The sequence below is a fragment of the Natrix helvetica genome, assembly GCF_964273705.1.
Source record: "Natrix helvetica genome assembly, chromosome: Z".
NCBI lineage: Eukaryota > Metazoa > Chordata > Lepidosauria > Squamata > Natricidae > Natrix > Natrix helvetica.
This window is the reverse complement of record NC_138554.1, coordinates 140,005,520-140,069,941: the sequence shown is the minus strand read 5'-3', so window position 1 is coordinate 140,069,941 and position 64,422 is coordinate 140,005,520. Positions and strand designations below refer to the sequence as shown.

The 64,422-nt window shown below is 42.6% G+C and overlaps 3 protein-coding genes across 9 annotated transcripts in view; 1 reads left to right on the top strand and 2 right to left on the bottom strand.

Moving 5' to 3' along the window:
* The window catches only part of LOC309401618 (kinesin-like protein KIF9), a gene marked incomplete at its 3' end in the record, with an annotated part of 13,808 nt that extends 11,863 nt beyond the window's left edge, over positions 1 to 1,945 (top strand). The window contains exon 11 of the mRNA XM_081970685.1: positions 1,910 to 1,945. Within this exon, the coding sequence (XP_081826811.1) occupies positions 1,910 to 1,945 (36 nt within the window). The remainder of the gene's footprint in view (positions 1 to 1,909) is intronic.
* A 9,206-nt stretch (positions 1,946 to 11,151) lies between these two features.
* On the bottom strand, positions 11,152 to 32,241 carry LOC309381399 (D-serine dehydratase-like). 3 transcript variants are annotated; one of them, XR_014173551.1, is made up of 10 exons: positions 32,145 to 32,241; positions 30,652 to 30,695; positions 29,314 to 29,465; positions 28,378 to 28,658; positions 27,847 to 28,024; positions 23,325 to 23,446; positions 20,539 to 20,728; positions 17,469 to 17,574; positions 16,941 to 17,090; positions 11,152 to 11,888 (listed from the first exon to the last, which is right to left on the bottom strand). XR_014173551.1 is itself a non-coding variant. In XM_081932343.1 (9 exons), exons 3-9 carry the CDS (start codon positions 29,460 to 29,462, stop codon positions 17,001 to 17,003), a joined length of 1,116 nt encoding a protein of 371 aa, XP_081788469.1. In that variant the 5' UTR covers positions 29,463 to 29,465; positions 30,652 to 30,695; positions 32,145 to 32,241; the 3' UTR covers positions 16,238 to 17,000. The 3 variants fall into 3 exon arrangements, 1 of the variants encoding a protein (XP_081788469.1); XR_014173552.1 differs by having other exon boundaries at positions 11,152 to 11,884; XM_081932343.1 differs by lacking the exon at positions 11,152 to 11,888 and having other exon boundaries at positions 16,238 to 17,090.
* Positions 32,242 to 52,148: 19,907 nt separating this feature from the next.
* The window catches only part of NBEAL2 (neurobeachin like 2), a 153,282-nt gene continuing 141,008 nt past the window's right edge, over positions 52,149 to 64,422 (bottom strand). For all 5 annotated transcript variants that reach the window (XM_081971510.1, XM_081971507.1, XM_081971509.1 and 2 more), the window contains 2 exons: positions 62,953 to 63,088; positions 52,149 to 56,101 (listed from right to left, as the gene is read on the bottom strand). In XM_081971510.1, coding sequence (XP_081827636.1) covers positions 56,000 to 56,101; positions 62,953 to 63,088 — 238 coding nt within the window. In that variant the 3' untranslated portion in view covers positions 52,149 to 55,999. The remainder of the gene's footprint in view (positions 56,102 to 62,952; positions 63,089 to 64,422) is intronic.

Here is a 64,422-nt window from a genome sequence, read left to right as displayed (position 1 = left end):
GAGTCGTCTGGTCACCGTTTGCAGCCATTCCGGCTGGCTTCCAATAAACAAAGGGGGGAGCCTGATTCTCTTAACGACCATGTGATTCGCATAACGAGCATGGCAAAGGCCATCAAAAGGGGCAAAGCTCACTCAGAACTGTCTTGATTAGAATGTACATTTTCCCAGTTGTGATCGTAAGTCAAGGATTACCACTAAAGACCAAGGGGTTTATGTTTAAGATGGGGGGGGGCACAGGGACTACCCAGGGCAGTGGTCTTTCTATTAGGGGGACTCTTCCCCCATCCCTCCCAGGAAGTAATTTGGGCATATCCTAGATCCATTTGCAATTTTTTTTTTTTATTTATCTCACTGTTATTATCTTTCTAAATAACAGAAGGTGGTTGAACGTACCAAATTCTCCTTCCTCTTTCCTCCACAACAACCTTGTGAGGTGGGTTGGGATGAGACAGAATCACTGATCCAAAGTCATCCAGCCGGATTTCGTGCCTAAGGTGGGGCTAGAACTCCCCGCCTCCTGGTGATTGGCCCAAAGTAAAGCACCTGGCTTTCATTCATAAGGCAGGACTAGAACTCTCTGTCTAATGGTGATTGGCCCAAAGTCAAGCACCTGGCTTTCATTCGTAAGGCGGGACTAGAACTCTCTGTCTAATGGTGATTGGCCCAAAGTCAAGCACCTGGCTTTCATTCGTAAGGCAGGACTAGAACTCTCTGTCTAATGGTGATTGGCCCAAAGTCAAGCATCTGGCTTTCATTCGTAAGGCAGGACTAGAACTCTCTGTCTAATGGTGATTGGCCCAAAGTCAAGCACCTGGCTTTCATTCGTAAGGCGGGACTAGAACTCTCTGTCTAATGGTGATTGGCCCAAAGTCAAGCACCTGGCTTTCATTCGTAAGGCGGGACTAGAACTCCCCGCCTCCTGGTGATTGGCCCAAAGTAAAGCACCTGGCTTTCATTCGTAAGGCAGGACTAGAACTCTCTGTCTAATGGTGATTGGCCCAAAGTCAAGCACCTGGCTTTCATTCGTAAGGCGGGACTAGAACTCTCTGTCTAATGGTGATTGGCCCAAAGTCAAGCACCTGGCTTTCATTCGTAAGGCAGGACTAGAACTCTCTGTCTAATGGTGATTGGCCCAAAGTCAAGCATCTGGCTTTCATTCGTAAGGCAGGACTAGAACTCTCTGTCTAATGGTGATTGGCCCAAAGTCAAGCACCTGGCTTTCATTCGTAAGGCGGGACTAGAACTCTCTGTCTAATGGTGATTGGCCCAAAGTCAAGCACCTGGCTTTCATTCGTAAGGCGGGACTAGAACTCCCCGCCTCCTGGTGATTGGCCCAAAGTAAAGCACCTGGCTTTCATTCGTAAGGCAGGACTAGAACTCTCTGTCTAATGGTGATTGGCCCAAAGTCAAGCACCTGGCTTTCATTCGTAAGGCGGGACTAGAACTCTCTGTCTAATGGTGATTGGCCCAAAGTCAAGCACCTGGCTTTCATTCGTAAGGCAGGACTAGAACTCTCTGTCTAATGGTGATTGGCCCAAAGTCAAGCACCTGGCTTTCATTCGTAAGGCGGGACTAGAACTCTCTGTCTAATGGTGATTGGCCCAAAGTCAAGCACCTGGCTTTCATTCGTAAGGCGGGACTAGAACTCTCTGTCTAATGGTGATTGGCCCAAAGTCAAGCACCTGGCTTTCATTCGTAAGGCGGGACTAGAACTCTCTGTCTAATGGTGATTGGCCCAAAGTCAACGTTCGTGCCTAAGGTGGGGCTAGAACTCAACGTTTCCTGGCCCAAAGTCACCCAGCCAGCTTTCATGCCTAAGGCGGAACTAGAACTCCCAGTCTACTGGGAGTTTCTACTATACTATTATCCATCTCTAGAATACGGGACTGGTTTTGTTCTACATCCGTAGGGTCCAAACTGGTTTACACCCCCACCCCCCAAGTAACCGGATACTCACTTTCTTGGCAGGGTTCACAAACGGTGTTGGTGCCCCCACAAGGCACCCGTGCCCCGAATCCTGGGGGACACAGGGTGCAGCACTCCCCCGACGAAGCCACCTCCCCGTTCTCGCAGCCTTGATGCGCCAGAAGCTGAAACCAGAGTCAGATCCGAGAATCAGAACAGGAGCTAAGAATCGGGGTTTGCAAACTCCGTAGATTTCCAACCTCTTGAGATCCTTTTCTCTCCTTCCCAACCCTTAAAACCCCAGATGGTGAGAAAATGGAACAGGGTGACTTTAAGAGGCATGGACTTCAACTCCCAGAATTCATAGCTGTCTGGGGAATCCTGGGAGTTGAAGCAGCGCAGGTGGGAAAACCCGGAAACTCTGCTGCACAAAAGGAGCTGGATGAAGGCAAAGAAGAGTAATAGACATCATTGGAACTCACCACCTCTACACAACTACCCTGTGAGGTGGGTTGGGGCTCCAAGGTCACCAGTTGGCCTTTTTGCCTAAGGTGGAACTAGAACTCCCAGTCTCCTGGTGATTGTCCCAAAGTCACCCAGTTGGCTTCATGGCTAAATCAGGACTAAAACTCACCATCTCCTGGTTTGTAGCCCAGCACTTCTCTCTTGCCACATCTTTTGCCAGACATGCCCCCCCCCCACAAAAAAACTATTCCTCTTTCAACCCTCGCCCCCCCCTCCATTACCCAGCCGCATTGGGAACGATGGGCGTTGTAGTTGATTGCCCCCCAAATGGGACTGGTGAATTTCTTCCATTGCAAACTCAGGGTGGGGAAAAAGTGCTTTGAACCCTCCTGAACCAGGAAGCATTTCAGCAGGATACACCCCCTCCCTTTAGTGTGTGTGTTTGTGTGTGTTTGTGTGTGTTTGTGTGTTTCCCCCAAGACTTTTGAATGGTTTTGAATTTCTGCACTCATTTTCTGCAGAAAAGAGCAAGGGTGGGGGTTTTTTTTTTTTAGTTCTTCACGGTTGCGAGGGGTTTCTGCTTCCCCAGACACCACCCTGCAGGGGTCTCTCTTAATAACCTTCGGAATGCAGCAGCATCCCCCCCCCTGCCTGCCGAAAAACACGACCGTCGGTCCAGCGAGGAGGAATCTGCCTGGGGCGGAGGCAGCTGGCAGTCAGGAATTTCTTTGCACCCCACCCTGGGCCGAAGGAACAAAACCGCCTTCTGTTCCTTCCAGAGTCCCCTAACACCGTTCCCGAAACCCACCCGGCTGCTCCCCCCCCCACCTCCAGATCCAAGCCCCTCTTCTAATTAAGCCGAAACCTGCCCTGTCACTCCAGGAGGAGAGCAGATCGTATTACACACACACCCCTCCCCAAAAGGATATAACCACCCATCATTCTTCCAAATAAAGAGAGGGGAAAAGGGGCCGGGTCTCCCTCTGGAGACTTCCAAAGGCCTGGCCTTGGAAATAAAGTCCTCCACTTACAATGATTCGTTTAGTGATCTTCCGAAGTTGCAACCGCCATGAAAAAAGTGACTCGTGACCGTTTTCTCACACTAACGACCGTCCTCATGTGGTCATGTCAACAAAATTCGGACGCTTGGCAACTCACCCCTACAGCGTCTTGGGTTCACGTGATCCGCATTTGCGACTGCCAAGCCAGGTCCATGGGGAAGCCCGATTTACTCAACCATATGACTGACAGAATTGCAGGGATTCACTTAACAACATTGGCAAGAATTTTGGAGCAAAATTCACAGTTTCACTCAGCAACAGGATTTTTGGGCTCAGTTGTGGTCATAATCAAGGACTACTTGTAAACTGTTTCTTCCAGTGGAATGACTATCTCTGGAATTGCCTTTCCGGACCTGGTTGGAGATAAACTGCTCCTGAACATGGAGGATCAAATTTTGCCTCCTGACTTGACATGGCCTCCTTTTAGAACAAAGTTGTTCAAACTTGGCAATGTTAAGATGAGTGAGAACAACCTTCAGAATTCCCCAGCTGTCCAGCTGTCTTAAACCACGCCAATAGGGAATTCTGGGAGTTGGAGACTTTCCCTCTTAAAGCACAGCTGACTGAGGGATTCTGGGAGTGGAAGTCCTCCCCTCTTAAAGCATGCTGGATGGGGGATTCTGGGAGTGGAAGTCCTTCCCTCTTAAAGCATAGCTGGATGGGGGATTCTGGGAGTGGAAGCCCTCCCCTCTTAAAGCCTTCTGACTGGGGGATTCTGGGAGTGGAAGTCCTCCCCTCTTAAAGCATAGCTGGATGGGGGATTCTGGGAGTGGAAGTCCTTCCCTCTTAAAGCATAGCTGGATGGGGGATTCTGGGAGTGGAAGCCCTCCCCTCTTAAAGCCTTCTGACTGGGGGATTCTGGGAGTGGAAGTCCTCCCCTCTTAAAGCATAGCTGGATGGGGGATTCTGGGAGTGGAAGTCCTCCCCTCTTAAAGCATAGCTGGATGGGGGATTCTGGGAGTGGAAGTCCTCCCCTCTTAAAGCATAGCTGGATGGGGGATTCTGGGAGTGGAAGTCCTCCCCTCTTAAAGCATAGCTGGATGGGGGATTCTGGGAGTGGAAGTCCTCCCCTCTTAAAGCATAGCTGGATGGGGGAATCTGGGAGTGGAAGTCCTCCCCTCTTAAAGCATAGCTGGATGGGGGATTCTGGGAGTGGAAGTCCTCCCCTCTTAAAGCATAGCTGGATGGGGGATTCTGGGAGTGGAAATCCTCCCCTCTTAAAGCATAGCTGGATGGGGGATTCTGGGAGTGGAAGTCCTTCCCTCTTAAAGCATTGCTGAGTGGGGGATTCTGGGAGTGGAAGTCCTTCCCTCTTAAATCATTGCTGAGTGGGGGATTCTGGGAGTGGAAGTCCTTCCCTCTTAAATCATTGCTGAGTGGGGGATTCTGGGAGTGGAAGTCCTTCCCTCTTAAATCATTGCTGAGTGGGGGATTCTGGGAGTGGAAGTCCTTCCCTCTTAAAGCATTCTGGCTGGGGGATTCTGGGAGTTGCTGTCCATCACTCTTAAAAGTCACTAAGCTTGGAAAATGCAACAAATATTGAAAAATTAAAAATGCCATTTTTGTATCTTTGCTGTCACAAAGAGGGAGATACAACTTATTTTGCAAAGCACCAGAAGGCCAGACAAGAAGCAATGGATGGAAACTAATCAGGGAGACGTTTAACCTAGAAATAAAGGGATTTTTTTTTTTTACCGTGAGAACAATTTAACCCTCCTGCTTGAACAGGGAGTTGGACTAGAAGACCTCCGGGCTCCCTTCCAACTCTGTTATTCTAAGTTTAGGCCAATGATTCAAAGAGTAAATGTTTAGCTATATTGCTCACTGTCTGAGATTTCCTGGTGGTGCCCCATCCACAAGGCAGCCAATTTTCTCAGAAAGACAAGCAGACTCAGACACCTCTCAGCAGTCAGTCTTCCCGTGAAGATACCTCTAGTAGCATCTTCATTCATGAAAGGGACCAGGAAAGATTTCTCCTTCCTCCAACTGAGGATGTTTTGCCTTGGGGCATTTTGGCAAGATAAGATGAAACTCATGTTTTCTGGATTCCTTCCAATGTTGGAACACACAAATATGTGCCCACAGACTTACATGCGCAGCCGAAATTCTTCTGCCATTTCCTCTAAGCCAGAAATCCCTGCACGCAACATAGCAGTGGGTGGAGATTTTTACGTACAGGTAGTCCTCGACTTAGAACGGTTCATTTTAGAGACCGTTCAAAGTAACTTCTGACTGTTTTTCACACTTACGACCGTTGCTGCTTCCCCAGGGTCACGTGACTGAAACGATTGGCAACTGACTCGTATTTATGTCGGTCGCAGTGCCCCGCGATCCCCTCTGGCGACCTTCTGACAAGCAGTCACTGAGGAAGCGAGATTCACTTAATGACCACGTGGCTCGCTTAACAACTGCAGTGATCCACTTAATGATGGTAAAGGAAGGTTGCAAAATGGGCAAAAGTCACTTGCTTAGCAACATAAATTTTAGGCTCAGCTGTGGTCGTAAGTCGAGGACTACCTATATGAAGGGACTTTTTGACCCCAAATCTTTGTGACAGAGATCAACCAGGCCAAAATGTGAAGTGAGGCTGGAAAAATGAACTCTCCATTAATCCCTATGTGAAATCTGCGAGAGGGGAGGAAGCATGAAATCCTAACTTTGGAGGTCATCTAGACCAACCCCCTGCCCAAAACACGAATCTTTATATACCATTCCAGACAAATGGTTGTCAAATGTTTTTCTTGAAAAGCAGGAAAAAAATGGGGGGGGGGAGAAAGAGGCTCAGCATACCCCCTTCTTTCTGGGGAGGGGCTTAAGCTAAACCAGGCCCCCTCCCAGATCCCACCGAGGGAGGTCCTCTGAAGCCCCTGAGAAATGCAGAAGCAGGATGTAGGAAAAGAGACCCAAATGGATGGTTTTCCTTTCCAGCCACCTCTGGAATTCCGTGCCTCAGTTCTCCCTCTGTAAAATGGGCTTATTGCCAAGGCCTGCAGGGGAGGATCTGTCCTTCACCATGGCCTTGAAATGAAGGGGGGGGGATTCAGACTCTTGGCCACTGATTCATATTTATGACGGTTGTGGTGGTGGTGGGTATCACATGACCCCCCTATTTGCGACCACCTGACAAGCAAAGTCAATGGAGAAGCCAGATTCCTTTTAACGACCATGTGACTTAACAACTGTTGTGATTCACTTAACAACAGTGGCAAGAAAAGTGGGACAAACCCCATTTAACAAATGTTTCGCTTAGCAACATACATTTTGGGCTCCCTGTGGTCATAAGCCAGAGGGCTCCCTGTACATGGAAACTTTCCAAAGTATTTTAATTTTCTCTAGTTTTACGTCCACCAAACTCTTTCAGCTGCACGTTGTCTCCAGATTAGGAAAATGGATCTTAAGATAAAATATTGCAATCTTCATTTCCAGCTTCCACTTTAATCCTCTCCCCCCCCCCCCCATTATTTTTCATTGGCTGGGCTAGAAAGGAAAGCTGGGTGGGAATTAATGGGAAGAGAACAATAGATATTTTGAGCCGCTTAACAATATGTTTTGCATTAGGCTGAGATCCTCACAAGTCACTTTTTAAATTCTTTGCAATTCCTGTCCTTTTAACTGGTCTCTGAATCTATTTACACATGATATTTCAATTGCAAGACCTTAGCAGCCCAGCTTTGTCAAAATGACACACCATTCCCTTTGTCTCAAAATAATTTTGTTTAACTGTGCTTGCAAACGGATGCTTCAATCCGGTTTTTTAAATTTAAATAAATTAAGTTTATTGTGTCTTTCTTTTCTCTTTTCAGCCTAGATATTCATTCTTCTTTGTTTTGGTTCAGTTTTTAAGAGAAGTCCTTCAGACTTTCCAATTCAACTTGATTTTGGGATGTTCTACAACGCACCATTGGTATTGTAGTACGTATTATTGCTAGTTCCTACAATAGTTAGTTAACTTTTGTTAGTTGCTAGTTAACTTTTGTATTAGGAATTTATCTTTGCATTGAAAATTTATTTTTGCAATGGGGTTTTATTTTCCTCTCGGGAATGCGGTTTCATTTTTGTATTAGTTTAATTTTTCTATCTTGAGTTTTAGTTCTGCACGAAGTTACATTTTTTGTACGCAGTCCAGAGTCACCATGAGTGAGTTGGGTGGCCATATACATTGACTTTATAACTAAATAATAAACATGCATTTATAATGCCTTTTAAATATTTATGCAAACGGAAAGGAGAAGCCCACTTTCCTTCTGATCCATTTATTTGTGAGGGCAAACAAACCCACTTGTTGCCTTCACATGACATCCAAAACCACAGGAAAGTAGAAATCAAAGCATCCACACATTACGTCAAAGCTGGGTTCAGGATAACAGAATTTAGGGTGCAGAGGGTTTTAGGGGAGAGCAGCTGACTTATTTGGGGAAAGCCACCCCACCCACAAACAAGGTACTGTGTGAATCAAGCAAGCATTTAAACCCAACCAGGTTTAAGGATGTTGTGAGAATGCAAAGCTAAACTCCTGCTGTCTCATTTGCACCTTTCTTCGTGGAATCTCTATTTTTCTGCATTTACTTTTTCTTTTTGCAATAGCAGAGTTCAACTTTAAACTAAGCTTGAATGAAACCCCTAAAATGGTACTTTTGTGAACTGCGAGACTTGGTGTAGAGTGACTTCAGAGTTGAGCCAAATGTTGCCAGGGAATCGTGAATGAGCCAAATCAATTTAAATTTAAAGGGTCAGCCTTGTCCCAAAGACAGAGAAGGGACAAGCCAAGAGGCCACTTTCGATGGACATTCCCACTGTTGACTCGGTTTGGGAAAACCCCTGATGCAAATTCAGCAAGAATCTTTGGGGAAAGGCTCTCTTCCCATTTCATGGACTGGGAAACTGAGTCCAAATAGAATAGAAACCAGGAAAGGATTGCAGGAGATGCCCAAAGGAGACTCGGGAATTTCAAAGTATCCCCTTTCTAAGGGTTCCATCCTCCTTTTCTCACCTTCCTTCCTTTTTCCTTTCATTTTTCTTCTCCTTTTCCTCCTCCTCTTTCCTTCCTTTTTCCTCCCTCTTTCTCCTTCTTTTTCCTTCCTTCCATTCCCTTTCTTCTTTCTTTACCTTCCTTTCCTCCTCCCATTCTTCCTTTATTCTCCCCCCTTCCTTTTCCTTCTCTTCCCCACTCCCTCTTTTCCTTCCTGTCCTTCTATTCCTTTCTCTCTCTTCTTCTTTCTTCCTTTCCTCCTTCCTTTTCTCTTGTTCTCCTCCTATTCCTCCTCCTCCCTCCTCCTCTTTTCCTTCCTGTCCTTCTATTCCTTTTTCTCTCTTCTTCCTTCCTCCTTTCCTTTTCCTCCTTTTCTTCCTCCCACCTCCTCTTTTTTCCTTCTCCTCCTATTCCTACTCCCTCCCTCCTATACTCCAAATAGTAGACGGAGAGCCAGTTTAAAGCAGAGGGGCTTGAAACATCCACCCCATCCCACCCCCCTGCCAGCTTCATGGCATGGAACCCCTCTTTTGGGGGGGGCAATGTTCTGAGGACCCGCTGACTCCTGCTTTGCAGAGGCAACGCCCCCCCCCCTGCCCCGGCTAGGTTTTTGCCTGGTTCTACCGGGCGAGTGTCGAGCAACCCCCAACCCTCCGTAGCCCAGAAAAGGGGGCGCACTCAGGACACGGCTTGAGCGGGTCGTGTGAACGGTGTGTCGAGAAGGGGGAAACAGACCCTTCCCCAGGCCCACAACTTGGAGCCAGTTGCGAAAGGACCAAAAACTCCCATCCTCCCCTCAACAGCCAGAGCCCTCCCCATCCCACCGCGGGGGCTTTTCTCTTGAGGAGGGGGAGATCTGAAGGGTCCTTACTCAAACCTTTCGCCGTCCTTCTCCAATCTCTGCGCCTCCTTTTTTGTTTGCACCCCCTTAATGAGCGGCCATTCCGTGCTTGGAATAGGGGGGTCTTTCCCCCTCCCGGGACCCCCTCCCCTCCCTGCAAGCGACCCCCCCCCGGGGAGACCCACCTTGGCCGCCAGCAGCTGCAGCGCCAGGACGAAGCGCCGGGTCAGTTTCATCTCGCCGGGACTATGCGGTGGCAGCAGGAGGGGAGGAAGAGGAGGGGGCGTTTATCTGCCGATCAGCCGGGCCGGCGGCGTCGGAGACCTCCTTTTCTGCCCGCTCTTCGGAAGATCGCGAGTGGGTGGGTGGACGAGAGAAAGAGAACCAGGCAGACTCCGGGCAGGGGTCTCAGCAGACCCGCAGATGCGTCCCCCGCCCTCTCCCGCCCGGCTAGCAGGAGAAAAAGAAAAGAAAGCGACCCTTCCTCAATTTGCCAGCCGAGGGAAGCGGCGCCTTTGAAGTTGTCGGGGTTTAGCTGCGCGGCTATCTCGCCGCTTCTCTCCCGGTTGGATTGGGTGGTCTCTGCTGCGGCTCTGCCTTTGCTGGGACTGCGGGCTGTTCACACGCCCTCCTCGCCCCCTCCCTGCGCCTTGACCTCGCCCCCCGCCCGCCCCTTTCAGACCCCCGCCCCACGGGGGGGGGGAGGAAGGAGAGACAAAGAGGGGGCAGAGGCGAAAGGGGAGACACGGACACACTGGAAATCTGGCAAACCAGATGGCTATACAAGTAGTCCTCGACTTATGACGAAGCCCGCAACTTCTGTTGACAAAGCGAATCGTTGCATGAGTTTTGCCCCATTTTAAGACCTCTCTTGCCACCGTTGTTATGCGAATCACTGCGGTTGTTCAGTGAGCACACAAATGTCACAGCATTTGCAACTTTCCCACAAGCAAAGTCAATGGGTGGAGTCAGATTTGCTTAACGGCCACCAGATTTATTTAACAGAGTGAATCGGTTAACTAGATTGCAAAAAGAAAAGCTCATAAAATTGGGCTTAAATCACTTAACAATCACCTTGCTTACCAATGGAAATTGATTATTATTATTTTATTGTTTTTTGTTTTTTTATTTTTATTTTATTTCATTTTATTTTTTTATTATTTAATTTTTTTATTATTTTATTTTTATTTTATTATTTATTTTCTATTTTTTATTTTATTACAGGTAGTCCTTGAGTTACAACCCCAATTGAGCCCAATATTTCTGTTGCTAAGTGAGGCATTTTTACGACCTTTCTTGTTAAGCGAATCATTCCAGTTGCTCAGTTAGTCATACGGTTCTTAGGTTAATCCAGCTTCCCCTTTAATTTTGCCTGCCATAAAGTGGCAAAAGGGGATTGTGTGACTCCTGGGACACCACGACTGTCATAAGTATGAGTCAGTTGGCAAGCATCTGGATTTTGATCACATGACCACAGGGAATGCTGCAACAGTCGTAACTGTGAAAAACAGTCATAAGTCACTTTGTCAGTGCCACTGTAACTTTGAGCAGTTACTAAATGAACTGTTGTAAGTTGAGGACTACCTGTATTTAATTTCATTTTATTCACTTCATTCACTGTTTATTTACAGAATAATTACAACATTACATTTTATATAATATGCATAGGCCTCTGTAATTCTACATAAATCACATAAATTCTGTAATATAGTTCTGTAATTCTATTATTGAACCTAAATTCTATAAAACTAGTATAATAATTATTATTTAGAGAATATTATTCACCTCATTTATTTAGAGAATTTATACGAACGCTCACTTGCTTTTAGTGATTCTAACAAAATTGCATACGGAAACCCTGAACAATGGAAGAATGAAAGATGAAACTTTAATATAAACAGATGTGAAGAGTGAAATTAAGGGGAAATAACAAAACAGGTGAAAAGTGGAAGACACATAAATGTCTTTGAATGCAAAGGTGACATGAATAAAAGTTAGAATAGAAATGGAACTAAGAGGGGAACAACAATATACATATTTTAAAACAGGAAGATATATGTAATAATAATAATAATGAGAAATTTAACGGCGGTGGTATCGGATATGTTTATACAACACGAAATGAAAATGAAATGTAATAACTGTGAGTAATAATATTATGTTCATGCGTACTCCAATGGATGATACCCAGGTATCACACTGCTCATGCATTGATATGTATAAGCAATATAAAATAAAAACTTGGCCAAAAAAAATATATTCTGAATTCTGCTGTTAATTGCGGTCATTAATTTGAGGACTAGCTGTAAACAGAATCCCTGAATTCAAAGTTGCTCCTGATTTCGGGGTCCAAGGCACGGCCAGTCCAGCCTCCACAATTAAAACCAGAGAGGAGGGGTCTTCCCCCCCTCCCCACTTCAGCTATTTGGGTTATGGCTGAGAAGTGCAGGACATAAACTTGTCCGGTCCTTCCAAGCAGGGGGCCTTTGAGAATTGACCCACAGGCCTTTCTTTTCCCTCCTTTGATCTCTGCAATCTTCGGACCCTCCTAGCCCCCTCCTCAAATTCCAGGAGATGCATTTCCGGTCTCTTGCAAGACACAAAGGAGGCAAGGGAGTGTGGGAGGGGGCCGGCCAGAGAGATCTTCCTTAGAGACGGGAGGAAGAGCAAATGTTATTCCAGGGCTTACAAAAGCTCTTGCTTTAGGAAAAAGAAAAGAAAGAAAGAAAGATTCTTATTATTACATTTTTTTCTGGCTATCAAGCTCAGAAAACCAGTTGCCTTTATATAAAATTGTTACAGAACAAGAGCTACCACATTCGTTTCGAATGCATCCATTATGATTTTACAAATTCTGATGCCTTTATATAAAATTGTTAGCCGGAAAAAGGTCTGCCAGATTTTTTTCTGAATGCATAAATTATTATTTTTATGAACTTTGAATTACTTTCATAAAATTGTCCTCTCCCAGTTTCTGTAGTGGAATAATATGGGAAGAAATCAATGATAAGAAAAACCAAAAATTGGACACACTGTTGAAAAGCTGCTTTATTTCGTTTAACAGCAACATCTGCTTGCTGAGGTTTTGATCTGAGATGGTGGCAATAAAAATGTATCGCCAGTCCTCGACTTACGACCACAATGGAGCCAGGACCGGTTATAAGTCACGTTTTTCTAAATATTACTATCCCTATGTCTACATTTGTGTAGTGGAATAAAATGGGAAGACAGAATGCCCCAAACCTCTGTTGCTAAGTGAGATAGTTGTTAAATGAGTTTTGCTCCAATTTACAACCTGTCCTGCCACAGCCGCTAAGTGAATACCTGCAGTTGCTGAGTGTGTAACACGGTCATTAAGTGGAATCCGGTTTCCTCGTTGATTTTGCTTGTCAAAAGATCGCAAAAGGGGATCACTGCAACTGTCATAAGTATGAGTCAGTTGCCAAGCACCTGAATTTTGATCATGAGACCATGGGGATGCTGTGATGGTCGTAAGTGTGAAAAATGGTCATATCTACTGGTCCTAACTGCTTCCTGCCCACAGGTGGATTCATATCCCAATTCAATAGTGTCTCCAATTTTCTATTAGTTTTTTTCAACCTTAAGGTTCCACTTAAATGCTTTATCACCCCATCTTGGGGTGGGTTTTTTTTTCTGTTTTGAAATCGAGTATTCCACAGATCTCCTGGTGGTCTCTCATCCCACCACAAAGCAGCCCAGCTTCTGATTGCCGTTTCCAGCTTCCAAAACTATCTATGGGTCAGAATGCTTGCTTCCTGTTATCCGATTGCCTTTATTTTATTTTATTTTTTATCCTCATTCTCTTGCCCGCTGGAAAGTGCCCGAATGGATTCTGTATATCTAAAGAAATAATCCTAAAATGCCACAAAATAAAAGTCGCGTCACATAAAGCACTGCAAAGGAGGAAGAAACAGAAATGGCATGCTTGAATTTGCAACTTTGCAAGATAGGAAACGAAGAGGCAAAACGGCCACTGCTCAAATTGCAAAAGAGAAGCATCGTTCCAAAAAAGGACGGTCTTCAAATTTTAATTGGCGCAATTTTAATAACTTTGAATGATTTGCCTTTTTATCCTCTGCAAGATGCCCAGTGTGTCCTTATAGGGGGGGACAGGTTGCAGAAACGTTGAATAAAAGAATATTAAATCCTGAAATAAAAGAATGGCTCCCAAACAAGAATGTCTTTGGAGATTAAAAAAAAGTGTGTCTGTGTGTGTTTGGGGGGGGGGGGGGGCGGAATTTGCAATTTATTGTGGACCATTTAGAAGGCGTTTTACAGGCAGCCTCTCTCATCTGGTGGTTTATACCTGCCCAATTCCACAATTCGCAGGGAAGTGTGTGCTTTTTCTCTGCAGGATGCAAAGGAGGACAACAAAGGGCCACTTCAAAGGGGTCGTTGGGGGAGATCAGAGGGGTGGGAGGAAGGTGCTATGGGTTCCCCCCACCGAGAAAAGGCCATTGAATTTTATGAGGTCCCCTTTTGAAGTCCTCAGATGGCTCCAGGCATCAAGAATTGATGCGTCCACCCAGCCTTCCTTCCTCCTTAATGTGGACTAACGGACTGGATGGCTTTTGCTGGAGAGAATGCAATTGATTCTGCTTATAACATAATAACAGAGTTGGGAGGGACCCTGGTGGTCATTTAGTCTAACCCGCTGCTCAAGCAAGAGTCCTTACTCCATCTGGGACAAATGGCTGCCTGGTCTCCTCTTAAAAGCCTTGTGGAGCACTCACACCTTCCAGAGGGAAGCTGTTCCATTGATTGTTCTCACTGTTAGGAAATTTCTCCTTAGTTCTACGTTGCTTCTCTCCGGATTCCTCCTAGGAACCAGCATGGAAGGACCAATGGCCCCTCAGCTGTACGGAACTGCATATAGAAAACTGCAACATCGATTTTGTTTCTGTGCATCGAAAAATACAAATTTGGGGGGCAGAACAAGTGGGAGCGTTTGCCAACATCAGAAATGTTAAGATGAGTGGACTTTGAATTCCAGAATCCCCCAGCCAGCAGGCTTTAAGGGGGGAGGATTTCAACTCCCAGAATCCCCCATCCAGCTATGTTTTAAGGGGGAGGACTCCAACTCCCAGAATCCCCCAGCCATCATGCTTTAAGAGGGGAGGATTTCAACTCCCAGAATCCGCCATCCAGCTATGTTTTAAGGGGGAGGACTCCAACTCCCAGAATCCCCCAGCCATCATGCTTTAAGAGGGGAGGATTTCAACTCCCAGAATCCGCCATCCAGCTATGTTTTAAGGGGGAGGACTCCAACTCCCAGAATCCCCCAGCCAGCTATGCTTTAAGAGGGGAGGATTTCCATTCCCAGAATCCCCCATCCAGGAGGCTTTAAGAGGGGAGGACTTCCACTCCCAGAATCCCCCATCCAGCTATGCTTTAAGAGGGGAGGACTCCCACTCCCAGAATCCCCCATCCAGCTACACTTTAAGAGGGGAGGACTCCCACTCCCAGAATCCCCCATCCAGCTACACTTTAAGAGGGGAGGACTTCCACTCCCAGAATCCCCCATCCAGCTATGCTTTAAGAGGGGAGGACTTCCACTCCCAGAATCCCCCATCCAGCTATGCTTTAAGAGGGGAGGACTCCCACTCCCAGAATCCCCCATCCAGCTATGCTTTAAGAGGGGAGGACTTCCACTCCCAGAATCCCCCATCCAGCTATGCTTTAAGAGGGGAGGACTCCCACTCCCAGAATCCCCCATCCAGCTATGCTTTAAGAGGGGAGGATTTCCACTCCCAGAATCCGCCATCCAGCTATGTTTTAAGGGGGAGGACTTCCACTCCCAGAATCCCCCATCCAGGAGGCTTTAAGAGGGGAGGACTTCCACTCCCAAAATCCCCCATCCAGCTATGCTTTAAGAGGGGAGGACTCCCACTCCCAGAATCCCCCATCCAGCTATGCTTTAAGAGGGGAGGACTTCCACTCCCAGAATCCCCCATCCAGCTATGCTTTAAGAGGGGAGGACTCCCACTCCCAGAATCCCCCATCCAGCTATGCTTTAAGAGGGGAGGACTCCCACTCCCAGAATCCCCCATCCAGCTATGCTTTAAGAGGGGAGGACTTCCACTCCCAGAATCCCCCATCCAGCTATGCTTTAAGAGGGGAGGACTCCCACTCCCAGAATCCCCCATCCAGCTATGCTTTAAGAGGGGAGGACTTCCACTCCCAGGATCCCCCATTCAGCTATGCTTTAAGAGGGGAGGACTCCCACTCCCAGAATCCCCCATCCAGCTATGCTTTAAGAGGGGAGGACTTCCACTCCCAGAATCCCCCATCCAGCATGCTTTAAGAGGGGAGGGCTTCCACTCTCAGAATCCCCCATCCAGCATGCTTTAAGAGAGGAGGACTTCCACTCCCAGAATCCCCCATCCAGCTATGCTTTAAGAGGGGAGGACTTCCACTCCCAGAATCCCCCATCCAGCTATGCTTTAAGAGGGGAGGACTTCCACTCCCAGAATCCCCCATCCAGCTATGCTTTAAGAGGGGAGGACTCCAACTCCCAGAATCCCCCCGCCAGCATCCATTAAGAAGAATGGACGTCTGGGAATCGAAAGTATTCCGAGGCTGAGAATTATCCTTTGTCTTCATCTTTGGGGGCAGAATCTGAATTTTGGGTCACACAGCAGCAAAAAAAGGGGGGATCCTTGGAGGGGAATCAAACCTGCAAGAGAGTGGGCGTGGCCATTTTTTGCAACACCTCTTTGCAGCTTTTCACCTTCCCACTAGGGAAGACTCCCTTAATTTCCAATTTGAAGGGTGTCTCCATGTGAACCCCCCCCCCCCCGGAACATGAATGCCAGTTAGATCGTTTCGAAAACCACAAAGATTTAAACTAGGTTTAGAGCAGGGGTGTCCAAACTTGGGAACTTTAAGACTTGTGGACTTCAACTCCCAGAATTCCCCAGCCAGAGTTGAAGTCCACAAGTCTTAAAGTTCCCAAGTTTGGACACCCCTGGTTTAGAGCATATGGGACCAGGCCTGAGTCCCTCTACCTAGTCTACAGCTCAAGCGGAAACTACCCTACCCCTAATCCTCTGCCTGGTGCGAAAAGCGCTCCTCCCTCCTCCCTCAAGGGCTTTGCACACTTACAATCATTCGTTTAGCGACTGTTCACAACATCACTGAAAAAGGTGACCTATGACCGTTTTTCACACAACCGTCACAGACCATTGGGAACAGGTTCATATTTATGACGGTCTGAGCTTCCCAAGGGGGGGGGAGGGGTCGCGTGGTCCTCTTTTGCGACCTTCTGACAAGCAAAGTCCATGGAGAAGCCAGATTCACTTCGCAACCGTGTGACTAACTTAACGACCTTAACGACGCTTAACAACGGGGTGGCAAGAAATGTCGTAAACTGGGGCAAAACTCAGTTAACAATGGTTGTATGTTGTAAGTTGAGGACAACCAGTACTTCGGGGGAGGGGGGAATCTCTCTTTTTACAAACAGAATTGTTTCACTGACTTAAGTTGGTCATGTCTTTACAAGCTACCATTCCTGGCTTGATAGGAACTGGACAGTTAGCAACCAGAGGACACCTGGCTTGACCTAACCTATAACTGGACTTTTACCTACAACTAAGTTGCCAATTCAGATCTTGCGAAGTTGTAAAGCGGACATTCCCTTGCCACCGGAAAGTTCAATCGATTGCGGGAACCTAATTACCTAAAGACCCTCAAATGACTGTACAAGCCAGGATCCGCGGATCTTCTTCATATTGTCTTTTCACCAGCCTCGCACTGGCTCCCACGTCTCCACCACACGGCCCCCGCTATGGACGAAGAAGAGGGGGTGCATCGCGGCCGTGGCACACGCCTAGGCAGAGCGGGGTGGGTGCCCCCAAGTTGCAAGGGAGAGAAACAAGACAATGAGAAACACAACTAGCTGCAAACACACTTCCCAGGGTCAAAAAAAAAAACCCAAAATGGCCCAGCGGGTGCATTCACACAACCTGGGGGAAAAAAAGGTCCTGCTTGGGGTTAACCTGGGTTATGGTTGTTTTGTGGCTGAATGTCATGGGAACGCTGCCAGGTTGATTAATTTAGGGTGCTGGGCATTGTTCAAAGTGTCAAAAAACGGACGAATCAGAATCCAGGCTAAATGGATTGTGTGAATGCAACTTCGGGAGCGTTTAGACCAGCAGCAAGCAGGCAAGGACGGGGCAGCCCATTTCTTGGTCCAAGCCAGACTCACGTGATAAGGGATCAGAGCCAGAAGGCTGCCCAGGGGGAACTTGGCAAAATCCAGTATCCCTGTCATGGGTTCGATTTTTCCGTGCTCCTGGGTCATCGACACCAACCTGCAAAAGAAGATCAGGAGCCGTTTTTCCTTCGGGATAGGATCTCGTTCTGCCAATGTCTTCTTCTGAAGACTTGCCGTTTCATAGAGTCCTAGGGTAGGAAGGGATCTTAGAGGTCATCTAGTCCGACCCCCTGCCCAAGGCAGGAGACCCTACAGAGGTAGTGCTCGACTTGCAACGGTTCATTTAGTGGTCGTCTGAAGTTACATTCGCACTAGGACCATTTTTCACACTTAACGACCATTGTAGTACACCCACCCACCCCGAGTACGTTATCAAAATTCAGACGCTTGGGAATTGACTCGTATTTACAGCGGTTGCTGTGTCCCGGGGTCAAGTGGTCACATTTTACGACCTTCTGACCAGCAAAGTCACGGGGAAGCCAGATTCACTTAACAACTGTGGCACAAAGAGTCATAAAATGGGCAAACCTCATTTAACAAATGTTTCACTTAGCAACGGAAATTTGGGGCTCAACTGTGGGGGGGCGGGGGCTGAAGGCCAGAAGTGGGAAGAAGGGGGCTTCCTGGTGGTGGCTCAGCTGCACTGAAGCCCCTTTGCTTTCAGGAAGGAACGGAAGGGGTCCCCGCTCAGTCCGAGTGACCCCTGGCCCTGAAGGTTATATCTTATAGAGTGATTTTTTTAAATAAAAAAAGTATTATTATTATTATGCATGCTATACTGATTGGGGCCGCCTATAAATACTTGTTGAGATAGATAGACGGACGGATGAATAAATAATTGCTATATAATAAATGAAAAATAAAAAAATAGGTAAATGATAGATAATAAATAAATAGATTTAGATAAGATAGATGGATGGATGGGTGGAGAAAGGTAGATAGATAGATAGATAGATAGATAGATAGATAGATAGATAGATAGATGGATGGATGGATGGATGGATGGATGGATGGATGGATGGATGGATGGATGGATGGATGGATGGATGGATGGATGGATAGATAGATAGATAGATAGATAGATAGATAGATAGATATAGATAGAATAGGCAGATATAGATTAAGTTAGATTAGATTAGATAGATAGTTACATAGATAATAGGCAGAGATAGATAGATAGATAGATAGATAGATAGATAGATAGATAGATAGATAGATAGATAGATAGATAGATAGAGATAATAGGCAGATATAGATTAGATAGATAGATAAAATAGATAGATAGATAGATTAGATAGATAGATAAGATAGATGGATGGATGGATGGATGGATGGATGGATGGATGGATAGATAGATAGATAGATAGATAGATAGATAGATAGATAGATAGATAGATAGATAATAGGCAGATATAGATTATATAGATAGATAAGATAGATAGATAGATAGATAGATAGATAGATAGATAGATAGGGATAGATAGATAGATAGATAGATAGATAGATAGATAGATAGATAGATAGATAGATGATAGATAGATAATAGGCAGATATAGATTATATAGATAGATAAGATAGATAGATAGATAGATAGATAGATAGATAGATAGATAGATAGATAGATAGATAGAATAGGCAGATATAGATTAAGTTAGATTAGATTAGATTAGATAGTTACATAGATAATAGGCAGAGATAGATAGATAGATAGATAGATAGATAGATAGATAGATAGATAGATAGATAGATAGATAGATAGATAGATAGATAGATATAGATAATAGGCAGATATAGATTAGATAGATAAGATAGATAAGATAGATGGATGGATGGATGGATGGATGGATGGATGGATGGATGGATGGATAGATAGATAATGGGCAGATATAGATTATATAGATAGATAAGATAGATAGATAGATAGATAGATAGATAGATAGATAGATAGATAGATATGGATAGATAGATAGATAGACAGATAGATAGATAGACAGATAGATAATAGGCAGATATAGATTATATAGATAGATAAGATAGATAGATAGATAGATAGATAGATAGATAGATAGATAGATAAATAAATATAGATAGATAGATAGATAGATAGATAGATAGATAGATAGATAGATAGATAGATATAGATAGATAGATATGGATAGATAGATATAGATAGATAGATAAATAATAGGCAGATATAGATTAGATAGATAGATAGATAGATAGATAGATAGATAGATAGATAGATAGATAAGATAGATAGATGATAGATAGATAGATAGATAGATAGATAGATAGATAGATAGATAGATAGATAGATAGATAGATTAGATAGATAGATAGATATAGATAGGCCAATAAATTTGATGGGTGGATGGATGGACAAATGGACGGGCGGGCAGAGACAGATAGATAGATAGATAACAGACAAAAGATAATAAAAACAGAAATGATAGAAAATATAGATAAATGATAGGTAATAGATCAATGAATACAGACACAATGAAAAACAGATGAATATTGTAGTAGATAAATGAATACAGGTATTCCTCGACTCACAACCGCTCACTTAGTGACACTGAAAAAGTGACTTGACCATTTTTCACCTTTACAACCGTTGCAGCATCTCCCTGCGGTCACGTGATCAAAATTCAGCCGCTTGGCAACTGGTTCATATTTACGACGGTCGTAGTGCCCCTGGGGTCACTTTTGAGACCGTCTGACAGCCAAAGTCAATGGGGAAGCCAGATTCACCTAACAACTTAACTTAAGTTGTTAAATACTTAACAATCGTGTGACTAATCCACTTAACAACTGTGGCAAGAAAGGTCATTGAAACGGAACTAAACTCACTGTCTGGCTTAGCGACAAAATTTCTGAACTCAATTGTGGTCATATGTCGAGGACTAGCTGTGGACAGATAGGCCGGCAGGGAGAGAGGTCTGGGAGAGGGAGGCATAAAGAGGCCGGTGGACAGGTATCTTGATAGGATGACCGCCTCCAGTGCGAAGCAGGGAGGGATGGAAAGGAAGGATCAGGTATCCGGGAATTATAGCTCCGTTACTTGAGGTCTGGGTGCCCGTCCACCAGGGCAAAGCCGGTGGGCAGCTGACCCAGGCTGTGCAGGCTCAACCCTGTCCATCCACAGTCCACCAATAACTGGTTGCGGTGTGGGTAGTGACCAATCACCCGTGTCCAGACTCGCACGGCCACGTCCTCAAGCTGGCAGGAGCCAATCATCGTCTGCTGGAGATCTAGAAGGGAAGGGAATCCATTGGGCCACTCGTGGTCTTTCCACACGCCTACTTCGCAGGGTGATTGCGGCGGAGGGGCAGGAAGGTAGTAAAATAGGTAGCAAAAACAGCAATGCACAGCTGCACCGGTTCTCGCCCAAGTGATTCTCAACCGTTTCTGAACTTCAACTCCCAGAATCCCCCAGCTTAAATGGGTGGACTTCAACTCCCAGAATCCCCCAGCTTAAATGGGTGGACTTCAACTCCCAGAATCCCCCAGCCTAATGGGTGGCCTTCAACTCCCAGAATCCCCCAGCCTAATGGGTGGACTTCAACTCCCAGAATCCCCCAGCCTAATGGGTGGCCTTCAACTCCCAGAATCCCCCAGCCTAATGGGTGGACTTCAACTCCCAGAATCCCCCAGCCTAATGGGTGGCCTTCAACTCCCAGAATCCCCCAGCCTAATGGGTGGACTTCAACTCCCAGAATCCCCCAGCCTAATGGGTGGCCTTCAACTCCCAGAATCCCCCAGCTTAAATGGGTGGACTTCAACTCCCAGAATCCCCCAGCTTAAATGGGTGGCCTTCAACTCCCAGAATCCCCCAGCTTAAATGGGTGGCCCTCAACTCCCAGAATCCCCCAGCCTAATGGGTGGACTTCAACTCCCAGAATCCCCCAGCTTAAATGGGTGGCCTTCAACTCCCAGAATCCCCCAGCTTAAATGGGTGGACTTCAACTCCCAGAATCCCCCAGCCTAATGGGTGGCCTTCAATTCCCAGAATCCCCCAGCCTAATGGGTGGACTTCAACTCCCAGAATCCCCCAGCCTAATGGTGGCTGGGGAATTCTGGGAATTGAAGTCCACCCATCTTCAAGTTGCTAAGGTGCGAAACATGACTCTCATTCATAAAAGAAGAGGAAAGGGAGTGAGAAGCAGGAAGACCTGGGTTCAAATCACACCTCTCCCCCTTGAACCCAGAGCTCAAGGGATGAATTTGGACCAGCCCTCCTTCTCGCTTATATGAGACTACCTGGCAAAGATGTTGTTGGGAGAATAAATTTACATTATTTCTTGCTCTCAAGGGGATGGAAGAAATCTATTATTTTACATCTCAATATTTTACACATGAATGTATTTTATGTGCATATGAATGCATTTAAATATGGGAATATAATTTATGTAGGATATTTTCCATTTTTATTTTATTTTACATAGTTATGTTCTATCTATTCATCTTTGCCTCTATGTATCTATATAATTTTATACACCTGCCTGCCTGCCTGCCTGCCTGCCGTCTGTCTGTCTGTCTGTCTACATATCCCTCCCCCCCCTCCACATCCATCCCTCCATCCCTTTATCTATGTACAGGTGTCTCTCTCTCTCTCTCTCCCTCTCCCTCTTCATATCCATACATCCTACTCACCATCCATACCTACCTACGTTCTATCATCTATCTATCTATCTATCTATCTATCTATCTATCTATCTATCTATCTATCTATCTATCTATCTATCTATCTATCATCTCTCTCTCTCTCTCTCTCTCTCTCTCTCTCTCTCTCTCTCTCTCTCTCTCTCTCTCTCTCCCTCCCTCTCCCTCCCACCCTCCCTCCCTCCCTCTCTCTCTCTCTCTCTCTCTCTCCATGAATTATCTACAGTACGTACACCTATAATGTTATATATTTCCTAGTTTACACCGTATGAAAGAGGGTTAGAGTAGAGATGAGCTCCAAGGCTCCCAAACGGCCATTTTGGCTGTCCGGAGGAAGAGCAGCCCATCCCGAACGAAACCCAGCAGGATCTTCGCTGTCATCCGCCGCCCCCCCCCATCACCTCCGTCCTCCCTCATTTTTCCTGGCGCTTCCTTCCTCCTCCCTGGTCCCTCTTTCTGTGGAAGGCCCGAGGCAGCGGAGCCCACACACGGGAGGCTGAACGCCTGCATCTGCTTAGCCTGGAAATGCCTGGCCAGAGAGAGAGAGAGAGCTGGTCTGGACTGGTGGTGAAGGCAGCCGGCTAGAAAGTGGGGGACGGGGAGTTCTAGTCCCGCCTTAGGCACGAACGCCCTCAGTCGTCCCCCCTCTTTCTCTCTCAGCTCAGCTCAGATCAGCTCAGCCCACCTCACAGGGTGGTCGTTGGGGAGAAGTGAGGAGGAGGAGGAGGAAGGAGTGTTAGAGATGTTTGCCACCTTGATTTTTTTAAATAATAAATAATAATAAAGGGATAAAAAAATAAATGATAATAAAAATAATAAAAAATAAAAACATAAAATAAAATAAATAAAAAATTAAATAAAACAGAATGTAAAAATAAAATAGAAAAAATAAATAAATAATAAAATAGTAAAAAAATAAATAAAATGAAAACAAATAAAAATATAAGCAAATGACATAAAATATAAAATAAAATAAATCAAAATAATAAAACAAATCAAAATAATAAAACAAATCAAAATAATAAAATAAATCAAAATAATAAAATATTAAAAATATGACACAAAAATATAAAACAAAATTAAATTATAGAACAATGCCCAGTCTGCACAAGGGGGTAAGAGAGGACATCTAGGTGGTCCCACGGCAGAGGGGGAAGGTCTGTCAACTCGAGGGGCATCACTGACCATAAAAAATATAATTCCCCGGGTGGACTTCGCTGAGCTGACCCATGGCGGGCACCGGGTGGCTGCAGGAGGGCGTGGAGCCTATGCTGGATTTCGGACAGGGCACCCCAGCTTCCCGGAGCCTGTGAGAGGGAATGAAAATGGTCCTTCCTGAATCACAGCCACTCATTTAACAACCGTTCAAAGCTACATCGACTTTATCAGTTTCTATAATCAGTCCTCGACTTACGACTGTTCACTTAGCGAATGTCCCAAGCTGCAGATTCGACCCGGAGGGAGCCTGGAAACATCTGACAGAGATTCTCAGATGCGGAGAACCTGGTTGTGTTTCGATTGTGAGAATGTGGATCGATTGAGAGAAGCGATGTGAGGAACGATCAGCTGAATGGCAGCTGCAGAGAGAGACTTTTCCTTCTTTCCTTCTCTTTCTTCTCCCTCCTTCCTTTCCTTCCGCCTCTTTCCACCACTCCTTCCTTCTTTCTCTCCTCTCCTTCTTTCTCCTTCTTTCCTTAATTCCTCCCTCTCTCCCTTCCCCACTTTCTTTCCTTCCTCCTCTACTCCTTCTTTCCTTCTTTCCTTCTTTCTCTTTCCTCCCTCTCTCCCTTCCCTTCCTTTCCCTCTCCCCTTTCTTTCCTTCCTCCATTCTCCTTCCTTCTGCCATTCTTCCTTTTCTCCTCCTTTCCCTCCCCTCTTTCCTTCCTTCCTCTCTCCTTCCTATGCCATTCCTCCTTCTCTCTTCCTTCCTTCCTTTCTATTTCTTCCCTCCCTTCCTTCCCTCCTTTCTCTCCTTCATCCTTCCTTCTGCCATTCCTCCTTCTCTCCTCCTTCTATCTTTCGCTCCTCCTTTCTCTTTCCTCCCTCCCTTTCCTCCCCCCTTTCTCTCCTTCCTCCTCTCTCCTTCCTTCTGCCATTCCTCCTTCTATCTTTCCCTCCTTTCTCTTTGCTCTCTCCCTCCCTTTCCTCCCCCCTTTCTCTCCTTCCTCCTCTCTCCTTCCTTCTGCCATTCCTCCTTCTATCTTTCCCTCCTTTCTCTTTGCTCTCTCCCTCCCTTCCCTCTCCCCTTTCTCTCCTTCCTCCTCTCTCCTTCCTTCTGCCATTCCTCCTTCTATCTTTCCCTCCTTTCTCTTTGCTCTCTCCCTCCCTTCCCTCTCCCCTTTCTCTCCTTCCTCCTCTCTCCTTCCTTCTGCCATTCCTCCTTCTATCTTTCCCTCCTTTCTCTTTGCTCTCTCCCTCCCTTCCCTCTCCCCTTTCTCTCCTTCCTCCTCTCTCCTTCCTTCTGCCATTCCTCCTTCTATCTTTCCCTCCTTTCTCTTTGCTCTCTCCCTCCCTTCCCTCTCCCCTTTCTCTCCTTCCTCCTCTCTCCTTCCTTCTGCCATTCCTCCTTCTATCTTTCCCTCCTTTCTCTTTGCTCTCTCCCTCCCTTTCCTCCCCCCTTTCTCTCCTTCCTCCTCTCTCCTTCCTTCTGCCATTCCTCCTTCTATCTTTCCCTCCTTTCTCTTTGCTCTCTCCCTCCCTTTCCTCCCCCCTTTCTCTCCTTCCTCCTCTCTCCTTCCTTCTGCCATTCCTCCTTCTATCTTTCCCTCCTTTCTCTTTGCTCTCTCCCTCCCTTCCCTCTCCCCTTTCTCTCCTTCCTCCTCTCTCCTTCCTTCTGCCATTCCTCCTTCTATCTTTCCCTCCTTTCTCTTTGCTCTCTCCCTCCCTTTCCTCCCCCCTTTCTCTCCTTCCTCCTCTCTCCTTCCTTCTGCCATTCCTCCTTCTATCTTTCCCTCCTTTCTCTTTGCTCTCTCCCTCCCTTTCCTCCCCCCTTTCTCTCCTTCCTCCTCTCTCCTTCCTTCTGCCATTCCTCCTTCTCTCCTCCTTCTATCTTTGCCTCCTCCTTCCCTCCTTTCTCTTTCCTCCCTCCCCCCCTTCTCGGATCACAGGCTGGACTGGAAGACCTCAAGTCACCCAAACAGGCCACCTTGTTCTCTCCTTGTTTTTTTTTTGTTTTGTTTTTTTTGGGGGGGGGGAGCCGAGAAAAGCTCCCTTCTCACGCCTCTTTTGAAGGGGCTGCCCCTTTGGATTCATTGCCAGGATCTGCAAAACTTTCCTTCCCATTTCCCTTTGCACCCCAGCTCTAAAGCCTCCCCCCCCGCCTCTTTTTCTCTTTAGGGTTCAAATCCCCCTGCCCGGCCCAGTGGAGGGAGGAGGGGGACCCTGGAAAGGTGGGGGAGGGGGGGACAACTGCCACTAAAGGCCACCTGGACATTGCTGGACCTCTGAAGAGGGGCAACTCCAAAGGGACCTCAGCTCACCTGAATTCCTGGGAAGGACTTGGGGAGGGGTGGGCTGGGAGGGAGGGGAGACTATATGGAAAAATCCTGCAAATAAACATCTCGCCCCCCCCCCCCCCCCCGCTTTCCCCAATTCGGTTCAAACATTTACACCAGGTAATAAACAAGGATTAGCTTTTATAGCCTTTTAACCGGAATCGGGCATCTGAGCAGACCTTTGCAAAGGGTGTTTAGATGGCCAGGCCTGGTTAGGGGGGGGGGGGCTTTTTTTGGGGGGTGTGTGTCAAGAGACAGGCATTTTTCCCAAAACAAGAGATACAGGTGGTCCTTGACTTACAACAATTCGTTTAGTGACCATTCAAAGTTGGCACTGAAAAAATGCGCTTAGGACCATGTTTCACACTTAGCGACTGTCACTACATCCCCTTGTGTGTGTGTGTGTGTGTGTGTGTGTGTCACGTGATCCACGTTCAGAGGCACGGCAGCTGACTCCTATCTATAACGGTCGCAGTGCCCCGAGATCCCCCTTTTGCAACCTTCTGACCAGCAAAGTCAAAGGGGAAGCCAGACTCACTTAACGACCATGTTAACAGCTTAACAACTGTGGCAAGAAAGATCATTTCATGTGGCCAAGCCAAACTCACTTAACAAAAGCCTTGCTTAGCAACGGAGGTTTTGGGCTCAATTGTGGATTATGAACTGAGAACTGGCTGTAATGGAGGAACAAAACAAAAAAAGGGGGGGGGGACACAAAAATGTTGCAGCTCAAAGACACGCGAGAAGGATGGGATGAAAACTGGGCAGGAGTTTTATAATCCTGAAGTGAGTCCTAGGCTCGTCTTAAACAGGAAATCCAGCTGGGTGACTTTTGGGCAGATCCTCTCTCTGTGCCCAACCCACCTCACAGGGTTGTTGTGGGGAAAGTAAGGGGTGTTTGTCATCATATAAAATAATAAACCAGTGATTAAATAAATAAACAAACCAGTGGTTTGGCTCTGCAACCCAACAAGGCAGACCCAGACTTCAGAGGATGATTAGAACTGCAGAAAAAACAATGGCCTCCAACCTGCCTTCCTTCGAGGACCTGCAGACTGCACACGTCAAAAAGAGGTCCGTGAAAATATCTACAGACCCCCTCACATCCTGGACATAAATTGTTTCGACTCCTACCCTAAAAACGACACTATAGAGCATTGCACACCAAGACAACTAGACAGAAGAACATTTTTTTCCCCAAACGCCATCACTCTGCTAAACAAATAATTCCCTCCCCAGTGACAAACTATTCACTAAGGTTGCATTACTATTAGTCTTCTCATCCTTCCCATCACCCATCTCCTCCCACTTATGACTACAACCATGTTGCTTGTATCTTTACCATTTATATTGTTTTATTTCTTTCCTAGTATGATTTGGGTGCTTATTAGTAACCTATGGCTATCACTAAGTGTTGTATCTTATGATGTATTTTATTTTTCTTTATGTATACTGATATGCCTCAAAGATTAATTCCGTGTGTGTCCAATCTCACTTGGCCAATAAAGAATCCTATTCAATTCTATTCTGTCCTCTCCTCTCCTCTATTCTAATCTATTCTATTCTCTATTTATTCCAATCTCTATTCTATTCTATTGTCTGTTCATTCCATATTCTATTCTATTCTATTCTATTCTATTCTATTCTATTCTATTCTATTCTATTCTATTCTATTCTATTCTATTCTATTCTCTATTCATTCCATATTTCATTCTATTCTCTATTCATTCCATATTCTATTCTATTCTATTCTATTCTATTCTATTCCATTCCATTCCATTCAAAATTCTATTTTATTCTATTGTCTTTCATTCCATATTCTATTCTATTCTCTATACATTCCATATTCTATTCTATTCTCTATTCATTCCATATTCTATTCTATTCTATTCCATTCAAAATTCTATTCTATTCTATTCCATTCCATTCAAAATTCTATTCTATTCTATTGTCTTTCATTCCATATTCTATTCTATTCTCTATTCATTCTGTATTCTATTCTATTCTATTCTATTCTATTCTATTCTATTCTATTCTATTCTGTCCTCTCCTCTCCTAATCTAATCAATTCCATTCTATTCTCTATTTATTCCAATCTCTATTCTATTCTATTCTACTCTGTTCTATTCTATTTTACTCTATTCTATTCCATCCCATTCTCTATTCCGTTCTGTTCCCTTCCGTTCCATTCCAAGAAACAAATAAACACTTACTGCTCCATAAACTTGAGGATAAACTCGGTGGTTCTTTGGGCGACTGACTGGATTTCCGACAGGCCGTGGCACCCGTACGAGTTCCCACAATGGGCGTAGATGCCCGCCAGCTCCGTGTCTCCCTCAGAGATGGCCTCGGCCAGCTTCACGGCTGCGGGGTCCGAGGCTTTCACGCCAGCTGCAAGGAAGCAGAGGAAGGGACCAAATTCCCGACCGTTCAGGTAGTCCTCGACTTACGACCACCACTGAGCCCAAAATTTCCATTGCAAAGCGAGGCAGTCTTCAAGTGAGTTTTGCCCCATTTTACGACCTTTCTGGCTGTTGTTGTTGAGCAAATCCCTGCAGTTGTTAAGTGGGTGACACGGTTATTAAGTGAATCTGGCTTCCTCGTTGACAATGCTTGGTACAGAAGGTCACAAAAGATTGTAAAACGGGGCGCAGCTCAATTAGCAACTGCCTCACTTAGCGACAGAAGCCCTACTGCGGTCGTAAGTCGAGGACTGCCTGTAAGGCCCGCGGGAGAGCAGGTACCTCGTCCGTTGTCGCAGTCGATCTTCAGCCAGACTTTCCAGGGCCGCCCAGTTCGCAGAGGCCTCTCCTTCAGCCGCTCCAGGGCCCCCGAACTGTCCACCATCACCTGGAAGGCCTCCAGCTTCTCCGCCAAGGAGGCAGAAGCCCCCACCTTGTCGAAGGGCAGAGGGTAGGCGTACAGGATGTCGTCGAAGCCGCCCTCGGCAAAGTGCCGGGCTTCAGCCAGCGTGGAGACCACGATTCCCCTCAGGGAGCCCCCCGTCATGAGGCGCCCGCCTTCCCTGCGAGGGATGCAAAGAAAGGATGAGTGGCGGGGGAGGAGGGGGGGCGCCTGGTGGCCTCTGATCTGGGTTTTTCTTCCTTGCCGACATCTCATGGCCCAACTAGGGAACATCATCAGTGCTAGAAGGGAGAGGGGAGGAGGAGGAGGAGGAAGAGGAAGAAGACTGTGATGTCCGTGGTGCTCCCTGAGCTGGGTACTTTCCTTGCAGATGTCTCATGACCCACCTAGGGAACATCATCAGTGCTAGAAAGGAGGAGGAGGAAAAAGAGGAGGAGGAGCAAGAGGAGGAGGAAGACTGTGGGGCCCTTGGGGCTTTCTAAAGTGAGAGTTTGTCTTGCAGAAGTCTCATGACCCACCTAGGGAGCATCATCAGTGCTAGAAAGGAGGAGGAGGAGCAGAAGCAAGAGGAGAAGGAGGAGGAGCAAGAGGAGGAGGAAGAGCGTGGGGTCCTTGGTGCTCCCTGAGCTGGGTAGTTTCCTTGCAGACGTCTCATGACCCAACTAGGGAACATAATCAGTGCTAGGAGGGAGGGATGTTTGCAGGGAGGAGGAAGAGGAGGGAAAGAGCTGTTCATGCAGCTGAATGTCACCCAGGGAAGATCCCCCTGCAAGCGAGCCAAGCTGCGCATAGCGGAGGAGAGGCCTCCCACTCACAGCGTCTTGTGGGTCTTCATGTGGGGCCTGAGGGCCACCCCCAGGGCCTGGCAACGCTCCCGCATCTTCTCCGCGTTCCTCGTGGCTACGTCGAGATCCACCGTGAAGGCCGGAGTGGGCAGCTCCTCCACGCACCGTCCTTCCCACATGCTCTGCAAGGGAACACGGACGGAAGTCAGGATGCGCCGGGTTCAAGGAGCTGCCGAAAGGGACTGAGGAGTGAATCCCACCATCCCAGAGATGGAAGGTGACTCTAGAGGTCATCTAGTCCAGCGCTCCCCCCAAACCTTCTGGCTTGGCAGGTGGGCAGGCTCTATGGCCGGTCCTCGCAATTACGACCACTGAACCATCCCTGCAGTCACACAATCAGAATTTGTGCACTTGGAAACGGCAATTTTTATGACGTTTGCCACATCCCCGGGTCATGTGATCGCCACTTGTGACCTTCCCTGCTGGCTTTTGACATGCCGTCAATGGAGAAGCCGGATTCACTTAACGTCCGATTCACTGAATGATGGCAATGATTGTAGATTTGAGCATGATGCACTTAACAATTTCCTTGTTTAGGACGTCATAAGTTGAGGTCTACGTGTCTACTGCAAATGCCATTGTTGTTGGCAGAAAAAGCACCAGGTACTGCCCGTTGCCCAGCTTCGGTCCTGGGTGCAGGGGGTGAGGATCAGAGGAGAAATGTCAGATAGTCCTCGACTTATGCCTGAAATTGAGCTCAAAATTTCCACTGCTGAGACAGTTGTAAAATGAGTTTTGCCCCATTTTACAACCTTTCTTGCGATATTGTTAAGTGAACCCCTATGGTTGTTAAGTGAGTCATATGGTTGTTAAGCGAATCTGGCTTCCCCATCGACTCTGCTTGCCACAAGGTCGCATCATATGACCGCAGGACAAAGCAACCGTCATAGATGTTGGCAACCGTGTGACTGTTGATGCGTGTCCATGCGGAGGCCGAAATGGTCATAACTGTGAATAAAACCAGTCACAATTCCTTTCTTCTGCCCCGCTGTTGTAACTTTGAACGGTCACTAAACAAACTGTCATAAGACAAGGACTATACTTGTATTTTAAGTGAGGCAATGAAAATGCAAAACTAGCAGGTTTTTTTTTTAAATCACAGCTTAAGGATCCTTATTTATTCATTTATTTATAGCGCTATTTTAATGTGTTATTAATACTGCTTTGTTTGCATAACATTTCACAGCCTTCCTGCGAGGGAGGACCAAATGTCAGCATTCCAGCTGAGATCCAGCTGAGACTAGAAGACCTCCAAGGTCCCTTCCAACTCTGCTATTGTATTATTGTATTGTATTATTGTATACCTACAGCCACAGGTGATGAGATTTCTGAAGATATCACCAGATCAATATCTGCGGAGTAAAACATTGATGGATTGGTTAGATTTATATCTCACCGTGATGTCTATTTTTTTCCCCTTATAACCACCTTGCGATGTTGGCCAGTTTAAGAGGGATCCAAAGCTTCTATGACTGAGAGACCCTTGCTGCTAGCCCCATAATTTTTACCCATTGCAATACACAAATGCGCAAAAAAGACCACTCTCAACTCAGCACAAGTTCTCCTCCCTAGCAGGGACTTATTCGCGGTAGCCCCAAATCTTTCACAAAGGAGAAAGAACCGCAGTGGCGCAGTGGTCAGAGTGCAAATACTGCAGGCTATTTCTACTGATCGTCGGCTGCCAGCAGTTCAGCAGTTCAAATCTCACCAGGCTCAAGGTTGACTTAGACTTCCGTCCTTCCAAGGTGGGTAAAATGAGGATTTAGATTGTTGGGGGCCAAGAGGCTGACTCTGTAAACCGCTTAGAGAGGGCTATAAAAGCACTGTGAAGCGGCATATAAGTCTAAGGGCTACTGTCCTCCCTCCCTCCCTTCCATGGTGCACAGTGGTTAGAATACAGTATTGCAGGCTAATTCTGCCGACCGCCAACAATTCGAGTCTCACCAGCTCCAGGTTGACTCAGCCTTCCGTCCTTCCGAGGTGGGTAAAATGAGGACTCAGATTGTTGGGGGGCAAATAGGCTGACTCTGTAAACCGCTTAGAGAGGGCTGTAGAAGAACTATGAAGGGGTATATAAGTCTAAGGGCTAATTGCTATTATTGAAGTCCTTAAGATTAAACCAGAGGTATTTTTTTAGCCTGGGCCACTTTAAGATGGGTGGACTTCAACTCCCAGAATTCCTCTTGATTAAATTACACACTTCAGCCCCACAATTCTCCAACAAGAACAAGTGGATTTTCGCCACCCAGAATCCCCCAGCAAGCAAATGTGGACTTCAAATCCCAGAATTCCCCAGCCAGCATGTACGGACTTCAAAATTGTACACAGACACACAGCTTTGTGGGCGGTGGAATTCTGGGAGTTGAAGTCCATCTGTTCAAACAAAATGGATGAGATTGGAAAACAAATAGCTGTTTTTCCAAAGATTTTGCCCCCTTCCCACGGTTTATATTGTATTATATTATAGTACATACATAATAAATATTATATATTACACATATAATATGCATATATATGTATGTATTGTACTATATACAATATATATTATATTATATATAATTATAATAAAATTATAGATAAGGAAATGAAGATGCAAATATATAAATATATATATAAATAAATTTATCCGTATTATATTTCCAAAGCTGATTTCTAATTTGCCAGCTTGGGGGCGCCCGGTTGCAGGCAGGCTGTGCATTCAGCAAACTTCTTGCAAACCTTACAAACTCGCAATCCCCTCGAGAGTCAAAGCAACGTTTGGAGGCGTCTCAGCGAAAGACGCAAGTTTGCACCCTCCATACCTCTCGGGACGCTTGGAAAAGAAGGGTGCACACTGCAGCAGCAGCGATGGGTCAGTCCGTATCGGCCCTTCGGAGTTGGGCAAAGTCCAGCTGGGAGGGGGGGGTCACATGAGCAAGTGGGCAGGTTCGCCCCTTTTGCAACACTCAAGGACTGCAAGTTCCAGGGTGCTCAGCCAGCAAGCGCGAGGCGTTCTGGGTGTTGAAGTTTATTGCATGAGAAAGTTGTAGGCTGGAGAGAGCCGGTCGAAGCAGCTCTGCTGTCGGAATCAAGCTTTTTGCAAGATAGGATAAAAGATTGCAGTATATATCATATATCTGCCTGTCAATCTATCTATCTATCTATCTATCATCTATCTATCTATCTATCTATCTATCTATCTATCTATCTATCTATCTATCTATCTATCTATCTATCTATCATCTATCTATCTATCTATCTATCATCTATCTATCTATCTATCATCTATCTATCTACCCATTTCATCATATCTATCTATCCATCTCATATCCATCTATCTATATATCCTCTGTTTGTCTTTTTGTCTGTCTTTCTTTCTCCCAATATATCTACTTATCTACCTACTTACCTTCCTATGTACCTACATCTATCTATATTTTTTCTACCTATCAATCTAATTATTTCTGTCTATTTCTATTTCTATCATCTACCTACCTACCTACCTACCTACCTACCTACCTACCTACCTACCTACCTATCGTCCATCCATCCATCCATCCATCCATCCATCATCTATCTATCTATCTATCTATCTATCTATCTATCTATCTATCTATCTATCTATCTATCTATCTATCTATCTATCATCTATCTATCTATCTATCATCTATCTATCTATCATCTATCTATCTATCTATCTATCTATCTATCTATCTATCTATCTATCATCTATCTATCTATCTATCTATCTATCTATCTATCTATCTATCTATCATCTATCTTTTTTCTACCTACCAATCGAATTATTTCTATTTCTATATCTACCTACCTACCTACCTACCTATCATCTATCTATCTATCTATCTATCTATCTATCTATCTATCTATCTATCATCTATCTATCTATCTATCTATCTATCTATCTATCATCTATCTATCTACCCATTTCATCATATCTATCTATCCATCTCATATCCATCTATCTATATATCCTCTGTTTGTCTTTTTGTCTGTCTTTCTTTCTCCCAATATATCTACTTATCTACCTACTTACCTTCCTATGTACCTACATCTATCTATATTTTTTCTACCTATCAATCTAATTATTTCTGTCTATTTCTATTTCTATCATCTACCTACCTACCTACCTACCTACCTACCTACCTACCTACCTACCTACCTACCTACCTATCGTCCATCCATCCATCCATCCATCCATCATCTATCTATCTATCTATCTATCTATCTATCTATCTATCTATCTATCATCTATCTATCTATCTATCTATCTATCTATCTATCTATCTATCTATCTATCTATCTATCATCTATCTATCTATCTATCTATCATCTATCTATCTATCATCTATCTATCTATCTATCTATCTATCTATCTATCTATCTATCTATCTATCTATCTATCTATCATCTATCTTTTTTCTACCTACCAATCGAATTATTTCTATTTCTATATCTACCTACCTACCTACCTACCTATCATCTATCTATCTATCTATCTATCTATCTATCTATCATCTATCTATCTATCTATCTATCTATCTATCTATCTATCTATCTATCATCTATCTATCTATCTATCTATCTATCTATCTATCTATCTATCTATCATCTATCTATCTATCTATCTATCTATCTATCTATCTATCTATCTATCTATCTATCTATCATCTATCTTTTTTCTACCTACCAATCGAATTATTTCTATTTCTATATCTACCTACCTACCTACCTACCTATCATCTATCTATCTATCTATCTATCTATCTATCTATCTATCTATCTATCTATCTATCTATCTATCTATCATCTATCTATCTATCTATCTATCTATCTATCTATCTATCTATCTATCTATCTATCTATCTATCATCTATCTATCTACCCATTTCATCATATCTATCTATCCATCTCATATCCATCTATCTATATATCCTCTGTTTGTCTTTTTGTCTGTCTTTCTTTCTCCCAATATATCTACTTATCTACCTACTTACCTTCCTATGTACCTACATCTATCTATATTTTTTCTACCTATCAATCTAATTATTTCTGTCTATTTCTATTTCTATCATCTATCTACCTACCTACCTACCTACCTACCTACCTACCTACCTACCTACCTACCTATTGTCCATCCATCCATCCATCATCTATCTATCTATCTATCTATCTATCTATCTATCTATCTATCTATCTATCTATCTATCTATCTATCTATCATCTATCATCTATCTATCTATCATCTATCTATCTATCTATCTATCTATCTATCTATCTATCTATCTATCATCTATCTATCTATCTATCTATCTATCTATCTATCTATCTATCATCTATCTATCTACCCATTTCATCATATCTATCTATCCATCTCATATCCATCTATCTATATATCCTCTGTTTGTCTTTTTGTCTGTCTTTCTTTCTCCCAATATATCTACTTATCTACCTACTTACCTTCCTATGTACCTACATCTATCTATATTTTTTCTACCTATCAATCTAATTATTTCTGTCTATTTCTATTTCTATCATCTATCTACCTACCTACCTACCTACCTACCTACCTACCTACCTATCGTCCATCCATCCATCCATCCATCATCTATCTATCTATCTATCTATCTATCTATCTATCTATCTATCTATCTATCTATCTATCTATCTATCTATCTATCTATCATCTATCTATCTATCATCTATCTATCTATCATCTATCTATCTATCTATCTATCTATCTATCTATCTATCTATCTATCTATCTATCTATCATCTATCTTTTTTCTACCTACCAATCGAATTATTTCTATTTCTATATCTACCTACCTACCTACCTACCTATCATCTATCTATCTATCTATCTATCTATCTATCTATCTATCTATCTATCTATCTATCATCTATCATCTATCTATCTATCTATCTATCTATCTATCTATCTATCTATCTATCTATCTATCTATCATCTATCTATCTACCCATTTCATCATATCTATCTATCCATCTCATATCCATCTATCTATATATCCTCTGTTTGTCTTTTTGTCTGTCTTTCTTTCTCCCAATATATCTACTTATCTACCTACTTACCTTCCTATGTACCTACATCTATCTATATTTTTTCTACCTATCAATCTAATTATTTCTGTCTATTTCTATTTCTATCATCTATCTACCTACCTACCTACCTACCTACCTACCTACCTACCTACCTACCTATCGTCCATCCATCCATCCATCCATCCATCATCTATCTATCTATCTATCTATCTATCTATCTATCTATCTATCTATCTATCATCTATCTATCTATCATCTATCTATCTATCTATCTATCTATCTATCTATCTATCTATCTATCTATCTATCTATCTATCATCTATCTTTTTTCTACCTACCAATCGAATTATTTCTATTTCTATATCTACCTACCTACCTACCTACCTATCATCTATCTATCTATCTATCTATCTATCTATCTATCTATCTATCTATCTATCTATCTATCTATCATCTATCTATCTATCTATCTATCTATCTATCTATCTATCTATCTATCATCTATCTATCTACCCATTTCATCATATCTATCTATCCATCTCATATCCATCTATCTATATATCCTCTGTTTGTCTTTTTGTCTGTCTTTCTTTCTCCCAATATATCTACTTATCTACCTACTTACCTTCCTATGTACCTACATCTATCTATATTTTTTCTACCTATCAATCTAATTATTTCTGTCTATTTCTATTTCTATCATCTATCTACCTACCTACCTACCTACCTACCTACCTACCTACCTACCTACCTACCTACCTATTGTCCATCCATCCATCCATCATCTATCTATCTATCTATCTATCTATCTATCTATCTATCTATCTATCTATCTATCTATCATCTATCATCTATCTATCTATCTATCATCTATCTATCTATCTATCTATCTATCTATCTATCTATCTATCTATCTATCTATCTATCTATCTATCATCTATCTATCTATCTATCTATCTATCTATCTATCATCTATCTATCTACCCATTTCATCATATCTATCTATCCATCTCATATCCATCTATCTATATATCCTCTGTTTGTCTTTTTGTCTGTCTTTCTTTCTCCCAATATATCTACTTATCTACCTACTTACCTTCCTATGTACCTACATCTATCTATATTTTTTCTACCTATCAATCTAATTATTTCTGTCTATTTCTATTTCTATCATCTATCTACCTACCTACCTACCTACCTACCTACCTACCTACCTACCTACCTACCTACCTACCTATCGTCCATCCATCCATCCATCCATCATCTATCTATCATCTATCTATCTATCTATCTATCTATCTATCTATCTATCTATCTATCTATCTATCTATCATCTATCTATCTATCATCTATCTATCTATCTATCTATCTATCTATCTATCTATCTATCTATCTATCTATCATCTATCTTTTTTCTACCTACCAATCGAATTATTTCTATTTCTATATCTACCTACCTACCTACCTACCTATCATCTATCTATCTATCTATCTATCTATCTATCTATCTATCTATCTATCTATCTATCATCTATCTATCTATCTATCTATCTATCTATCTATCTATCTATCTATCATCTATCTATCTACCCATTTCATCATATCTATCTATCCATCTCATATCCATCTATCTATATATCCTCTGTTTGTCTTTTTGTCTGTCTTTCTTTCTCCCAATATATCTACTTATCTACCTACTTACCTTCCTATGTACCTACATCTATCTATATTTTTTCTACCTATCAATCTAATTATTTCTGTCTATTTCTATTTCTATCATCTATCTACCTACCTACCTACCTACCTACCTACCTACCTACCTACCTACCTACCTATTGTCCATCCATCCATCCATCCATCATCTATCTATCTATCTATCTATCTATCTATCTATCTATCTATCTATCTATCTATCTATCTATCTATCTATCTATCTATCTATCTATCTATCATCTATCTATCATCTATCATCTATCTATCTATCTATCATCTATCTATCTATCTATCTATCTATCTATCTATCTATCTATCTATCATCTATCTATCTATCTATCTATCTATCTATCTATCTATCTATCTATCATCTATCTATCTACCCATTTCATCATATCTATCTATCCATCTCATATCCATCTATCTATATATCCTCTGTTTGTCTTTTTGTCTGTCTTTCTTTCTCCCAATATATCTACTTATCTACCTACTTACCTTCCTATGTACCTACATCTATCTATATTTTTTCTACCTATCAATCTAATTATTTCTGTCTATTTCTATTTCTATCATCTATCTACCTACCTACCTACCTACCTACCTACCTACCTACCTACCTACCTACCTACCTACCTATTGTCCATCCATCCATCATCTATCTATCTATCATCTATCTATCTATCATCTATCTATCTATCTATCTATCTATCTATCTATCTATCTATCTATCATCTATCTATCTATCTATCATCTATCTATCTATCTATCTATCTATCTATCTATCTATCTATCTGTCTATCTATTTATCATCTATCTTTTTTCTACCTACCAATCGAATTATTTCTATTTCTATATCTACCTACCTACCTACCTACCTATCATCTATCTATCTATCAATCTATCTATCTATCTATCTATCTATCTATCTATCTATCTATCATCTATCTTTTTTCTACCTACCAATCGAATTATTTCTATTTCTATATCTACCTACCTACCTACCTACCTACCTACCTACCTACCTACCTATCATCTATCTATCTATCTATCTATCTATCTATCTATCTATCTATCTATCTATCTATCTATCTATCTATCATCTATCTATCTATCTATCTATCTATCATCTATCTATCTACCCATTTCATCATATCTATCTATCCATCTCATATCCATCTATCTATATATCCTCTGTTTGTCTTTTTGTCTGTCTTTCTTTCTCCCAATATATCTACTTATCTACCTACTTACCTTCCTATGTACCTACATCTATCTATATTTTTTCTACCTATCAATCTAATTATTTCTGTCTATTTCTATTTCTATCATCTACCTACCTACCTACCTACCTACCTACCTACCTACCTACCTATCGTCCATCCGTCCATCCATCCATCCATCCATCCATCCATCATCTATCTATCTATCTATCATCTATCTATCTATCTATCTATCTATCTATCTATCTATCTATCTATCTATCTATCTATCATCTATCTATCTATCATCTATCTATCTATCTATCTATCTATCTATCTATCTATCATCTATCTTTTTTCTACCTACCAATCGAATTATTTCTATTTCTATATCTACCTACCTACCTACCTACCTATCATCTATCATCTATCTATCTATCTATCTATCTATCTATCTATCTATCTATCTATCTATCTATCTATCTATCTATCTATCTATCTATCATCTATCTATCTATCTATATCTATCTATCTATCTATCTATCATCTATCTATCTACCCATTTCATCATATCTATCTATCCATCTCATATCCATCTATCTATATATCCTCTGTTTGTCTTTTTGTCTGTCTTTCTTTCTCCCAATATATCTACTTATCTACCTACTTACCTTCCTATGATCTATCTATATTTTTTCTACCTATCAATCTAATTATTTCTGTCTATTTCTATTTCTATCATCTACCTACCTACCTACCTACCTACCTACCTACCTACCTACCTACCTATTGTCCATCCATCCATCCATCCATCCATCATCTATCTATCTATCTATCTATCTATCTATCTATCTATCTATCTATCTATCTATCATCTATCTATCTATCATCTATCTATCTATCTATCTATCTATCTATCTATCTATCTATCTATCTATCTATCTATCTATCATCTATCTTTTTTCTACCTACCAATCGAATTATTTCTATTTCTATATCTACCTACCTACCTACCTACCTATCATCTATCTATCAATCCATCTATCTATCTATCTATCTATCTATCTATCTATCTATCTATCTATCTATCTATCATCTATCTATCATCTATCTATCTATCTATCTATCTATCTATCTATCTATCTATCTATCTATCTATCTATCTATCTATCTATCATCTATCTATCTACCCATTTCATCATATCTATCTATCCATCTCATATCCATCTATCTATATATCCTCTGTTTGTCTTTTTGTCTGTCTTTCTTTCTCCCAATATATCTACTTATCTACCTACTTACCTTCCTATGTACCTACATCTATCTATATTTTTTCTACCTATCAATCTAATTATTTCTGTCTATTTCTATTTCTATCATCTATCTACCTACCTACCTACCTACCTACCTACCTACCTACCTACCTACCTACCTACCTATTGTCCATCCATCCGTCCATCCATCCATCCATCATCTATCTATCTATCTATCTATCTATCTATCTATCTATCTATCTATCTATCTATCTATCTATCTATCTATCTATCTATCATCTATCATCTATCTATCTATCTATCATGTATCTATCTATCTATCTATCTATCTATCTATCTATCTATCTATCTATCTATCTATCTATCTATCTATCTATCATCTATCTTTTTTCTACCTACCAATCGAATTATTTCTATTTCTATATCTACCTACCTACCTACCTACCTACCTATCATCTATCTATCAATCTATCAATCTATCTATCTATCTATCTATCTATCTATCTATCATCTATCTATCTATCTATCTATCTATCTATCTATCTATCTATCATCTATCTATCTATCTATCTATCTATCTATCTATCTATCTATCTATCTATCATCTATCTATCTACCCATTTCATCATATCTATCTATCCATCTCATATCCATCTATCTATATATCCTCTGTTTGTCTTTTTGTCTGTCTTTCTTTCTCCCAATATATCTACTTATCTACCTACTTACCTTCCTATGTACCTACATCTATCTATATTTTTTCTACCTATCAATCTAATTATTTCTGTCTATTTCTATTTCTATCATCTATCTACCTACCTACCTACCTACCTACCTACCTACCTACCTACCTACCTACCTACCTACCTATTGTCCATCCATCCATCCATCATCTATCTATCTATCTATCTATCTATCTATCTATCTATCTATCTATCTATCTATCTATCTATCTATCTATCTATCATCTATCATCTATCTATCTATCTATCATCTATCTATCTATCTATCTATCTATCTATCTATCATCTATCTATCTATCTATCTATCTATCTATCTATCTATCTATCTATCTATCATCATCTATCTATCTACCCATTTCATCATATCTATCTATCCATCTCATATCCATCTATCTATATATCCTCTGTTTGTCTTTTTGTCTGTCTTTCTTTCTCCCAATATATCTACTTATCTACCTACTTACCTTCCTATGTACCTACATCTATCTATATTTTTTCTACCTATCAATCTAATTATTTCTGTCTATTTCTATTTCTATCATCTATCTACCTACCTACCTACCTACCTACCTACCTACCTACCTACCTACCTACCTACCTACCTACCTATTGTCCATCCATCCATCCATCATCTATCTATCTATCATCTATCTATCTATCATCTATCTATCTATCTATCTATCTATCTATCTATCTATCTATCTATCTATCTATCTATCTATCTATCATCTATCTATCTATCTATCATCTATCTATCTATCTATCTATCTATCTATCTATCTATCTATCTATCATCTATCTTTTTTCTACCTACCAATCGAATTATTTCTATTTCTATATCTACCTACCTACCTACCTACCTATCATCTATCTATCTATCAATCTATCTATCTATCTATCTATCTATCTATCTATCTATCTATCTATCATCTATCTATCTATCATCTATCTATCTATCTATCTATCTATCTATCTATCTATCTATCTATCTATCTATCTATCTATCATCTATCTTTTTTCTACCTACCAATCGAATTATTTCTATTTCTATATCTACCTACCTACCTACCTACCTACCTACCTACCTACCTACCTACCTATCATCTATCTATCTATCTATCTATCTATCTATCTATCTATCTATCTATCTATCTATCTATCTATCATCTATCTATCTATCTATCTATCATCTATCTATCTACCCATTTCATCATATCTATCTATCCATCTCATATCCATCTATCTATATATCCTCTGTTTGTCTTTTTGTCTGTCTTTCTTTCTCCCAATATATCTACTTATCTACCTACTTACCTTCCTATGTACCTACATCTATCTATATTTTTTCTACCTATCAATCTAATTATTTCTGTCTATTTCTATTTCTATCATCTATCTACCTACCTACCTACCTACCTACCTACCTACCTACCTATCGTCCATCCGTCCATCCATCCATCCATCCATCCATCATCTATCTATCTATCTATCTATCTATCTATCTATCTATCTATCTATCTATCTATCATCTATCTATCTATCATCTATCTATCTATCTATCTATCATCTATCTATCTATCTATCTATCTATCTATCATCTATCTATCTATCTATCTATCTATCTATCTATCTATCTATCTATCTATCTATCTATCTATCTATCTATCATCTATCTTTTTTCTACCTACCAATCGAATTATTTCTATTTCTATATCTACCTACCTACCTACCTACCTATCATCTATCTATCTATCTATCTATCTATCTATCTATCTATCTATCTATCTATCTATCTATCTATCTATCATCTATCTATCTATCTATCTATCTATCTATCTATCTATCTATCTATCTATCTATCTATCATCTATCTATCTACCCATTTCATCATATCTATCTATCCATCTCATATCCATCTATCTATATATCCTCTGTTTGTCTTTTTGTCTGTCTTTCTTTCTCCCAATATATCTACTTATCTACCTACTTACCTTCCTATGTACCTACATCTATCTATATTTTTTCTACCTATCAATCTAATTATTTCTGTCTATTTCTATTTCTATCATCTACCTACCTACCTACCTACCTACCTACCTACCTACCTACCTACCTACCTACCTACCTACCTATTGTCCATCCATCCATCCATCCATCATCTATCTATCTATCTATCTATCTATCTATCTATCTATCTATCTATCTATCTATCTATCTATCTATCTATCTATCTATCATCTATCATCTATCTATCTATCTATCATCTATCTATCTATCTATCTATCTATCTATCTATCTATCTATCTATCTATCTATCTATCTATCATCTATCTATCTATCTATCATCTATCTATCTATCTATCTATCTATCATCTATCTATCTACCCATTTCATCATATCTATCTATCCATCTCATATCCATCTATCTATATATCCTCTGTTTGTCTTTTTGTCTGTCTTTCTTTCTCCCAATATATCTACTTATCTACCTACTTACCTTCCTATGTACCTACATCTATCTATATTTTTTCTACCTATCAATCTAATTATTTCTGTCTATTTCTATTTCTATCATCTATCTACCTACCTACCTACCTACCTACCTACCTACCTACCTACCTACCTACCTACCTACCTATTGTCCATCCATCCATCCATCATCTATCTATCTATCATCTATCTATCTATCATCTATCTATCTATCTATCTATCTATCTATCTATCTATCTATCTATCTATCTATCTATCTATCTATCTATCATCTATCTATCTATCTATCATCTATCTATCTATCTATCTATCTATCTATCTATCTATCTATCTATCTATCTATCTATCATCTATCTTTTTTCTACCTACCAATCGAATTATTTCTATTTCTATATCTACCTACCTACCTACCTACCTATCATCTATCTATCTATCAATCAATCAATCAATCTATCTATCTATCTATCTATCTATCATCTATCTATCTATCTATCTATCTATCTATCTATCTATCTATCTATCTATCTATCTATCATCTATCTTTTTTCTACCTACCAATCGAATTATTTCTATTTCTATATCTACCTACCTACCTACCTACCTACCTACCTACCTACCTACCTACCTATCATCTATCTATCTATCTATCTATCTATCTATCTATCTATCTATCTATCATCTATCTATCTACCCATTTCATCATATCTATCTATCCATCTCATATCCATCTATCTATATATCCTCTGTTTGTCTTTTTGTCTGTCTTTCTTTCTCCCAATATATCTACTTATCTACCTACTTACCTTCCTATGTACCTACATCTATCTATATTTTTTCTACCTATCAATCTAATTATTTCTGTCTATTTCTATTTCTATCATCTATCTACCTACCTACCTACCTACCTACCTATCGTCCATCCGTCCATCCATCCATCCATCCATCCATCCATCATCTATCTATCTATCTATCTATCTATCTATCTATCTATCTATCTATCTATCTATCTATCTATCTATCTATCTATCATCTATCTATCTATCTATCTATCTATCATCTATCTATCTATCTATCTATCTATCTATCTATCTATCTATCTATCTATCTATCTATCATCTATCTTTTTTCTACCTACCAATCGAATTATTTCTATTTCTATATCTACCTACCTACCTACCTACCTATCATCTATCTATCTATCTATCTATCTATCTATCTATCTATCTATCTATCTATCTATCTATCTATCTATCATCTATCTATCTATCTATCTATCTCTATCTATCTATCTATCTATCTATCTATCTATCTATCTATCTATCTATCTATCTATCTATCTATCTATCTATCTATCATCTATCTATCTACCCATTTCATCATATCTATCTATCCATCTCATATCCATCTATCTATATATCCTCTGTTTGTCTTTTTGTCTGTCTTTCTTTCTCCCAATATATCTACTTATCTACCTACTTACCTTCCTATGTACCTACATCTATCTATATTTTTTCTACCTATCAATCTAATTATTTCTGTCTATTTCTATTTCTATCATCTACCTACCTACCTACCTACCTACCTACCTACCTACCTACCTATTGTCCATCCATCCATCCATCCATCCATCATCTATCTATCTATCTATCTATCTATCTATCTATCTATCTATCTATCTATCATCTATCTATCATCTATCTATCTATCTATCTATCTATCTATCTATCTATCTATCTATCTATCTATCTATCTATCTATCTATCTATCATCTATCTTTTTTCTACCTACCAATCGAATTATTTCTATTTCTATATCTACCTACCTACCTACCTACCTACCTACCTATCATCTATCTATCAATCCATCTATCTATCTATCTATCTATCTATCTATCTATCTATCTATCTATCATCTATCTATCATCTATCTATCTATCTATCTATCTATCTATCTATCTATCTATCTATCTATCTATCTATCTATCTATCTATCATCTATCTATCTACCCATTTCATCATATCTATCTATCCATCTCATATCCATCTATCTATATATCCTCTGTTTGTCTTTTTGTCTGTCTTTCTTTCTCCCAATATATCTACTTATCTACCTACTTACCTTCCTATGTACCTACATCTATCTATATTTTTTCTACCTATCAATCTAATTATTTCTGTCTATTTCTATTTCTATCATCTATCTACCTACCTACCTACCTACCTACCTACCTACCTACCTACCTACCTATTGTCCATCCATCCGTCCATCCATCCATCCATCATCTATCTATCTATCTATCTATCTATCTATCTATCTATCTATCTATCTATCTATCTATCTATCTATCTATCATCTATCATCTATCATCTATCTATCTATCTATCATCTATCTATCTATCTATCTATCTATCTATCTATCTATCTATCTATCTATCTATCTATCTATCATCTATCATCTATCTTTTTTCTACCTACCAATCGAATTATTTCTATTTCTATATCTACCTACCTACCTACCTACCTACCTATCATCTATCTATCAATCTATCTATCTATCATCTATCTATCTATCTATCTATCTATCTATCTATCTATCTATCTATCTATCATCTATCTATCTATCTATCTATCTATCTATCATCTATCTATCATCTATCTATCTATCTATCTATCATCTATCTATCTATCTATCTATCTATCTATCTATCTATCATCTATCTATCTACCCATTTCATCATATCTATCTATCCATCTCATATCCATCTATCTATATATCCTCTGTTTGTCTTTTTGTCTGTCTTTCTTTCTCCCAATATATCTACTTATCTACCTACTTACCTTCCTATGTACCTACATCTATCTATATTTTTTCTACCTATCAATCTAATTATTTCTGTCTATTTCTATTTCTATCATCTATCTACCTACCTACCTACCTACCTACCTACCTACCTACCTACCTACCTATTGTCCATCCGTCCGTCCATCCATCCATCCATCATCTATCTATCTATCTATCTATCTATCTATCTATCTATCTATCTATCTATCTATCTATCTATCTATCTATCTATCATCTATCATCTATCTATCTATCTATCATCTATCTATCTATCTATCTATCTATCTATCTATCTATCTATCTATCTATCTATCTATCTATCATCTATCTTTTTTCTACCTACCAATCGAATTATTTCTATTTCTATATCTACCTACCTACCTACCTACCTACCTATCATCTATCTATCTATCTATCTATCTATCTATCTATCTATCTATCTATCTATCTATCTATCATCTATCTATCTATCTATCTATCTATCTATCTATCTATCTATCTATCATCTATCTATCTACCCATTTCATCATATCTATCTATCCATCTCATATCCATCTATCTATATATCCTCTGTTTGTCTTTTTGTCTGTCTTTCTTTCTCCCAATATATCTACTTATCTACCTACTTACCTTCCTATGTACCTACATCTATCTATATTTTTTCTACCTATCAATCTAATTATTTCTGTCTATTTCTATTTCTATCATCTATCTACCTACCTACCTACCTACCTACCTACCTACCTACCTACCTACCTATCGTCCATCCATCCATCCATCCATCCATTATCTATCTATCTATCTATCTATCTATCTATCTATCTATCTATCTATCTATCATCTATCTATCTATCTATCATCTATCTATCTATCTATCTATCTATCTATCTATCTATCTATCTATCTATCTATCTATCATCTATCTTTTTTCTACCTACCAATCGAATTATTTCTATTTCTATATCTACCTACCTACCTACCTACCTACCTACCTACCTACCTATCATCTATCTATCTATCTATCTATCTATCTATCTATCTATCTATCTATCTATCTATCATCTATCTATCTATCTATCTATCATCTATCTATCTACCCATTTCATCATATCTATCTATCCATCTCATATCCATCTATCTATATATCCTCTGTTTGTCTTTTTGTCTGTCTTTCTTTCTCCCAATATATCTACTTATCTACCTACTTACCTTCCTATGTACCTACATCTATCTATATTTTTCTACCTATCAATCTAATTATTTCTGTCTATTTCTATTTCTATCATCTATCTACCTACCTACCTACCTACCTACCTACCTACCTACCTACCTACCTTCCTACCTACCTACCTACCTACCTACCTATCGTCCATCCATCCATCATCTATCTATCATCTATCTATCTATCTATCTATCTATCTATCTATCTATCTATCTATCTATCTATCTATCTATCATCTATCTATCTATCTATCTATCATCTATCTATCTATCTATCTATCTATCATCTATCTATCTATCTATCTATCTATCTATCTATCTATCTATCTATCTATCTATCTATCATCTATCTTTTTTCTACCTACCAATCGAATTATTTCTATTTCTATATCTACCTACCTACCTACCTACCTACCTATCATCCATCTATCTATCTATCTATCTATCTATCTATCTATCTATCTATCTATCTATCTATCTATCATCTATCTATCTATCTATCTATCTATCTATCATCTATCTATCTATCTATCATCTATCTATCTATCTATCTATCTATCTATCTATCTATATCTATCTATCTATCTATCTATCTATCTATCATCTATCTATCTACCCATTTCATCATATCTATCTATCCATCTCATATCCATCTATCTATATATCCTCTGTTTGTCTTTTTGTCTGTCTTTCTTTCTCCCAATATATCTACTTATCTACCTACTTACCTTCCTATGTACCTACATCTATCTATATTTTTCTACCTATCAATCTAATTATTTCTGTCTATTTCTATTTCTATCATCTATCTACCTACCTACCTACCTACCTACCTACCTACCTACCTACCTACCTATCGTCCATCCATCCATCATCTATCTATCATCTATCTATCTATCTATCTATCTATCTATCTATCTATCTATCTATCTATCTATCTATCTATCTATCTATCATCATCTATCTATCTATCTATCATCTATCTATCTATCTATCTATCTATCTATCTATCTATCTATCTATCTATCATCTATCTATCTATCTATCTATCTATCTATCTATCTATCTATCTATCTATCTATCTATCATCTATCTTTTTTCTACCTACCAATCGAATTATTTCTATTTCTATATCTACCTACCTACCTACCTACCTACCTATCATCCATCTATCTATCTATCTATCTATCTATCTATCTATCTATCTATCTATCTATCTATCTATCATCTATCTATCTATCTATCTATCTATCTATCTATCTATCTATCATCTATCTATCTATCATCTATCTATCTATCTATCTATCTATCTATCTATCTATCTATCTATATCTATCTATCTATCTATCTATCTATCTATCATCTATCTATCTACCCATTTCATCATATCTATCTATCCATCTCATATCCATCTATCTATATATCCTCTGTTTGTCTTTTTGTCTGTCTTTCTTTCTCCCAATATATCTACTTATCTACCTACTTACCTTCCTATGTACCTACATCTATCTATATTTTTTCTACCTATCAATCTAATTATTTCTGTCTATTTCTATTTCTATCATCTATCTACCTACCTACCTACCTACCTACCTACCTACCTACCTACCTACCTACCTATTGTCCATCCATCCATCCATCCATCCATCCATCCATCATCTATCTATCTATCTATCTATCTATCTATCTATCTATCATCTATCTATCTATCATCTATCTATCTATCTATCTATCTATCTATCTATCTATCTATCTATCTATCTATCTATCTATCATCTATCTTTTTTCTACCTACCAATCGAATTATTTCTATTTCTATATCTACCTACCTACCTACCTACCTACCTATCATCTATCTATCAATCTATCTATCTATCTATCTATCTATCTATCTATCTATCATCTATCTATCTATCTATCTATCTATCTATCTATCTATCTATCATCTATCTATCTATCTATCTATCTATCTATCTATCTATCTATCTATCTATCATCTATCTATCTACCCATTTCATCATATCTATCTATCCATCTCATATCCATCTATCTATATATCCTCTGTTTGTCTTTTTGTCTGTCTTTCTTTCTCCCAATATATCTACTTATCTACCTACTTACCTTCCTATGTACCTACATCTATCTATATTTTTTCTACCTATCAATCTAATTATTTCTGTCTATTTCTATTTCTATCATCTATCTACCTACCTACCTACCTACCTACCTACCTACCTACCTACCTATCGTCCATCCATCCATCCATCCATCCATTATCTATCTATCTATCTATCTATCTATCTATCTATCTATCTATCTATCTATCTATCTATCTATCTATCTATCTATCATCTATCTATCTATCTATCTATCATCTATCTATCTATCTATCTATCTATCTATCTATCTATCATCTATCTTTTTTCTACCTACGAATCGAATTATTTCTATTTCTATATCTACCTACCTACCTACCTACCTACCTACCTACCTACCTATCATCTATCTATCTATCTATCTATCTATCTATCTATCTATCTATCTATCATCTATCTATCTACCCATTTCATCATATCTATCTATCCATCTCATATCCATCTATCTATATATCCTCTGTTTGTCTTTTTGTCTGTCTTTCTTTCTCCCAATATATCTACTTATCTACCTACTTACCTTCCTATGTACCTACATCTATCTATATTTTTCTACCTATCAATCTAATTATTTCTGTCTATTTCTATTTCTATCATCTACCTACCTACCTACCTACCTACCTACCTACCTACCTACCTACCTACCTACCTACCTACCTATCGTCCATCCATCCATCATCTATCTATCATCTATCTATCTATCTATCTATCTATCTATCTATCTATCTATCTATCTATCTATCATCTATCTATCTATCTATCATCTATCTATCTATCTATCTATCTATCTATCTATCTATCTATCTATCTATCTATCTATCTATCTATCTATCTATCTATCATCTATCTTTTTTCTACCTACCAATCGAATTATTTCTATTTCTATATCTACCTACCTACCTACCTACCTACCTACCTACCTACCTATCATCTATCTATCTATCTATCTATCTATCTATCTATCTATCTATCTATCTATCTATCTATCTATCTATCTATCTATCTGCACAACTATAATTGTAGCACAATTATAAATAAGGAAAAATGGATGCAAGTATAAATATGGATGTATGTATAATTATCATAATTATAATAAAAATAATGTATATTATATAAGATGCAGATGTATGTGTGTGTGTGTGTGTGTGTGTAAAATATATATAATTGTAATAAAAATCATAGATATATACTGTATAATAAGAGAAAGATAAAATTATATAATCAATGTATTATAATTTATATTGTTATAAATAATATGGAGGAGAGAGATACAAACATATTTATATTAATGTGTGCACAAATATAATTATAGTAACATTATAAAGAAATAGTGATGCAAGTATGTTGCACACTGATAATGAAAATGATGTTACATATTTTGTATTCTCTGAGAGACGGGGGATGTAATTGTAACCATACATGTAGTCATAAATATTATAATAGAAATTATGTTATATATATATTATATACTGAATATGTAGAGATGGGGAACTATATATATATTTATGTATGCATTATAATAATTGTAATAAAAAATATAGGTAATATGTGTATGAACACACACAGATAATTATTTGCAAAGGTGGTAAATGTAAACGTATAAAAATATTGTAGAAGAAAAGCAAAAACGCATTCGGACATGAAAGAATTAATTTGCGGGCCGGGGAAAAGCATTTCAAGGTTTTTTCCCCCGCCCGCTCGCTTTATTTTCTCGTCCCACCGGGACTGAAGAACCACAAAGCTATTCTGAAGGGGAGGGAGGGGAAAGTGCGCCTGCGCGTTGCTGATCGATGCCTCGTTGGCTCCAACAAGCTCTCCGATTCCACCCATGGTGCGTTATGTTTGCCAACAGCGCCACCTGCCGATGAGCAAAACTGTTTTAGCAGCCGATGCGCGGTGAGTTGCGTGGGAAAAGGGTGTTTTTGACCCGCTTTTTTGCGGGTTTGATGCACTCGAGCTGTTTTTGCGTCGGTCTCCGATGGAGGGGAGGCGGAGAGTCCGCAAGCACCATAGGATGAGGGGCAGGGAGCCCAAACTACAACTGGTTTGGAGTTGCAAAAGTTTTGAGTTTTCCCTCCGTTTGTAAAGGCTTAAAAAGCTAGCAAGCCTATTGGTTAGACCGAAAGGGCTTAAACGGTGTACCTAACCGCTTTCTCTGATTTTTTCCTCCATACAACCCTGCTAGGAAGGCATGAGAGGGGGGGGGGCAGAAAATAACAGACGATACTCATAAAAGTCTGATCCTCGCACTTATGACCAGTTCTCATCTGACAGCCATTGCAGTGTCCCCAGTCACATGATCAAAATTCACTGATCTTGGCAACCAGCACGTATTTATGATTATTACAGCGCCCTGGGCTCATGTAATTGCCAACGGCAACCTAAGCTTGCTTAGTGACCGGGTGATTCACTTAATAACCATGGGAATTTGCTTAACCATCACAACAAAGTTGTAAAATCAGGTCCACTTAGCAACCTCCTCCTTTAGTAACAGAAGTTTAGGTTTTAATTACATTGAGGACTACCTTGACTTACGACCAGAGTTGAGCCCAAAATTTCATCTGTTAAGTGAGTTTTACAATCTTCCTTGCCACAGTTGTTAAGTGAATCACTGCAGTTAAGTTAGTATACAATTATTAAGTGAATCTTGTCAGAAGGTCGCAAAAGTGGATCACGTGACCCCAGAACGCTGCAACAGTCATAAATACGAGTCAGTTTCCAAGCGTCTGAATTATTACGATCCTGTCACTACAGGGATGGTGTAAAGTTTGCAAAATAGTCCCATTTTGAAAAAAAAGCCCCATTTTTTCAGTGCCATTGTAACTTTGGTCATTAAATACATTGTTGTAAGTCGAGGACTACCTGCATAGATATGTTATGTGCTTATTTATTATTTATTTATATTTTGTACTTCTTAATCATCATCTCTCTCAGAGCAGTGTGCAACATAACAGAAAAAAAAATTAACATCAAAATGACTTGCCTAACTCAACCTTGGGTGGAATGCCCTGATTTCATAATTTTCTTGGCTTTTGTGTTTATACTCCTAACTGGAACTACAACCAAAGCGTCACATACACAAAACAACCAACAAACTACACAACATTGATTTTTTTTAGCTGTTTATTTAAACTCGGGTGAACAAGAATATCCTCCATCAGTGAGGCAAAAACCAGTAAAATTCAAGACAAGCAGTCCCATTCAAGTTTAAGGCATATTTTTACTTTTTCTAAATTTAAAAATTCAGATTGTGCTTTTACATTTTCTGGAAGAAGAAGAAGAAGAAGACTCAAGGCAGTGCAGTCTAAGTGGATTTGTCCTGTCTCACTGGCCTTTTAAAGCCAAACACCGTTTTTCCACATCACAGAGAGCGCCAGTGACATCCAGCAATGTCCGAGAAAAAGTTGCAATTCTTTCATTACTCACCGGTACCTCAATTTGCAAGGGGAGTTTTTAAATGCCCTGTGGTAGCTGAGGATCTGTGCCACTTTTATAATTTATTTATTGCAAAATACAGATTTCCCCCTGGCCAACCAACAGCCGTACTTAAACCGAGAAGGCTGGGCTGGAGCAATGATTGAGATTGGAGGGTGGATCTTGGTCCTCTTTGGGAGCCTGGATTGGGACAAAATGGAAGTTTTAGGGGTGTCAGGGGACAAATGGGCACCCCTGTCCCTGTGTCCATCCTTAATGTTTCTCAACCTTGGACTCTTGAAGATGGGTGGACTTCAATTCCCAGAATCCCCCAGCCAGCTGGAGAATTCTGGGAATTGAAGTCCACCCATCTTCAAGAGCCCAAGGTTGAGAAACATTGCCTTAGAGCATTTTTCGCAACCGTTTTGTTTGCTTACAAATCCAAAATAAGGTTGAATTCCAGCATGTGCTTCTGTCTCTTTAATCTTAAAAACATTCACTTTTCTTTTTTTAAAAAAAAGTCTTTGCAACATTAGGAGGCTGCAGAGAATCATTAAAACCTCTTTCTTTTCTCTGTCTTTATTTCCCACGGGTCAGAAATAATGGCATACTACCACCATACAGACTGTACAAATATGCATGTAGGAAGCAGAACCCTGATTCATCGCCAAACGTTCAGCCTGGGGTCTGCAACCTAAACCTTGCCCCAAATAAATCCACCTGACTTAAGATTCTCTCAAACAGAAGCAGCCCAACAATCTTAGGAACTTCAGAACCGCAGTCAATGTAAGCCGCCGTGATGTATCGTCCGTATTAAGTTTCACGCTGGTCGAAGGACATTATCCACCGGTTGCATTTTCTTGGAGTCAGAAAACTCTGAAAATTAACATCTTTACCCCCTTTAAATACAAAAAACAGAGGAGGTGGCAAAAGTTTTGGAACGCTGATATTGCACTTGGTGGAAATTGGTCTCTGTTCCAGAATTATTATTATTACTATGTTCTTTCAAAGAGAGAAGACCTGGAATGAATAAGACATTAGGGAAAAAAGGATTTAACAATGGTTTCAACCTTGTAGATAATTGTGGAGCAATTGAGGATCTTGTCTCTGGGTTTGGGGACACACACTAGCTGGGGATGGTTGGATTTGTAGTCTCCTAGAGAATGCTTACCTGGGGAACAAAAAGGCAAAGCAAGAGAGGGGGAAGGAATATGATAAAACATTCGTAGTCTGGACTCAGTTTCCCTCTACGTAAGAGCCGCAGATGTGTTAGTGGGGCAGAAAAGGTTTAAAACCACCATCTTAAACTTGTATTCAACTGTTTCTCAACCTTGGGAAACTGAAAATGGGTGGCCCTCAACTCCCAGAATCCCCCAGCTAGTATGCTTTAATATAGGTGGACTTCAACACCCAGAATTCCCAACCAGTATGCTTTAAGGGGGGAGGGCTTCAAATCCCAGAATCCCCCAGACAGCATTCTTTAAGAACTGTGGGAGTAGTTCACACTTCTTCAAGTTGCCAAGGTTGAGAAACATTGTTCTAACGCATCACATTTGGAGTGCAGTAACATCTCAAAAAGTATCTGAGCCAGCTTCTGGAAATTTGCAAATTTCTCATCCGCAAATAAACAGAAGGAAAGCTGCCCTCTTCTCCATCATCTCCACAGGAGGATGAACCAACCAACGAACAGTGGAATAATTAAGAGAAGATAAAAATCACAGAAGCTGAAATATGAAACCATGGAATTGCTTTCTAGGGGTAACTGAAGATAGAAGATCTTCAGAAGTGCACCTTGAGGATGAAGTATGTTCTCCCTTAGGAAGAAGACCACAACAAAAGACAATGTAATCCAGTGAGGATGGAGGCAGACGGGTACCTGTTCTTCTCCAGGACATTCAACCGTCAACGTGCTTCGTACAGCCACGGAAGGGGACACAGAGAGATAACCCAGACATGGGTAAATGAAGGACCACCTTCTTTTAGGTGAACAGGTTGCAGGTGCGAAGCGAGAGGCGTTCTCCTTCAGGGGCGCAGTTTTCTTCAACCATGCGAGATGGAAAGACCTCCCCAAGAAGGCTGGTAGTTGGACAACTGGGGAGTAGTTGAGGACTTCGTCTTGGTTTGGAGAGATCTTCACAACCGCAACAAGGAACGGGAAGGCAGGACAAAGCTGGCGTTGCGATATAGAATCTCCTCCGGTTTCTCTTCCTGATGAAACGTGTGGGTGGCATCTCAGAACATCTTCTCCATCTTCTCGTGCAGAAGGTCACAAGTGCGGGTATCAGCAGGTGCTTAAGAGGAAGATGATGTCCATTCCATAAAAGATGTAAAGGATGGAGCAGAGAGTCACTGTTTCCACCAGGAGGACCTTGGATACGACGTCTCAGGGAGTGTGTCTATTGAGTGGATTTTTTTTCCGAAAGGGAGGAGTGAAGAGGACAACTGAGGGCACTCTCAGCGTCTTGCCCTTGTCTTGGGACACAGAGGAGCATGTAAGGTCTTGAGGCACCAAGGTTGCCTTTTATTGCTAGTGAAGGTACCCAGGATGTGGTGTTGCCAACAGTGGCCCCCAACAAATGAATGCCTGGTCCTCCCATATCCCTAACAATAAACTGTCCATTCTTCAGGACCAAGCCACCAGAGGGCGCCAGACTTTTTTCAAACTGTAGGTCAGGGGTCTCCAACCTTGGCAACTTTAAGACTTGTGGACTTCAACACCCAGAATTCCTCAGCTGGCTGAGGAATTCTGGGTGTTGAAGTCCACAAGTCTTAAAGTTGCCAAGGTTGGAGACCCCTGCTGTAGGAGATTGCAGATTCACCTCCTGCCCCATCTCTGGTGTAACTCTTATGGATTGCCCTGCCCTGCCCAACTTTCTTGGTTTCCAACTGGAAGATCCTTCCGACCTTCCTCACTTCCCTTTAAAGCTTTCTTCAGAGTTTAAGCGAACTTCTCGCCCACCAGGACACGGGAAGCAACGGGCGTCCCCCTTCGGGCGCGGTATCCCCCGTAGTGCAACTAACGTCTCCTTAAGGCCACTACCAAGAGGCCACCCGCAGTCTTGAGGTTGGGTTGTCTATTGCTTCACTCGTCATCCCCAGACTCTGACACATGGTGGGAAGTGGAGGGGGAAGAGACACTCCGGCAGCCTTACCGCCCCGTCCTCTCTCGCTCACGCTCTCCAGTATCAGACGAGGAATACAAACATTTGCCGCTTCAAGCTCTGCAGGAATCAGCAGTAGTATAGCATTGATCGGTGGGGAACAGCTGAATGGACTCGGGGAAAACACACACACAGACACACGCACACACACACAACCCCCAGATTGTTCTGCGGCACGAACTGCATTCAGGAGCCTGCTCCGGATGTGTGCAGGTTCTCGCTTCTGGGGAGCTGCCGCAGGTTATCCCCTGCAGCCACAAAGATCTGTCGGCCGTGCAGCGAGAGAATCGGACAGCAGCTCTGGTTGACGTTCTCTTAGAAGAGCCCAGGGGCCACTGTGGCAGAGAGGTAACTACAAGGCAACAGGAAAGTTAAAAACGAGGCCTCTATTTGGATTCCGACGGATGATATTCTGTCTCGCCCGAGGACACTTGGGAGATTCGCCGCGTCGAACGCCACAGCCGCCGATGGAAGTGGCCCGCCCGCACCTGCAGGAGGAGAAGAGAGGTGACAAAGGAGGATGCAGAAGCACCACGAGGAGAACCTAAGAGCTTCTCGGGGTCTGCTCGGCCAAGACAGGCTTGAAGCAAAGCAGTAGAATCTTGACCATCATGTGGACTTCTAAGATTGTCCATTGGACAGCAGCACCTGGTTCGGTGGGCGTGGCTTTATGGGGGGGCATGTGACTGAGTGGGCTTGGCCAACTTGAAGTCACTGATCCACACTCAGTCACATGACCCCCCGCCTCACCAAGCCCATTTTTTGCCAAAACGGGGGCATGTTTGCCTTCCCCCAGCCCTGGCTGAGGCCTGCAGAGTGCTTTGAGAGGCTGGGGGAAGGCAAAAAAGGCCTTTGATTTTGCAAAAAAAAAGGCCCATCTCTTTGACCTCTTTGGGACTGGCAGGTGCACCCCGTTAAAAAAGGAATAAAAGTTACATTTTTCCCATGAAGATTGTTCTGCGCATGTGCAAAACAGAAAAGAAAGACGATGGCATTCAGAGATGGAACTGGTAGAGTCACATGTCTCGCCGAGTTAGTACCTTTTTGGCTGAACCGGAACAGAGGACCTTGGTGGAAACCACTGTAGTTAAAACAAGTATCTATCACCCCTCCCCTCTTGGATGGAACAATCCTACTTGTTACGTAGTCACGCAGGTAAGCGGGCTTTTGGGTAGCTCTGCCTGACCTGCGCAGTTCAGTAGGAGGGGTTTCCTTGGAGAGGTCGGATGGAATTGTTTGCTCCGCAGCTCCGCTTGGTGGAAGCTCCCGGAACCTTTAACAGGCCGCGGCTGGAGCTTCTAGAGCCGGTTCACTCAGAGATTGCTGCGGGCCTGCAACAAAACTGGTTTCCCTGTACCCTCGGGCTTCAGCTGGCTATGGAAGGAGTAGGCGTTTGTTCTGTTTGAAAGTTGGCTAACTTGTGAAAGTTGGCTAACTTGTGCAGGAGTTACCTCTGGTTGTCTAAGAGTGGAGTTGGAGAGCCAGCTATGGAGTTGGTCAATATGCCTTCTCCAATTCCTACTGTCCTCGAGCTCTAGGAGGTAAGAGCGAGGGCCGGTGATGCCTATCACTGTGGCAGGAATCCACAGAGTTCCCCCGGCGTAATTCTGGCCATATACCAAATCCCCTACGCTAAAAGTCTGAATCTTGCTTGTGGAGTCTGGGGGCGATGAATTTCCCAGAAGTTTCAAAACTTCCTTTCATGGTCACCGTTTAAAATTTATACCTTATACACAATTTGGGTGGAACAACAACCTGGTCCCCCACACAGTAAACAGCCATTTACAACCAATAACTCATCGCGTTTGGCAAAATACATTTTGAAATCAGCCCCAACAGGCCCCTTGGGCAACTCCCTCCACCCCAAGTTCAAAATTTGTTTGATGAGGGAGTCCTTTGCAGAGATCGATGAATGGGTGGCTACCTGCCCACCATGCCAGGAATTTGAATTTGAATTTATTAGCGCTTATAGACCGCCCCCTCTCCCGAAAGGGACTCGGGGCGGTGTACAGTCCATGTCAAAGAACAAATTAAAACAATTAAGATTACTAAATGGACAATATATATATACAAATATAAAATAGATGGATAAGAGGAGGATAAAAGATGTGCAGGACTGTATTGCTAATAAATAATTAAAATAAACAGACATTAAAATCCCAATACCCAATAAAATTAAGTCTACAGAATAATCCCCCTAAAAACCAGTAAAAATATAAATGCCAGGAGATAGGCGTTGAAATTATGCCAGGCCAGCCAGTCGGAACAGGTGAGTCTTTAGTTTCTGCCGGAAGGAGCGGAAATCGGTGGTGGTTCTAATGTCGGGGGGGAGATCATTCCAGAGGGTTGGGCCCATCACAGAGAAGGCCCTACTCCTTGGCGTTGCCCGCTGGCATTGCCTAGCGGACGGCACCAGGAGAAGCCCCTCCCTGTGAGAGCAAATTGGCCGCTGGGATGTATGTGGGAGGACGCAATCCCGTAGGTAACTGGGCCCTATGCCATGGAGCGCTTTAAAGATGGTGGTCAAAACCTTGAAACACACCCAAAAGACCACAGGCAGCCAGTGCAGCTCGCGCAGGAGCGGTGTCACATGGGAGTACCTGGTACTCCCCATGACTGCCCGCGCGGCTGCGTTCTGGACTAGCTGCAGTCTTCGGGCGCGTCCCAAGGGAAGCCCCATGTAGAGAGCATTACAGTAGTCCAGGCGAGACGTCACCAGTGCATGAGTGACCATGCGTAGGGCATCTCGGTCCAGGAGGGGGCGCAATTGGCGCACCAGGCGAACCTGGTGGAACGCCCCCCTTGCCACGGCTGCCACATGGTCATCCATTGACAGCCGGGCATCTAGGAGGATGCCCAAATTGCGCACCCGTTCCACAGGGGGCAGCTGTTCGCCCCCTATGGCCAGCGCTGGAATCAGCTGGCTGAACCGAGGTGCCGGTAGCCACAGCCACTCAGTCTTGGAGGGGTTGAGTTTGAGTCTGTTGTCCCCCATCCAGACCCCGACGGCTTCCAAACACCGGGACATCACTTCGACAGCCTCACTGGGGTGGTTTGGGGTTGAAACGTACAGCTGAGTATCATCAGCGTACAGATGGTACTCAACCCCAAAACCACGGATGATCTCACCCAGCGGCTTCACATATGCATTGAACAGGAGGGGCAAAAGGACCGATCCCTGCGGCACCCCACAAGTGAGTGACCTCAGGGTCGACCTCTGCCCCCCCGTCAACACACATTGCGACCGGTCGGAGAGGTAGGAGCCGAACCACCGTAAAACGGTGCCTCCGACTCCCATCCCCTCCAGCCGGCGCAATAGGATACCATGGTCGATGGTATCAAAAGCCGCTGAGAGATCTAATAGGACCAGGATAGAGGAGCAACCTCTATCTCTGGCCCTCCAGAGATCATCAACCAGCGCGACCAAGGCTGTCTCTGTGCTGTGTCCGGGTCGGAAGCCGGACTGGCGTGGGTCTAGATATTCGGATTTGTCAAGGTGTCGTGGAAATTGCTGCGCCACCACATTCTCAACAACCTTCGCTAAAAAAGGAAGGTTGGAGACTGGACGATAATTAGCCAGCTCCATTGGGTCCAGTGAAGGCCTCTTGAGTAAGGGCCTCACCACCGCCTCTTTCAAGGCAGTTGGTAAGGATCCCTCACCCAATGAAGCGTTCACCCGGCCCAGAAGCCAGCCTCGTGTCACCTCCCAGGATGCCAGTACCAGCCAGGAGAGACACGGGTCCATTAAACATGTGGTGGGCCGCAGCCGTCCACTCAACCTGTCCAAATCCTCGGGGGCAACAGAGTCAAACTGCTCCCAGGATGGTCTTACAAGACTCACTGTTGACGGCTCGTCCGGGCCACTGGAGGGGGCCCATCCGCTCCGGATCTGAGCGACTTTGTCCTGCAGACATTCCCCAAACTCCTCTGCTCTACCCTGCAAGGGCGCCACCCACGCCCCCTGTGATAGGAGGGAGCGGGTCACCCTAAACAGGGTGGCAGGGCGGTTATCCGCGGACGCAATAAGAGCGGCACAATGTCTACGTTTGGCCGCTCTCAATGCCACAAGGTAGGTCCGTAAATAGGATCTTACCTGTGTTCGATCAGACTCGGAGCGTGAGGACCTCCACCTGCTCTCTAGACGTCTCCTATGGTGCTTCATCGCCCTCAGCTCCTCGGTATACCAAGGAGCCCGGGTGGGTCGCTGCCGTAGGAGAGGTCGCAAAGGCGCAGCCCGGTCCAAGGCCCCAGCCGTCGCCATATTCCAGGCGGCCACTAGGTCCTCCGACCGAGCGCGGGTCAGGGCTACAGGTAGCGGCCCAAGCTCCGTCTGGAACCTCTCCGGTTCCATCAGGTGCTTGGGGCGGTACCAGCTTGGACGAGCTGGCTCCGCCTCCTCACGGTGAGGGGTAGCGACAGGGAAGTCGAGCCGGAGACATGAGTGATCTGACCATGACAGGGGAGTAATAACTAGGTCCCCTATTCCCAGATCACTCGTCCACTGTTCAGATACAAAAATAAGGTCCAGTGTGTGACCACCCTCGTGTGTGGGGCCCTGAATTAGTTGGGTCAGGCCCATGGCTGTCATGGAAGCCATGAACTCCCGAGCCACCTCAGATGCTGCTCCCGTCGACGGCAGGTTGAAGTCCCCCATGACCATAAGCCTGGGGATCTCAACCGCCGTCTCTGAGATCAGCTCGAGGAGCTCGGGCAGGGCCGCTGATGTATAGCGAGGAGCCAAGTATACAATCAGCAGGCCCAACTGCCACCCTGGGCCCCATTTAACACCTAGGGAGACAACCGGGTATCTGAGGAACAGTGAACTCTCTCGGTTCTAGACTCTCCCGAATAACTACCGCCACCCCACCACCCTTACCCAGGGCCCGGGGCTGATGGAATGCACGGAAACCCGGTGGGCACATTTCCACGAGGGGTAAGCCACCCTCGTGGCCCAACCAGGTCTCCGTTATCCCTGCAAGGTCCAGCTCCCCCTCTGAGATCAACTCACTAATGAGGGGGGCCTTGTTGGTTACGGACCTTGCATTGCACAGCATCAGCCGCATGCCCTGGCCCTGTAGTTCCTGACCACCCAGTCTGCGGGGGTTGGTACAAACGACCGGGCGTAGCCAACAGCCACGGTCTCCCAACTGACCTCGTGATTTTCTCCTGTCCTCGCATCCCCCCCTCCCCGCGACCGATGTAATAAAACAACCCTCTACTGGAATGGCTTGTTCCCTCTCCCCCCCCACCCCGCTCACTCCCCTCCTTGACTCACCTGCTCGTCTGGTGCTGGCTTCCCTCCCGGCCTGGTTAACCCACCCCCCCTCCCTGGAACCCCCTAAGAACAATGTAAAACATTTCGATAAAAAGCCCCTCAGCTTCCGTTTCTTCCACCTCTCGGGGTTCACAAACCCGTCATCAAGGCAGGCCCTTGAAAGCGCCAAGGGCCATACCTGCGAGAGAGGGGCCTCTTGCAGGCGGAGCAGGTGGAGTCCAGATCAGCTCCCCCAGAGGCGCCCGCTAAGGTGTGGGAGCGACCTCAAGCACCGTGGTCTAGGGTGCACATTGACTTTGCTGGCCCAGTTCATGGCCAGACATATCTCGTAGTTGCGGACGCCTACTCGAAATGGTTAGAGGTAGTCCTGATGACCTCCACTACGGCAGAAGCAGTCATCAAGGTGCTACGGAGACTTTTCTCCATGCACGGCCTGCCCAACGTCTTGGTTTCTGACAATGGGCCCCAATTCATGGCCATGCAATTTGAGACCTTCCTAGCAGCTCAGGGAATCAGGCATGCCCTGGTCGCGCCATTCCATCCGGCCTCCAATGGTCAGGTGGAGAGAATGGTGAGATCTGCAAAAGAGGCCCTTTCTAAGATGGGCCTGGGAGATTGGCAAACACGGGTTGACCACTATTTGCTAATTCAGCACTTCACACCCAATGCCACTACAGGGAGAAGCTCCCCGAGCTTCTCATGGGTCGCCGGCTAAGGCCCCACTTAGACTAGCTACACCCCAATTATTCTGCCTCATCGCCCCCAGACTCCACAAGCAAGATTCGGACTTTTAGCTGGTATATGCCCACAACTACGCCGGGGGAACTCTGTTGATTCCTGCCACAGTGATAGGCATCACCGGCCCTCGCTCTTACCTCCTAGATCTCGAGAACGGTAGGAACTGGAGAAGGCATATTGACCAACTCTGTGGCCGCCTCTCCAACTCCACTCTTAGACAACCAGAGGTAACTCCTGCACGAGTTAGCCAAAGCCCTACCCAAACATTCAAACACTCACTCCTTCCATGGCTAGCTCAAGCCCGATGGTACAGGGAAACTTATCTGGTTACGTTGCAGGCCCTCGCTGCAGGCCGCAGCGAGCTCTGAGCGAACCAGCTCTAAAAGCTGCAGCCGCGGCCTGTTAAAGGTTCCGGGAGCTTCCACCAAGCGGAGCTGCGGAGCAAACAGGTCCGTCCGACCTCTCCAAGGAAACCCCTCCTACTGAACTGCGCAGGTCAGGCAGAGCTACCCAAAAGCCCGCCTACCTGCGTGACTACGTAACAAGAGGGGAGGGGTGTTAGACACTTGCTCTAACTTCAGTGGTTTCCACCAAGGTCCTCTGTTTTGGCGGGAACAGAGGTTTGTTCCTATTGGTCGAAAGGTCTGACTCTCCCTATAAAAGGGCTGCTGTCAGACTCAACTTTCACTGGATTGTTCTCACTTGTTGTACTTAATAAAGAGCTGTTGTTACTGTTAAGCCTGTGCGTGCCTCTCCATTACCTAATCATATTTATTCTCTAACCATTGGTAGAATAACTCCTATGTATTATAATATTGAGATTCCTCCTTTCCTTGTGTTAATCTATTCATTTCTGCACATTCTAATATTTTTTTTAATCACTTTTTCATCTGGGGGGGGGGGGGAATCTCTTCACCCTTCCAATTTTGTGCAAATACAATTCTAGCTGCAGTTACTACATGAATAATCAAATATACATTTTCTTTGCTATATTTTTCTGACAAGATACCCAACCAGAAGTTGCTGCGTCATCTTCTCCGGCCACATTTGGAAAGAGGAAGGACAAAGGAAAAAGAAGGGAAGAGGAAAAGAGAGCAAGGAAAGAGGGGAAGGAAGAAGACAGAAGAGGAAAGGAAAAGGAAGGAAGGAGTGGGGAAGGGGGGGGTGGAGGGTGGAAGGAAGGAGGTATTTTTTTTTTGCTTCTGCACATGTCCACCACATAGGATCGTACGACCCTAATGTCATAGGACCAGGTGATCTAATGGCCCCCAATTCTTGTCCCTTAGGGAAATTAAGCTGAGAGTGGAAGAGGGGGATGACACTCACCTCCGAAGGCTGCCCTGCACTGACCACAATCAACTTTCCGTCCTCCAAACCCACCAAGACGTGGCTTTTCTCCTTCGTCACGGATACGCTGTGGATGGGGACCTTCATAACCAAAGAGGGAATTGCCAGATGCAGCCTGGAAGGAGGGAAAACAGAGGGGAATAACCAAGACCATTATGGAGAGACATCTCCCAGCCTGACGTCTTTCGGATAATGGAAACGACTCTTCTTATCCTGCCCAGAACTCTCCTTGGTGGAAACGGACAGTAGTCCTCGACTTATGACCACCATCGAGCCCAAACATTCTGCTGCTAAGCGAGATTTGAGTTGTGCCCCATTGTACGACCTTTGTTGCCGCAGCTGTTAAGCGAATCCCTGCAGCTGTTAAGTGAGTGGCCCGGTTGTTAAGTGGATCTGCCTTCCCCCTTGTCTTTGCTTGTCAGAAGGTCGCAAGTGGGGAATCACGTAACTCCGGGACACAGCGACCGTCATAAATATGAACCAGTTGCCAAGTGTTCAAATCTTGATAACATAAATGGCCAAAAGGAATGCGACTATCATAAGTGTGAAAAGCAACCACAAGAATTTTTTTCAGTGCCGTTGTAACTTCGGTCACTAAATGAATGGTTGTAAGTCGAGGACTACTTGTATTGCTGATACCCTGGTCAGATCAAATCAGGAATAAGGTCTCTGAAGAGAAGAACAGCTTTGGAAAGACGGTGGGAAGGAGGTTTTTGTGATAGGTGTTCCCACGATTGGAGGTGACGGGGGAAGGTGGCGCGATGGACTACAAAGAAGTGTCAGTTTCACAGATCTGAGCGAGCACAAGGAGGGGTCTGAGACAAGAGGCACCACAGCTCAGAATTTGATCGTGAGCGGAAAAAGAGAATTAGGATATCCTCTGCTGCCCCAGCAGTGTATAACTAGTTTTAGGAATTAAGGACTGTCTCCTTTAAGAAACTACCTCATGGGGAATGTAAGCAGAGACTGCCTTATGGGAAATGTAGTTCCATAACATGGGACCACATCTGTGTTTCCGACTGGACACTGGGGCATTGTTCCCGCGTGCAAAGTTTATAGACAGGCAGTTTAAACGCTTTTGTGGACTGGAATAGTAGAGTTTGTATCTCCGCTCAGCGTGGGAGTGAAATCATCTTTTTACACCACGTGACGGGAACAGATCATGGGAAGTCAGAAGCATCTTAACACTGAACTGTAAGTTTTGCTCTTAAGAATGCCTGATAATAAACTTGATCTGAATGGGATTCCTAAGCGTGGAGTTAACTGCATGCCCCAAGCAAGCCTACAACGCCCGAGGAGCAACGTAGCCACACCCTAGGACTGTCACATGGCATGCGTCCTACAGGTGGCAGGCGAGGTCCTTTCTGCGGGCAAGTGAGCCCTCACACACCTGAGCTCCACTGTGCACGTGTGCAAGCCTCCCGCCGACCAGCTGGTTTTCAGGCCTCT

Coding starts and splice junctions, on each gene's coding strand:
- LOC309381399 (XM_081932343.1), bottom strand. CDS start 29,462: ATGTGGGAAGGACGGTGCGTGGAGGAGCTGCCCACTCCGGCCTTCACG. Junction 28,025..28,377: donor CGACTGCGACAACGGACGAG/GTACCTGCTCTC, acceptor GCTTCCTTGCAG/CTGGCGTGAAAGCCTCGGAC. Junction 23,447..27,846: donor ATCCTCAAGTTTATGGAGCA/GTAAGTGTTTAT, acceptor TCCCTCTCACAG/GCTCCGGGAAGCTGGGGTGC.